Source organism: Nesoenas mayeri (genome assembly GCF_963082525.1).
Source record: "Nesoenas mayeri genome assembly, chromosome: 23".
Taxonomy (NCBI): domain Eukaryota; kingdom Metazoa; phylum Chordata; class Aves; order Columbiformes; family Columbidae; genus Nesoenas; species Nesoenas mayeri.
Genome location: NC_137574.1, coordinates 4805958 through 4866905, shown reverse-complemented (window position 1 = coordinate 4866905; position 60948 = coordinate 4805958). Strand labels below are relative to the sequence as shown.

The 60948-nt window shown below is 49.9% G+C and overlaps 1 protein-coding gene across 1 annotated transcript; it reads left to right on the top strand.

The window, feature by feature from the left end:
• Positions 1-533: 533 nt before the first annotated feature.
• NFASC (neurofascin) lies at positions 534-52548 on the top strand (the record flags this gene model as incomplete). Its single annotated transcript, XM_080358164.1, is given in 32 exon segments — positions 534-627; positions 1976-1993; positions 2812-2917; positions 3116-3312; positions 3675-3797; positions 4158-4328; positions 7494-7544; positions 11539-11650; positions 12242-12426; positions 12840-12971; positions 14002-14145; positions 14899-15010; positions 15109-15275; positions 15869-16016; positions 17011-17135; positions 17836-17871; positions 18645-18746; positions 18839-19036; positions 20200-20270; positions 20872-21094; positions 22883-22998; positions 23999-24203; positions 27098-27220; positions 27833-28006; positions 29647-29670; positions 29673-29681; positions 35767-36018; positions 38251-38367; positions 40249-40404; positions 44775-44906; positions 45481-45550; positions 51769-52548. Coding segments are annotated over 32 exon segments (4125 nt in total). The 3' UTR covers positions 52001-52548.
• Between the last annotated feature and the right edge of the window lie 8400 nt (positions 52549-60948).

Below are 60948 nucleotides of genomic sequence, written 5' to 3'. Positions count from 1 at the left end.
TGGATATTCGCTAGGTATTTCTTGTGCATAAAATACTATTGTTTTTTATCCTATGGGGACTGTTTGCTGCTTTTGTATTGACTTACTCTGAGTAACTTTCCATTGATCCTAGGGAAGAGCATGGTCCTTCCTCCTTCTCCTTCCTCCTTCTCCTTCCTCCTTCTCCTTCCTCCTTCTCCTTCCTATCCAAGAGGCATCTCCAGGGTTTCTGTGCAAATTAAGCTGATATTCTGCCAGCAGAACAACCCAGGGGTTGGGAGGACAGTGACCACGGGCTCATACCTGGGTCACCAGAGCCTGGAAACTATTTCTGGCCCTATTCACACCCCTGTCCTTTCACATAAATACTTTTGGATCAGAAATACATCCTCTCCACCGTTGCCAAAGGGCGGATGATGGAAATGGAGCTGTAAAGGGCTCCGTGAACGCTGGGTTTGTGTTTATTTTGCAGCTGAGGAGCTGTCTGCACGTGTCGCTGGTCCACTCGCCCCGGGGGACACAACTGAGGTCCTAACGCTGCCCAGGCATCCAAAATGGTCATGCAAAGACACCAGCTCACCTGCGCAGGAATAGCGTTTGTTCTGTACCTTCCTCACCTCGTCAGCGCCATCGAAGTCCCTCTGGATTGTAAGTGATGGGTTACCCCTGTCAGCTCCTGCTGAAATGGGCAAGGAGGTGGAGCGACGATGTGCATGGCCCAGGTGGCTTCCCTAGTCCAGCCTAAAGCTTTTTCTGTTGTTTGTTTTGGGCTATTTTTCTTCTTAAACCACACACCCTCCAGAAAGTCACCTAAGTCACTCTCTGATTTAATGAATGTATCTCAAAAGCTGAGCAAAGGGCTCAAAACCGTGTACCAAAATGGGACAGAGCACCTGAGCCAAGCTAGTGAAGAAATCAGGTCCTAGCAAGTCTTCAGCCTTTTGATTTAAGTGGAGCATCCCAGGACTTGTGGTGTTCCTCCAGGGCACAGACAGGCTTTGGGATGGTATTTTGTGGAGGACATGAGCTCATGGTGAGTTTTATCTGGCAAATGCTGCTCTGAGGATGCTGCTGCATCCCAAGGGCAGTGGGGACCTGGGCAGGTCCTGCAGAGCAAGGTGGTTTTTCTCTCTCTCTCTCAACTTTTTGGTTAATTATAAGGCAGGAGTTATGTTTTATTCAGAAGCTCAAGATCTGGGGGATATGGAGTCAGGAAGAAGGGGGACATGGGCTGATGTTTCTGCTGAATGGGCATCTTCAGGCCGGTGCATGGGAAACAGTGACTTGTTCGAAGGCACTTGAGACAGGGGTTTGTACCAAGAGCTGCTCTGGAAACCAGTTTCATAATTTCTTTGTGTCCCGGCTTCCTCCCGTAGCAGCTGTTAATAACAATCAGCCTGTCGCTGCAGGGAATCTCTCCCGACAGCGCGGCGCGCAGGAATCCTCCAGCGAGCAGTGCATTAGTAGAAAAAGCAGAGCTCTTTGCTGGGGTCTGAATTCAGGCTGGGGTGTCAGGGCTGCTCTCGATGGCAGAGATTTCTGCCCCGCGGGTCGTTGCTCTGCGGAGTCCCAGAGCACTGGCTGCAGCCGCGGTACCTCGGCTGACCCCTGGCTCATGGGAGGATGGAAACATGGGAGGCAGCGGCTTTTGGCTGAAATTTGGAAGCCGCTGAGGAGAAAGGGTAAGAAAGCTCTGATTTGCAGAGGGGAATAAACACTCATGTTACTAGGAAAGGAGAGAATCCCAGACCTGAGTCTGAATTCCTGCCCTACTCCACTCCAGATGATTATGGATGAGAATATCTGTTCTCCTGGAGCCAGCTCTACAACACACTCCTGTTCCCAGCAGTTTTACCCGATGCAGACAACTCAGCGATTCCTTCAGGCCTTGCTTTCTTAACAGATGTGTTTGTGCACGTGATGTATGTAGGTTTGTTCTTTGATTAACCTCTTTTTCCTTGTTTTTTTCATTATGCCTGCGCTTTGGGAATAACAGCAAATATTCAGAGTGAATGTAAGTGTTCCCCTCGCTCTCTGTGTGTACATGTCCATCCCTTCTGCGTGGCTGAAACAGGGCACAAGGGGGCCGTCCCAAGGCGGGGGACGGTGCCGGCTGTTGTTTGGCACGTGGTGACCATGGGTGTGTTGCCCATTCCTATGCCAGGGCTGGCCAGAGCTGCTTCTGCATAGAAAAGCATGGGAGGAACGCTCAGGCTCTGCTGCTTTCCCTGGACCAGGTCTAGCGAACAGACAGCATCTTTGCAATGCAAATATTGATTCTGTGGAGGTTATTGTTAACGCCACATCTCAGAGGAGAGCAGGCTCCGCTGCCTTGTGTGAGCGCCTGTGCCAAGCTCAGCTCCACGTACTGACACATTTGCAGCATCACCCTTCTGAACGCCAGCGCTGCGATCCTTTGGGGTGTACCTGGGAGGTTTTCAGTCTCTTTCTTGCCCAGGGAGTAGCTGTAAACACCTTCCAGTGGCTCTTGGGCTGCCTGTCGCAGCTGCAGCCCCTCTTGTTGGGTTGTACAACCAGGACGCCTTGCGGGCTGATTCTGATGACCTGAGATGACAGGAAGATGTAACTGTAGAATTTCTTAATGAGACCAAGATACTGAGCAAGAAACAGGCTTCTTGGTACCAAAAGAGATTCTGAACAGCACCAGTAGTACACCCCCAAAATGCTCAGGTGTTGAAGGGCTTTAAACCACAAATTGCACATCCAGCCTGGGGAAGAAGCTGAAGTCCCATCAGCGTCTGCTGCAGGATAGCAGAGAGGGGGTTACCCGCTTTGCATGACCCGCCTCACGGCTTTTTGTTTGCTTTGCAGTGCCTCAGCCCCCCACAATCACCAAGCAGTCCGTGAAGGACTACATCGTGGACCCAAGGGATGACATCTTCATTGAATGTGAAGCCAAAGGGAACCCGGTTCCCACGTAAGTTCATCTACAGCTCGTGTCCCACTGAAGCTCTGCTGGGCATCAGAGCCAGCTCTGGAGGAGCCCCCCTCCAGTCCAGCTGTGCCACTGACACCACCAGCTAATCCAGCTGTTGGCTTGCACAGCACAGGTAAGGATCTCATTGGGTAAACATGGTCCGTGGTTGCAAAACCAACCTCTCCCCCACGCTTGTAGGTTTTCCTGGACGCGCAATGGGAAGTTCTTCAACGTGGCGAAGGACCCCAAGGTGTCCATGCGGCGGCGGTCGGGGACGCTGGTCATCGACTTCCACAGCGGGGGGCGGCCGGAGGACTACGAGGGCGAGTACCAGTGCTTTGCCCGGAACGACTACGGCACCGCTCTCTCCAGCAAAATCCACCTTCAGGTTTCTAGTGAGTTACCAGCAGCAGCACAGAGCAAGCAGCCAGTTGCCCCGACAGGAACAGGGACTATTGGCATCATGCGAGATTTTGTAGAAGATACATGGTGTCTATCTAGTGCTCAAACATCTCAGCTGGCTTCATCTGCTACCTGTGTTGGGATGTATCCAGCCACAGGACCAAGATGAAGGCGTGGGGGTTGTGGCTGTAGCTAACAGGGAAATAATCAATAGAGATTTAAGGGAGTCTTGCACGTGTAGAAATGAAGTTGGCATTGAGGCCGCTCCATTGAAATCAGGCCAGGTCCAGTGGGAAGAGATCTGGGAAGCTGCTGCCCTGCCTTCCTCACGTGGTGCCTTTGCTTCTCCTGACAGAGTCTCCCCTGTGGCCCAAGGAGAAGGTGGATGTGATCGAGGTGGATGAAGGTGCCCCGCTCAGCCTGCAATGCAACCCCCCGCCCGGCCTGCCGTCTCCCGTCATCTTCTGGATGAGCAGCTGTGAGTCCCACCTTGAGCACTGTGGGCACCCACAGTGTTTAGTTAAAATAGCTGTGTTTAGGGTCACTAATTCAGAGCTTGGAGGCATCCATACCGGGCTTGGGTCTGTGGTTTCTCCTTTGCGCAGCCACCCATGGGAGGATAATAGAATCATGGAATAGTTTGGGTTGAAGGGACCTCCAAAGCTCCCCCAGTGCCCCCCCTGCCATGAGCAGGGACATCTTCACCTGCTCAGGTTGCTCAGAGCCCCGTCCAGCCTGGCCTGGGATGTCTCCAGGGACGGTTCATCCACCACCTCTCTGGCCAACATGGGTCAGTGTTTCACACCCCTGAGTTGCTCTGAATTTCTCTCCCCTGCAGCCATGGAGCCCATCCACCAGGACAAACGTGTCTCCCAGGGCCAGAACGGTGACCTGTACTTCTCCAACGTTATGCTGCAGGATGCCCAGACTGACTACAGCTGCAACGCTCGCTTCCACTTCACACACACCATTCAGCAGAAAAACCCTTACACCCTCAAGGTGAAAACCAGTAAGTGTCACGGTGATCGATTATGATGGATCTTCCCTGGCCTCTCTTGAGCAGCATTTTCCTTCCAGACACCTTGTTTCCATTCTTGACAGCACTAAGACCTCTCAGGGAGCTGAGTGGCTCCTTTCATTTTGTTTAGGGCAGCACAGGAACCTGTTTGGGTGAGGACTGATGGTCCTCAGGCCTGGCAGGGATGGGGGTGCTGGTTTCCCTCCAGCAGCTCAACTTTGCAACCTCACGGCTCAAGGGCTGCAGCGGTACCTTGGTGCAGGTACCACTAAGACTATGTGTCTGGGATAAACTGGAAAGCATTTCAATACAGACAGGTCACTCCCCAGTCTTTAGGGAAATTTATAATATCAAATTTGCTTATTTATTATGTTGCCTTTTTTTTTTTTTTTAATTTGCTTTTTTTCAGTGCAAATGAGCAAACAAGTGCTTTATTTTGTTCTTCTGAAGTTCGTATATCCCTCCGTATTTCAGTTTATTTCTACATTTTTCCTGTGTCTGATTATGGTGTCTTGCTTTTTGCAGCGCTTCTCTGGTGCTGGCACTCACCCCTTTTTATATAGAGCTCTTTGAGTTTCCCTTCTGCATCAGAACTTCCTCAGACATAGCCAGGCGTACAGGATTTTTGGGGGGGCTTTCTTCTCAAAGGACGTAAGAAACCATTCCTAATTTCTGCACCAGGTACTTAGACAGGCTTCTTCAAAGACTGGACAACGTCCTCAGACACATGGTGTGAATTTTGGGGTTGTCCTGTGCAGGGACAGGAGTTGGATTTGATGGGTCTTGTGGGTCCTTTCCAAGTCACGACATTCTGTGATTTTATGAAATGATCTTTCCTTAGTTTGTAAAGCTGGAAATAGCCTTGGGTTGGGTTGCCGGGGAAGCCCTGGCCAGGCTGGTGCTGAGTGTGTGTCAGCCTTGCACCGCTCAGGATTGACCCGCTGAGCAGGAGCTGCTGTTCAGCTCCTTTGCTCTGGGATGTGCTGACGGGAGAGCTTGACCCTCTGGGGTCTGAGCGTGGACATGGGACGTGCTCAGGATGGCAGCGACCTCGGTGTCACCCCCATGAAGAGCATCATCTCGGGGGACAGGAGGATCACACAGCTCTTTCCAGCTGTGTGAACAGCTTTTCCACGGGCAGGTCCAGCCCCCAGCAGTGTGTTCTCCAGCAAGGAGGCTGCGGGAGGGAAGGGGAACTCCTGGTGTCACGCGTGTCACAGTGGTGACACTGGCAGAGGGGACAGGAGCCGAGCGCTGTAGGACATGAAGCCCATGAGTTGCTGCAGGTCCCGCGGAGCATGGGCTGTTTATTTGGGGGTGTTTGTGCAGAGCCACCGGCACAATCAGCAGCCGCCACAGAAACAGCATCTCTGAGCCCCAGTTGTCACGCAGGAGGCGTCTCCAGTTCCCAGCAGAGTCAGACTGGGAGGACTGGGGAGCGCAAGGCTGTGTTTTGGGGAGCAGGCTCTTGTTCAAAGCGGGCACAGTGTTCTCCTGAATCCCAGTGTTAGGAGCTTAATCTGATCTCGCAGCAGCTTAAATTAGAAGTAACTCTATTAAAGTGACCTGCAAGTGATGCGAGAAGCAGACAGAGCCTGGAGGGTTTTGCACTTTTATTGTAACAGCTTGAGCGGCGAATCAGCACTACAAATACTATTATATAAGCAGGCTCTTTGCTAATGGTGAAGAATGTGTGTAGGTAATTTATTCTAAATATTATTCATCTTGTTTACAAAGGTTGGCCAAACAACGTCCATGTTTACCTATTAGGGAAGGACTGAGCCCTAAATTAGCATGAGCTGGAGAAATTCTACCAAACAAAGACCTGTGGTCATTTGAGCCTCCAAAGTCTGATATATTTGTCAAGCTATAGTATAAAATGTGGAAGAAATCGTGGCAGATCTCTGTGCAGACATCTACAAGCTCCCCTCCTGCTATCCCCAGATGCCAGCACAGCGTTTTGCTCCCAGGCTGTGTAGAATAGGCTTCCAATTCTGCACCTTCTCTTTAAGTTTTCCTTGAGAAATGTTATGCAAACGGCATCCCATGAGCCCCCTGATAATTTAAAGAACTGAGGCTCTAATATCAGTTACGACACAAAATATTATCTATATTTATAGTGTTCAAAGGAGACCAGCTTGTCTTTGTCTCAAGCTGTTCAGTGATCTCAGCCATAAGCCATCGGTTGTCCTTAACAAAGACAAGGAGTTTACCAGCTGCTGAAGAACCATTGCATGGGATTGCCTTGGATGCAAGGAGAGACAAATGGGAATTCTTTGGGGAGGGAAGCACCCGTGTCTTGCCATGCAGAGCGTTTCTCTGGTATATCCAGGTTGAGGCAGCTCTTGGGCGTATCTGTTGGGTTTTCTGAACCCCCTGGCACAGAGTGTGGCTGGTGACTTAAGGCTCAGGGCAACAACTCTTTGGTGGCCAGATGACACTGTCACACGGCTGCGCCACATCCTGGTGGAAACCAGGGTGTCCCCAACACCAAACCAGGATTTGGGTAATGGAGTGAGCTGGAGAGGGCAGATCCTTCAGCAGCCATGGGCCAGGACGGTGCAATTAGCTTCATTCTTCAAGTCTGGGTGATGGCTGGTGGTGGGTGTCAATAAATGAGAGCAGCGTGTTAATGACGAGCTGGTATCTGGCATATAACACAATCTGCTTTAATTACCTGGTAATGAAAAGGGGGTTTACAGCAGATGATGCTTTTAGAGCCATTATTATTATTATTATTATTATTATTATTATTATTATTATCTCATCTTCGCCATGCCTTTCTGCACGGTTATACTGCTGTGCCCAACCTATGCTTTATGCCGGGGGAAAAAAGTATCAGGAATACATTTCAAAGATCAAAAAATGAGAGGAAAAACATTTTCTTCTCCACTTCAAAGAAATGTTTATAATACAATTTTCATCTATTTATTTGTCATTCCACCTCCCAGGAGGAAAACACCCCCTTTTTCCTCTCCTTTATTATATATGTTGTTTGTCCTGGAAGGCAGCTGTGCTCAGGGTGCTTTTGTATCCCTGCTGTCCCCTGTCCGCTCTTGTGTTTGGGGACATCAGTTTGTTTCCCCCGCAGCGCCTGTCCCCCCCTCCGCCTGCTCTGTGGCCCTCGGTACGCTCACAGTCTTTTGTTTATTGCAGAGAAACCCCATAACGAAACGTCTTTACGAAATCACACTGGCATGTACAGTGGTGAGTCAACGCTGGCTTCTGGAGACCTTCACCATTTAACATTTTCCACCTAACCCGACTGATCCCCCGCGCTAACCGCGCCGCGAGCCGCCGCAGCATCGTCTGTGTGTCCGTCCCCTCCGTGTGTCCCCCTTTTGTGGGTGATCACCTTGACGGGGGTGATAAAAGAGCCAATCGGTGACAAAAACCCCTTCAAAGTTTTCCCAGTTTAATGAACTGGATACTCAGGGCTCAGCTTGAGAACCAGGTGGATTAACAGGGTCTGGCCCACGTGCAAAAGTCGAGCCCAAGAGGTGGCTCATCCTCAGCAAAGCCTCATGATTTAAAGATAAGACCCACCGCCCCTCTTCTCTCTGTCTGCAGAAAGAGCATCTTTTGTGTTTGCAGCTCAACACGGGCAGTCACAGGGAGAGAAAGAAAAACAAAAGATACCAAGGAGTATTTGTTTTTCTCAAAAGCTGGCCGCTTTGTTCCTTTGCGGTGACGTTGTACACGTGTCGGATGCTTTTGCAAGGCTTTTGCCCATTGTCTGCGCACAGATTGACCTCCGGAGCCTGTGTTTGCTGGGAGAAGCCCACCCCGAAGTCATCTATTATGCTTCAGACACAAAACCGCGCGGCTCCCCCGGGTGCTGCCCTGAGAATGGATTGGAAGTGTCACGGCTGCGACGGGACAATGCGGGCAGAGCTGGGGACAATGCGGGCAGGGTTGTAAGGCAGTGGGGAGATGGGGCTGTTTGCGGGCGATGCTGAGAGCACAGACACCGCCAGGGATGCAGACGCCCTTGTCAAAGGCCATCGTGGGCAGCGTTGGGGATGGGGACACCCCCAGCTGTGCCCTACAGAGAAATCCTCATTGTCTCATCCTCTTCCACCCAAAGCCCACATGTTCATTTGTGCCTTGCACAACTCAGGGCATGTTTTCTTCTTCCCTGGGGAGTTTTGGCAACAAGGAGTGTTTTTGGAGTGAAGCGCATAGAGAGCTGGAGGGTGGGAAGAGGAGGATGCTGGGTTCGGTGTCCCTGTGCCAGCGGGCAGCCTGGGCATCCCATCCCAACCAAGGGAACCGGGTTTCTGAGGATGCTGGAGAGCTGGGGGAGGCTCAGCAGAAGAACCAGCCTTGGAGGACATGTTGGTGGCAGTAAACAGGCTGGGAGTAGTCTGAAAATGTTTGTAGAAATGGCTGTGAAAAGGGATTGCCAGCAAAAATCAGCTTCAATGGGAGCTGCATAAACTACATTGTGCCCCAGCAAGAGGGGAGCAGCGGGAGGTGACTTTTTCGCAGGCACGCAGGGCCAGGGACTAAAGAGAAATCCAGTGGTGAGCTCCTGTAAATATATCTTGTACCTTAGCAGCATAACCGATGTTTGCATTCCAAAGGGAATGCCTTGGTGCTGGCTGGGCACCACGTCAGGGTTTGCAGCCGGTTCAGGAGGGAAAGTCACCGTGGTCATCGTGGGTTTCTTGATCTCCCGCTGCACGTCTTTGTTCAGGGAACAGGGATTGATAGTTACTCAGGGAAATTAGTTCTTATCTGCACAGGCTCAGATTTCTCTTCCTCGGTGAATAGGATAGACTGCCTGCTATTTCCACTATATGGGCTATTTGGGTTTAACACCGCCTGGAACGCTTTATGGGTCCAGTGGATTCAAATCAGCTGCTCAAGCCCTTGTACAAATCTGGACTCCAACCCAGCAATTTCTTAATAGTGATCTGGTGGAAAAAATGTTTCCTTTGGCCCTTTTTCTTTTTGCTGACCCTATGTTTGTCCCCGGAATGACCCGTCTGGTCACCAGAACCGTCTGCAGCAGAGTCTTCAGGGTGGGGAGCAGGGAAGAGAAACACGAGTCTCCCAAGTTTTTTAGGTGTTTGGGAGACCTGGGGCTGTCGTACCCAGTACCTTTGGATGTTGGGGGGTTGTGGCTCATCTTGGGGACATGGGACCTGCTGGTACGGACGTGGGGCATGAGCAGTTTGTGGGACATTTGTCCCAAACTGCAGCCAAGGGCCAGGCTAATTGTGGGAGATGCAACTGACCCCTTCGCCCCATGGCTTGGGGGCGGGTGCAATTATCTAAAAGGATTAATTAAATATTTTATTAGCAGAAGTTTCTCAACTTGCGGGAGGTTTTAAAGCTGGCCAAGCTGTGCAGGAGGCGAACAGATGGGATGTGTCTGGATGTGCGTATTCCTGTTATCGCCTCCGAGTAGAAATGCAAGTTGACGTCCAATTTTTAAAGGCCGTCAGGTCAGGACTGTGGGGAGGGGACACTTGGCTGCTCTGGGATATCCTGTTCCCAGCCAAATGGGTCCAGTTTTATAGCGGCGGGGACAACAGCAGCAATATACTGGAAGCAGAGTCTGGTTTTATTAGTAGTGCTGTACTAAGGCAAAAAGCTTATTAGCTATGCAGTGTTGTTGTTAGGTTTATTAAACAATTGGGCAGGATACTAATTTATCTCCCTTATTTTTAATTTTCATCATTAATATCTGGCTCGTAAAATTTGGCTTGCAATGCTGCTTATCTCTTCTAGTTATGCCCCGGGCTCCTGAGCAAACGGGTTCATTGTGGGAGCGAAGTGTTCAGCCTGTTCAAACAGGCTGCAGACCGGTCGCTAATAAAAGCAGATATTGGCTTATAAAATAATATCCCAGTCTCTTAATCGCATGAAAAGGGAGAATTTGATGAGTCTGGTGGAGCTGTCGATAAATGCTGAGTTTAGACCCAACCGCTGGCTCTGCCGTCCCCCCGCATGGGCTCAGCATGGGCTGCTTGTTTGATCCGAGATAAAGAGAAGGTTGTGATTTGCCTGTCCTGGTTAATCCATTAATTAAATAATGCACTAACCCGCTGATGAGCAGGTGTGGAGTTGTAACCTGTGGGAGCGGTGGGATGCGGGTGAGATGCAGATGTGGAGCCGTTTCAAAGGCACAATTTAACACCCCCTCTTGTGAGCCTGGTTCCAGGCTTTCCCTAAGCCAGGCTGACAGGAACCTCACAAACACCCCCTGCCCTCTCTACCCTCCTTCTTCCCAGCCCTTTTTTCCCTACCAGGCTTCCCAAACAGCCACGAGCACCCCTAAAAGCGGCGCTGGGCTCTCCAGTCTGCCCCCCGCTTGCCTGGGTTCTCCCCATAGATCGCTTTGGTATTTGTAGCAACCCAGTGCCAACCCCAGCCATCCTGTCCCCTTCCTAATCTCATAACCTCTGTCTCTGCTACTGCTGCTTTCAACACCATCTCATCCTGGTTCTGTCCTCACTGATCTAGTTTAACAGTTCCACTTATTAATGGAATTTATTCTGTTTATTTATTCCATTAATAATTTTTTCCCCTACTAAAAGACCTTTGCTGTGTGTAGAGAGTTGTCTTGTGTCTTCCCTTGTTTTTTTCCTGTTCCAGTGCTGACATTTGTCATTTTGGTTGCTAAGATGTCCCTTTCCAAAGAGCACTGTCCTTCCAGGCCCCACAGCTCCCAGTAAGGGTGGGAAACCCCCTTGGTGCTGCTGGAGCCCCAGACAGCACCGACATCCTCCATATCTTGGAGATCTCTGGGGCAAAGCAGCTCAGTTGTCTGAGCAAACCCTTCCTATGGCTGTTTGTTCTCTATGTCCTTCATTGCATGTTCTGTCTGTCAGTATTTCCAAGTCTCATCTGATTTCAGCCCATTTCTCTGTGCTAGAAGCGGGAGCTGATGGTTTGGGGCTTTCTCCACGTGGCTCAGCTCCCTCTGCCCATCCTTTGCTGCTTCTTTACCTCCTTGTCTCCCAAGCATCCTTTCGCTACCCCTTTCTTGTTTCTTTAAAAAATACCTTGAGCCCTTCTCTACCTTCCAGGTACATTTCTGGGTGAGTTCAGTATCCCAGGCTGGGAGCCTGACAGCATCCCACTGAACACCCCGTGTATTTCTGGCCTTGTATGCGCTGTGGCAAAAGAGAGTTTAAAAGCATTGTGTTTTGTTTCTTTTCTTTTCCTTTCCCTCTCTTGTTGATTTCAGCCCGAGGGATTACAGAGACGACTCCCAGCTTCATGTATCCCTATGGGACCTCGAGCAGTCAGATGGTGCTGCGTGGCGTGGACCTCTTGCTGGAGTGCATCGCTTCAGGAGTGTACGTACCGCATCCCGGCTGGGGGACATGGTGAGAGGGTCGTCCCCAACTGTCCCCAGTGGGACAGCCTTGGGACCAAGATGCTGAATCACCAGTGGATTTTCCCTCTGGCGAGGAAAAGGGATTGTTCCGTTCCCTTCAGCTGCCATTAGCAATGCTCTCATAACCTACTTGGAGCATAAGAGCCTGGAGCAAACAGGAGAGCTGAGCTTTTCAGCGCTGTTTGGAGAAGCAGGGATCTTCAGATACTTGCTGTCTGAGGATAATTCCTCACCGGTTTATCCCAATAACTATTTGCAGATCTGGGTGCTCCTCACCGCAACGTATCAACCATGGGTGAGGACATTCATGTCCTGCAGAAGCGTCCTGGGCTCGGGGCGAGACTTTGGCAGCATGAAGTGTGAGATGGACCCACTCCTGATGAGCTGGTGGTGCTCAGGGTCCTGGTTTAAGGGCTGTGGTAGGAAGGAGTGTGGCCCAGTGGTTGGATCGGTCTTCTCTGGGCATGAGTTGTTCTGAGTGCAGGATTATCAACTCTTAGGAGTAGTTTCCTTGTCTTGCAAAAGTATTTATCTCTTCTCCTCTCCTTAGACCAGCACCAGATATCATGTGGTACAAGAAAGGAGGAGAGCTCCCAGCAGGCAAAACCAAGCTGGAAAACTTTAACAAGGCTCTTCGGATCTCCAACGTCTCTGAGGAAGACTCTGGGGAGTATTTCTGCTTGGCATCGAACAAGATGGGCAGCATTCGCCACACGATCTCGGTGAGAGTGAAGGGTACGTCATCTTTACCTTGCCATCTCTTTCCTTTTCTAAATCTTGGCAACCAGAACCCGAAGGGACGTGTGTGGGGTGGGAGGATGCTCCAGTTTGTTGAAAGGGGCAGCGGGGGCTGTCTCTGTGCTGCATCCAGCCACGCTCGCTTCTTGTCCAAACGGACCTAAAAGCACCGTGAGATGTCATCTCAGCTGGTGTAATTCAGCGCAGCTTCACCCATATAAATGGTTGCGGTTTTGTGCAAAATGGGAGGATCATAGAGAGGGGAAAAGGACCCTCCACCCTCACTGCACCCAGGGAAGCCTGTTTGATGGTGTTGTCATGTCTTAGTCGGACAGTGTGTGGGCAGGGAGGGGATTTGGGATCAGGTAGTGCTGCTGTGTTTCTAACTGGTGCATTTGTGTTTGTTAAAGCTGCTCCATACTGGTTGGATGAACCCCAAAACCTCATCCTGGCCCCTGGTGAGGACGGCAGGCTGGTGTGTCGGGCCAATGGGAACCCCAAGCCTGCGATACAGTGGCTGGTGAATGGCGAGCCTATAGAAGGTGAGCAAGGAAGAATCTGGAATTCCTTTATAAAAAAACGAGCCAAGAACCTCCTGGCTGACTATGAGAACCAGAGCTGCTGTCAGGGTGCCAGGCACCCACTGACCAGTATAATTTGGGGAATGACCTGTTGGAGAGCAGCGTAGGGGAAAGGGACCTGGGGGTCCTGGGGACAGCAGAGTGACCATGAGCCAGCACTGGGCCCCTGTGGCCAGGAAGCCAATGGGACCTGGGGTGGGTTAGAAGGGAGTGGTCAGTAGGTCAGAGAGGTTCTCCTGCCCCTCTGCTCCGCCCTGGGGAGACCACACCTGGAATCTTGTGTCCAGTTGTGGCCCCTCAGCTCCAGCAGGACAGGGAACTGCTGGAGAGAGTCCAGCGCAGCCACCAAGATGCTGCAGGGAGTGGAGCATCTCCCGTGTGAGGAAAGGCTGAGGGAGCTGGGGCTCTGGAGCTGGACAAGAGGACACTGAGGGGGGACTCATTCATGGGGACCAATATGGAAAGGGTGAGTGTCAGGAGGATGGAGCCAGGCTCTTCTCGGTGACAACCAGGGACAGGACAAGGGGCAATGGGTGCAAACTGGAACACAGGAGGTTCCACTTCAATATGAGAAGAAACTTGTTTGGGGTGAGGGTGTCAGAGCCTGGCCCAGGCTGCCCAGGGGGGTTGTGGAGTCTCCTTCTGTGCAGACATTCCAACCCGCCTGGACACCTTCCTGTGTAACCTCATCTGGGTGTTCCTGCTCCATGGGGGGATTGCACTGGATGAGCTTTCCAGGTCCCTTCCAACTCCTGACATTCTGGGATTCTGTGATTCTGTGTGACTGGTGTGCGTGGGCTCCGGCATCACAACATGTAAAACACCTGCTTGTCTGAGATGAGCCCAGTTGAACCGTGTCTTTGTAGGCTGGAGAGGTCATGTAAAATCATTTGGGTTTATCTGGGCTGAGACACAAAGATGTGTAATGATATCGAGAGTCTCATGAATTTTAGCTTAAAATATAATTTAAAGAGCGCTCTCTGTTTTGAAGCTTCTCCTCCCAACCCAAGCCGAGAGGTGGCTGGAGACACCATTGTATTTCGAGACACCCAGATCGGCAGCAGTGCTGTGTACCAGTGCAATGCATCCAACGAGCATGGCTACCTCCTCGCCAACGCCTTTGTCAGCGTCCTGGGTACGTACGGATGGAAATGAACACCCTATATTCAAGCTTTCCCTGCAAGAGTTCTCTGTTTGCTTTCCTCTTTGTTGTTAGCTGTTCTGAGGCTAATGCACAAAGGCCCATGTCTTTTGCAACCCAGCTTTAGAGCAGAAGTCCATTGCTATGGACCTGCGAAGCCAGGCAGGGCTAAGCCAGTCCTGTTGGTGCTAAGATGTGAGCTGATTCATGGAGTGAGGCTACTAAGAGGAAGGATCATAGAACCATAGAACAGTTTGGGTTGGAGGGACCTTCCCAGCTCCCCAGTGCCCCCCCTGCCATGACAGGGACATCTGCACCAGCTCAGGGTGCTCAGAGCCCCGTCCAGCCTGGCCTGGGATGTCTCCAGGGATGGTTCAGCCACCACCTCTCTGGCCAACCTGGGCCAGGCTCTCACCACCCTCAGGGGTGACAATTTCTTCCTCATGTCTGGCCCAAATCTCCCTCCTTTAGCTTAAAACTATCACCCCTAGTCCTATAGCACATACCCTGCTGAAAAGTCTGTCCCCATTTTTCCTACCGGTCCCTTTTTGGTATGGAAAGGCCATAATAAGGTCTCCCTGGAGCCTTCTTTTCTCCAAATGAGAGGGAATGGAGAAGCTCTACTGAGTCTTGAAAGTGCCAAGTAAACAAAAGAGAAGGGAAGGTAGATAAAAACACTTGGAGCAGCAGAAACTAGCCACTGGTTTCTTTTCCTTCTCAATGGCTGTGATTTTTGCTGTTTTCAAGATGTCCCTCCACGGATCCTGGCACCTCGCAATCAGCTCATCAAGGTCATTCAGAACAACAGGACCCGGCTTGACTGCCCCTTCTTTGGCTCCCCGATCCCCACCCTGCGATGGTAAGAGCTGCAGCACGTCCCCTGCCAGCCCGGAGGGGTGGGAAGGGGAGGTTTCCTCCTCTTTCTTCCCTTACAACAGCACTTTGTGGTGTTGTGAGGTTTAAGAACGGCCAGGGGAACACGCTGGATGGAGGAAACTACAAAGCACATGAGAACGGGAGCTTGGAGATGAACATGGCGCGGAAGGAGGACCAGGGCATCTACACTTGCGTCGCAACCAACATCCTGGGCAAAGCAGAGGCCCAGGTTCGCCTGGAGGTCAAAGGTAGGGGCACAAAGGGCTCTGGGTCACAGCGGTCTCTTGGATCTTCTGAAATGTGCAGTAGAAATAATGATTTAGGTTCGGGGAGGTTTGGCTGTGTGCTCCAGCAGTCTGTCAGCAGGACAGGCTATGCAATTTGGAGCTGGAATCCAGAAAATGGTAGAGGTTTCCCTTTCAGTGTTGGAAAAAAAACAGAGCTGTGGATATACCGAAGCTGCGGAAGGGCTTGGTGTGGATACTGAGCTGTGAGATGCCATAAGCAATGCAAACAGAAATACAGTGTTCTCCAGGGTTAACTGATGGCAGTAAAACATTTTCTAAATCAAGTTTCCACTGGAGCTTTCCCTGTTCTGCCAAACTCATTGCTGACTCCGAAAACCGGGCATTTTTCAAAAGGGTCAGCATGACGGCTTGTTAAATTAATTTATTTGCAAGCATTTGTACCAGAGATGATGATTTACTCCAGACAAACGCTTGACGTGCGTGCTTGTCCTTTCCCAGTGACCGCGCTCTTCACCGAGCTCCTCGGCCAAGACCGAGAAGTTTGGTGCCAAAGTCTTTTCTTGGAATCTGTGATCCTTTTTGGCTTTGTGCAGACCCAACCAGGATAGTGCGAGGCCCCGAGGACCAGGTGGTGAAGAGGGGCTCCATGCCCCGGCTCCACTGCCGCGTCAAGCACGACCCCACGCTGAAGCTCACGGTCACCTGGCTGAAGGATGAGGCGCCCCTGTACATCGGAAACAGGTCTGTAGGTAACACTTCCATGGGTTTTCTCTCCCAGGATGGTTGGACTTTTTATAGAAAGTTTCAGGAGTCACCAGGGATGATGTGGATAAATTCGAGTTCCCATCAAGGTGATATTTGACCTCATTCATGTTTATAATAATAAAATGTTCATAAATGTTTATAATGGTTATAAATATGTAAAGGGGGAGTGTCAGGAGGATGGAGCCAGGCTCTTCTCGGTGACAACCAGTGATAGGACAAAGGGTAATGGGTTCAAACTGGAACACAGGAGGTTCCACTTCAATATGAGAAGAAACTTGTTGGGGGTGAGGGTGTCAGAGCCTGGCCCAGGCTGCCCAGGGGGGTTGTGGAGTCTCCTTCTGTGCAGACATTCCAACCCGCCTGGACACCTTCCTGTGTAACCTCATCTGGGTGTTCCTGCTCCATGGGGGGATTGCACTGGATGAGCTTTCCAGGTCCCTTCAACCCCTGACATTCTGGGATTCTGTGATATTTGCCGTTCTTGACACTTTTAGTGTTACTAGCTCCTTCCAACAGGCACTGCCTAGCAATTAAAACTGATTTATCAATTAATCAGAACTTGACTGTAGGTTTTAGTCATATATATTATGAAACAGGTGGGTTAATAATGAGCTACTTCAAAATTAACGTTTCCCTGCTGTGAGTGGTACAGCTGTAATTTCCTTTCACCGCTGACTCGTGAAGCAAGATCTGCTCACAGGACACGAGCCAGGCAGAGGTCAGGCTGTTTTCCTAAAACTGCGATTATTCCAGATATATACCAGAGCACAGGCGCCGGTTCCTTAGGAAATGAGGTCTCCAAGAATAACTCAACCCATCTTTAGCTGATACAATCTTGAGACCAGAGATGTACTCGTGTTCTGCTTGGGTTTTTATTATCTATTTTATATCAGAGAACAGTTAGACCTCAGCCCTGCTGCCGAATGTGCTCAGGAGCAGCGGTGTGAATTATAATTTTCATCCCTTTAAGGATGAAGAAAGAAGACGATGGTCTGACAATATTTGGTGTGGCTGAAAAGGACCAAGGGGATTACACCTGCGTGGCCAGCACGGAGCTGGACAAGGACTTTGCTAAAGCGTATCTCACCGTCCTAGGTAAAGCTCTCCTCCCCTGACACTGAGCCATGTGCTTTATTTTTAACCCACCAGGGCTGACTTCAAGGTCAGACCGAGCCATCCGTGCTCCCAGAACTGTCCTCCGAAGCAGAGCTGCTCAGGGAGGTGCTGGCAGAGCAATTGCTGCAGGACTCGGCAAGGACGCGCTGCCTCCCCTCAGACAACCGCATTGAATTCCAGCCGAAGAAAACTTGCATTTGAGACCCAAAAAAAAATACAGCTAAAAATATCCAAATGTGGACTTTAAAGCTATGTGAGGAGAGTCCTAAATTTGCAAGGGAATTTAGCTGAATGGCAGGGTGCTGAGCAACACCAGGGACGGGGCGGGTGAGGGAGATGCATTTGCAGGATGGGCATCAACCCAGAGTGCCCTACAAAACTGAGAGTGCAATGTGAATCCCGTCTCCCTAATAATTTGACTGGGCTTGATTTATTTCCCCCTTCCTTTTCCCCTAATAGCTAATTAACGCTACAGCAGGTTTGCTGTGCACTACGAGTATGGATACCTTTATTCAGAGCGTGTCTGGGGGAAGGACATACCTACTTGTGTCCCCAGGCAGGATCAAATCCTTCTGAAATCTGTAACTCTGTGTGTAACTTTATTTGCCAGGTGCTCCTTTGGCCACCCAAGCTTAATGACTAAACTAACACCATTAACAACCAATGTCTTACCTTGCAGCCATCCCCGCTAACCGTTCAAGAGAATTACCGAAAGGTAACCATCACTAATTCATTTGTTTTATTTTGTAAATTGGTTTTCGTTTTGCCTTGCCAATAACACCGACAGAAAATCGAGGTGTAGCAGCTGATAAAGGTGGGAGCTGATGCCTCCAAGTCCTGTCCAAGTTGTCCCTGAAAGCCCACTCGGATGGTTATGGGTACAAAGGTCCTGTGCCACATGGGTTTGTGTCCCACAGTGCAAGAATTGTGTTATCCACACCTGGAAACGGTGAGCCCTGACGGGAGAAAAAAATCACATGAATCCCTTGACCTTTATGTGGAAAGAAGTTATTACCGTCCCTGTCATCGCATGGGCTGGTTCTGTGCAAACTTGTGGGTTGTGACAAGATAAAGAAACCAGAATTGTGCCCAGACCATTTAGAATGAGGAGGTGTCTTTATCGAAGCTTTGAGTCCGTTCTATTCTATTTGTTTGCATTTATTTTTCGGACAGGTGCCTGTAGGTTATTGTAAGATCATGCAACACCCCCCGCTATTTTGTGCTTCCACCCCCAGATAACATCAGTTGTCTAGGGAGGAGGCAGGGTTTCAAGGCAAGGCACAATTAGTACACGAGCACATTTGTATTTAAAAAAATGGGCACTTTTCCACCAAGAGCCGCAGGACGTGAACGGTGCCACAGGGCACGTGTCCTCCCCCGGGGCTGGGCTGAGACCAAGGCTTCTCCTCCCGGGAGAAGCGCTGGGAACTGGGACTCCCAGCTCCCGGGACAATCCCAGCCTCATTTGTCTCGTTACTCGGCCAACAGAACGACCCGACCGGCCCCGTGACTTGGAGCTGACAGACCTGGCCGAGAGGAGCGTGCGGTTGACCTGGATCCCCGGCGACGACAATAACAGCCCCATCACAGGTTAGATGGACTCTCTGCCCCATATCCCTCCTGCAGGGAAAACTTGCCTTGTGAGCTGAGCCCTTAACCCATCTCTCCATCTTCTTCTCCAGACTACATCGTGCAGTTTGAGGAGGATCGGTTCCAACCGGGGATGTGGCACAACCACTCCCGCTACCCCGGCAGCATCAACTCGGCCGTCCTGAGCCTCTCGCCTTACGTCAACTACCAGTTTCGGGTGATCGCGGTGAACGATGTGGGCAGCAGCCTGCCCAGCGTGCCCTCCGAGCGCTACCAGACCAACGGGGCACGTAAGTACCATCTGCCCGGCCATTCTTGCCGCCGTAACTTGGTATTTCTAGCATCTGGCCAGCGCTCTCTGTGTAGACTCTTCCCCCATGGCGTATGATGCTGTAACACAAACAGGTTTACACGGGTGAGGGAACGAGTCCACGCATGTGCTGGGGAGTAATTCTCTCTGATAGAGAATCACAGAATCATTTTGGTTGGAAGAGACCCTTAAGATCAAGTCCAAGTATTCTCCTGCCCCATGTCCTGAGAACCTCATCTCCATGTCCAGCCCTCCAGGGATGGTGACTCCAGCACTGCCCTGGGCAGCCTGTTCCAATGCCCCACAGCCCTTTGGGGAAGAAATTGTTCCCCAGATCCAACCTCAACCTCCCCTGGTGCAACTTGAGGCCATATTCTGCAGAGAAGCAAAACTCAAACAGAAAGCATTACGCAAAGGTCACTCCAGCAGAAGCTGGTGAGGGAAAGCCTGGCTTCACCTTACAGAGAAGCTTTCTAAAGAAAGCCTTTCATCCTTTTCTGACCACAGGAAGCTCAGAAGTCTTTTGGAAAATCAAGTGTAAAACTGGCCACAAGCAAAAGGCATTTTGTCCTGGAATTGTTAATTCATTGTCCGCTGCTAGAGCTGGCCAGGAACCCAGGTCGACGCCGGAGTAAAGCGGCTCCGGCCCACGAGCAAGGCTCAGCTCTCCAGTTTGTACACCCAGCCCTTTGTAGAACACTTGGGAAAGTGCATATGAGGAATTCAAAAGAAACTTAGTGTTTTTTGCTGCATTTCTTAATTTCATCACTGCAGAGTTACTTCTGCAATATCTACTGGCATCTAGTGTTGGCTTTTGACATTACACGTCTTGCTCCAGATTTTGAGAGTGTCAGCCTCTGCTCCTGGGGTTGTTTCACAATGGTTGTCTTTCAAAGATTTAGGACATTTAAAAAAGAGGCTCCTAAATAAATGGCCTAGTTTTCAGGAGTGCTGAGAGTCTCCTGTTCCATTAACCTGAATGGGAACTTCTGGAAAAATCAGGCCATTAACTTCTGTCTTGGAAGCACTTTTGGCTTGCACAGTAAAGGGCTTTAAACCACTCAAATGGTCACTTTTCAACATTATAAACTGCCTTTTTTTTTTTTTCTTCTTCTTCTTTTTCTTTCCCAATGTGAATTTCAGGTCCTGAAATAAACCCAACAGGAGTTCAAGGTGCAGGGACCCAAAAAAACAACATGGAGATAACCTGGACGGTGAGTTCTCTGCTGCTTCGCAGCCACCCAGCATCTCCCCATTGCGGCCGCAGCTGCCAGGATGTAGAGAACTCGGAGTCTCTCACATGTGTGATGTCCCATAACATCGAAGATCTTAAAGGAAATAAAAAGCAGAAGGTGCATCTACAAGAGGGGCCACTGTCAGTGCCTGGCAGGAAGTTTGGGATAAAAGCAGTAATTTGGACCAATGTAAGTAGAAGAAAAGAGGAGGGATCACAGACCCAGCTTAGGGAGGATGCTCTGGTCCAATTCCTTAAGCTGTATATAGGGCTTACAGACCAGCTCCTGCTTTTCTTCATGGACCAGCAGGTGTCATCCAGTGTCCGTAAAGAGGAGAGAAACTGCAGTGGGAGGAGGGACTGTAATATAAGGATATAGGTTTTGGTCCTGCCTTGGCTCTAGAGGGCAAGGACTATGTATGTCTCTCTCTGGAAATAAAAGCATTGACCTCCTTTGAGGTTTGCTGATGGAGCATGAAAGAACCAGCTGCTGAACAGAACTTTTTGGAGCTCCATGGTAGAGAAATACAGTTGCTTTTTCTCCTTCTCACTTCATTTTCTTTCTATTTTGGTCCATTAAGCCTCTGAATGCAACTCAAGCTTATGGGCCCAACCTCAGGTACATCGTGAGATGGAGGCGAAGGGACATCCGAGGGAGCTGGTACAATGAGACGGTGAAGACGGCGAGGCACGTGGTGTGGAACACCCCCATCTACGTCCCCTACGAGATCAAGGTGCAGGCGGAGAATGACTTTGGGAGAGCACCGGAGCCTGACACCTTCATCGGCTATTCGGGGGAAGATTGTGAGTATTTGCTCAGCCTGAAGATCCTAAGTGGTTCAGAAGGGCAATGGGTTGGCACCGGGACTTGTTCACAGCACTGCTTGATCTGCTACAAAAATCCAGTTCCAGGCATTAGAAGAAAAAGCCTTGGCCATTAGATTCTGTTCTGGACTCTACTTACATGACCCAAGTCACCCAGCCTCTGCCTTGCTCTCTGTAAGACCCAGATAACACCTTCAGCGTGGAAGGCAGTGAAGATTTCATTTAAGATGAGCTCTGGCTGTGTTCCAATGAACCACATTAAAATTTTGGCCCCCGGCATCCGCAAAGCGCCGAGTTCATCTCAGATGAGAAATGCTACCGATGGCCAAAAGGCTCTTGGTTCATCCTGGACTGGATTCTTGTGCCTCTGATTAGATCCCAGCTTGGGCTCCTGTTTGCAACACACCATAAGCTCAGCTTATCTTTCTTTCAAACTCTCCACCTGGTCATGCAGAACAGCGCCCAGCTTGTTTAAATCTCTTTCCACCTCCTTTCTGGGCTACTGGTATCACCTTCTGTGCTTGTAGCATCCAAGACTCAACTACACTTATCCTGTTAAGATAATGTGGTTTGCTGCCAATGGTTTCATTTTAAAAGAAGTATCAGTTCCTTGCATAGCAGCATCAACTTGGGTTGTGTGACTTTAGGATTATCAAGGAAATTAGGTAAGCCAGCTAAGATGGGGAAATGGGAGGGGAAAAAGGGCAGAAACAATGAGAGTTGAGTAAGAGCTGAGCACTGGAAGCAAAGCTGGGCTTAGCTGAGGGGCTGAGACTGACAAAGCTCCACAAGCACCCGACCGCACCGTTGTCTCTGCGTTACTTGTCTGTGCACTGCCAGGGTTGGTTTTTCCCTAGGTTCACTTGAAAATGTATGGAAAATGTTGAGTTTGAGGAGGATCTGAATAAACCCGCTCGTGTGCTTTATATGGAGGTAAAACTGGGGAGACCAAAGTTCTCGTATCACACCCCAGACATAAATGCATTCCTGCTTGTATCCCGAGGGGTGGGACAAGTTAAAAAACCAACCAAACAAAAAACAACCCCAGTCTCTGCCCTTTCATGTCGGAATTGCTTCACAAATAACTGCACATCTCTACATACAAGCAGGTGATCCCTAAAGAGGAGGTAAAAAACCCAACTGGATCAACATCAGGTTCTGGTCAAATGCAGATGAAGGGATGTGGAAATATCAGGTAGCTTTGTAACTCTTGGGTCTAACGGTGCCGGTATCGTTCACTCGGAGAGGGAGCTGAGCTCGACCTCTCCTCGCTAACGTCACCTCTTGCAGCAGCATCGGGGAAGCTTTGCTATGAACTGGATCACAAATATTCTTGTGATGGTCGCAGAGTGAAATATATTTGTCTTTTTTTCCCCTTTCCCCACTTCCTGAGTTAAAAAGCAATAGTTTTCAAAGCATGCACACATCAGGGAGAAATTGCGGGAGCTGGAGGTAAGTGATGCTGCTCTTGTGTGTGTTTGCAGGGCTGTAGGGGCTGCTCCCTCCACACGAGGGCAGCCAGGAAGCTGAGAACTGGCCTATTACTCTTGTTTTATGCTGTCAGAAATGGAACTGAAGGAAGGAGAAAAGGAGATTGTTATCCCCAGATGGTGGGGCTGCTGCTCACTCTATTTGCAGCAGCCTTGTAATGCTGTGATGGGCAAACCACGGCCAAGGCGAGGGGGGCAGGAGAGGTGTCCGTCTGTCTGACCTCCGGGGTACCGCTGGGTACCTAACGTACGTTCTGCTTTATCCCTGACCGCTCAGATCCCAAGGCTGCGCCTACCGATGTTAGGATCCGGGTTTTAAACAGCACTGCCATTGCTCTGACCTGGACCCGTGTGCACCTGGACACCATCCAGGGCCAGCTCAAGGAGTACAGAGTGAGCAAACCCACATCTCTTCGGCACTGACTATTAATCCCGCTAACCTCCTCACAAGCCAGGGTGGCCGCGGTGGTGGAGCTGCCCGCGATGGGGATGACAGCAAACTCTCCTTTGGTGTGTCCTGGCTCCAGAGCTGCCAGAACCACGGGCTGATCGGCTCTGGGGGGAATAACCTCGGATAGGTACAAACAGGCTGGTTTTGGTGTCATCCCCACAGTACCTACATCATCTTTTAATGAACATCAACCCTTACAAAGCCTAAACCCAGTAGTTTGTACTAACAAGCAACTAAATCAAGCGTGGATCCCGTTTGTTCACTTACTGCTAAGGGAAAATCCCAGCGTTTCTGTACAGAGGACAAACCCTGTTCAAAACAAGCAAAAGTCTGGACAGAGCCCCTTCTGGCAGAGTTAAGGACGTTACCAAGAGCCCGTGTCCTACAAGCAGTTATAACATTTCAAATCCAATAATCCGCTGGGCATAAAGCAAGCTCTCTGGGCACTGCTTTCATTCTTTTCTGCCTCTGCTCTGTCATTCTGGTCTGTTTTCTGAATGCATCTTATTTCTGCATGAAATAAGATTTACAGTTGGGGCTTCAAATGGGATACTTTGCCAGTTCAGACTTTCCTTTGTGCCTGGACGCGTCCCACCTTTCCTTATACACCACTACAGCACTAATCCGGGTAGAGGGGGAAAATAACTTGATGGTTGGTGTCTGAGAGACAGAAACAGCTCTTTGTAGTCTGAGCTTAGCTGGTTTTGCTCTGTGACCTTTGGTAAGCACTTAACCCCATGCTTCAGCCTCCTCCTTGGGTAACAACACTCACCTGCATCACTGGGGGGATGCGGAGCTTCATTAATTGCTCTAAGAGGCTTCTGCAGCCGAGAGCTGCTCTTTGGAAAGGCAAAGTTTTGCTATGCTTTGTAAATGAAAAAAAAAAACAATTGCACTTACTTAAATGGGAAAAGCTTCACTTGCCATGCATGTTTCTTGAAGGCCTATTTCTGGAGAGACAGTAGTTTGCTGAAGAACCTGTGGGTCTCCAAAAAACGGCAGTATGTGAGTTTTCCTGGAGACCGAAACCGGGGCATAGTGTCCCGGCTGTTTCCTTACAGCAACTACAAGCTTGAGATGGTTGTAACCAACGGGCGAGGAGATGGGCCACGCAGTGAAGTTAAGGAGTTCCCCACCCCAGAAGGAGGTAGGTCCCAGGGGGGGTTGCAGGCACTGTCCCTGGGGTGTGGGATGGGAGAGGTTGGGGTGGTTCAGCTCTGCTGGGGAGGTCATAGAATCACAGAATCATTTTGGTTGGAAGAGACCCTCAGGATCATTGAGTCCAACCACAGCACTAACCCATGTCCCTAAGAACCTCGTCTAAACGCCTTTTTAACCCCTCCAGGGATGGTGACTCCAGCACTGCCCTGGGCAGCCTGTTCCAATGCCCCACAGCCCTTTGGGGAAGAAATTGTTCCCCAGATCCAACCTCAACCTCCCCTGGCGCAACTTGAGGCCGTTTCCTCTGCTCCTGGCGCTTGTTCCTGGGGAGCAGAGCCCGACCCCCCTGGCTCCAAGCTCCTTTCAGGCAGTTCAGAGATCAGAAGGTCTCCCCTCAGCTCCTGTTCTCCAGCTGAACCCCCCAGGTCCCTCAGCCGCTCCCATCACACTTGTGCTCCAGGTCCTTCACCAGCTTTGTTGCCTCCTCTGCCTCCTCTCTAGTATTTCAATGTCCTCCTTATGATGAGGGGCCCAAAACTGAACACAGATGTGCCAGGGACAAGTTTTAGCTGAGCAGCTTCTGGGCAGCATCACTGTCACACGGCACTGCCGCATCCCTTCGTCACCGCAGGGCAGGTGACGTCTCTGCAGCTACACTTAGAGCTCATCAATCTGAAAAAAAATCCCCTTCAGGTCCTTAGAACACATCAGCAAGGAGCATTTAGGCTGAACAAGAGAACTGTTTGCACAACCTCTCCAGTGGCGCAGCACCGTGCCCTTGATTTGCTGCCTGACCTGCAAACGTGGCTGCACCTCCCCATGGTGAGCGAGACAGGAGTGAATATATTCATCTTGCTCAGGACAATCTCTGTGAGACCTGAGTACTTTTGTTCTGAAAGGATGTCACTAATACCCCTGTCAGGCTTTTAAGGCAAGAGCGCCACGTTCTTCTGTTTAAAGAGCTGGTGTCAAGGATGAACTTGAGATTTTAATTTTCTTGCTGTCACTGGAGCTATTTATAGACACGCCAATAACTTTTCGTGGGCGCTGCACTTTTGGTGGCTGGCAATGAATCGTCCTATAGCACAGATGGGTTTTGGTACAGTATGTTACAAAAACGCAAGAGGAGAAACCAGTAGAGGCTGGAAAAAAAAAATCCCATCTCAACTACCACAAAATCCTATGGGGTCTTCTTTCTTTTCCTCTTCACCCTATTGCTGTTGTACAAGAATACAGAATCACACAGAATCCCAGAGTGTCAAGGCTTGGAAGGGCCCTGGAAAGCTCATCCAGTGCAATCCCCCCATGGAGCAGGAACACCCAGATGAGGTTACACAGGAAGGTGTCCAGGCGGGTTGGAATGTCTGCACAGAAGGAGACTCCACAACCCCCTGGGCAGCCTGGGCCAGGCTCTGCCACCCTCACCAGGAACAAGTTTCTTCTCAAATTTAAGTGGAACCTCCTGTGTTCCAGTTTGAACCCATTACCCCTTGTCCTGTCACTGGTTGTCACCAGAAGAGCCTGGCTCCATCCTCCTGACACTCCCCCTTTCCATATTGATCCCCAGGAATGAGTCCCCCCTCAGTGTCCTCTTGTCCAGCTCCAGAGCCCCAGCTCCCTCAGCCTTTCCTCACACGGGAGATGCTCCACTCCCTGCAGCATCTTGGTGGCTGCGCTGGACTCTCTGCAGCAGTTCCCTGTCCTGCTGGAACTGAGGGGCCACAACTGGACACAAGATTCCAGGTGTGGTCTCCCCAGGGCAGAGCAGAGGGGCAGGAGAACCTCTCTGACCTACTGACCACCCCCTTCTAATCCATCCCAGGAATAGCATCTCCCAGTCCTGTCTCTTCTGTAAGATTTTCTTGGATGCTGTCACTATTTTCTAAGGATTTTCAATTGACCAGCCACAATTGAGCTTGTTTAAAAAGGAAGGACTCAGTAGGTGCATTTTGATGGAGCTGTTTGCTGTGTGCTAGAGACATCGGGGGTACATAAATGCCTTTGGGGTAGATATATGCATACGCAGGTGGCATTGATTGAAACAATTATAGCTGATTATTCTCTTGTCATAAGTAAACTGCTGATTTGGGGTTTTTTTCTTTTCCTATCCACTAAGCGATTTTTATTGACTATATATTGATGTCTAGGAGATTGAATGATATTCTGCAGAACTTCTCTTTAAAAAATAAATTGCTAATCTCTCAAATCTGAGAGCCAAGTCTTTCCCCAGTCAAGGCACTGCAATTATGAGCAAACCAGGAGAATAATTTAATGCAAGAATGTATAATGCTTTCCTTCCTTTACTAGCTTTGAAAAAGCAGCTCTTCCTCAGGGTAAGGACCACTGTATATGTGCAAGATCTCTAGGCATTAACAACACAAAGATGCTTTGCAATAGGAGAAGCCGCTAGCCTATTTTTCACCATTCCAACAGAGAAGAAGATGAGATGGCAATGTTGGGCTGATGGAGGCTGGAAAAGACCAGTAAATTATGGCTACAGAAGGGCGGTTTGAAGGGTGTCACAGCTCTGCTTCACGGCTGTAGCATCTTTGGGGGGTGGCGCTGCATGGAGGGCAGCGGTACCCAGGGGTACCCAGCACAGGGATGGTGCTGCTGGGGTTGCATGTGGAGCTGCTCTGGTTCTCCTCCCCGCACACACGCTGCTGAAAACCCTGGGCTGCCGCATGGTTTCTGGCACAGATTCTTATTCAATCCGTTTCTGACCTTTCAGCTGTGCGCGCGTTATCTGCCTGTGTGCGTATTTATGAGTATCTTGAGCGCATCGCTCAGCCCGCGATTGTATACAGTATTGTAAGGTATGTTATCTTGTATGTTTTCTTCTTCTTTCCCTCTCCTTCCTGGTCCCATCCTCCTCCCAAGTGCCCAGCTCCCCCAGGTATTTAAGAATCCGACAGCCAAATCTGGAAAGCATCAATCTGGAGTGGGATCACCCAGAGCATCCCAATGGAGTCCTCACAGGATACAGCCTTAGATATCAAGCCTGTACGTTCTACATCTTATCTTCTCGGTGCTAATAATTAAAGCTTTAGATATTTTCCTTGCTGCTAATGATCTCCTCACCTAGCACAGAAAGATCTCTGTAAGGAACTGGAGGCTTTCACCATGAGATGAGACAGGCTGGTGTTGGAGAGGAGTCCTGGAATGGTGCTGAGCAGATGCAGTCACCCAGGGAGGGTTGCAGATGCTCAGCACTTCTCCAGACTTGATCATTGAAGGGAAAGAAGTTTGATCTCTGACTTAGAAAGACCTTTAAGCACAACCTGAGTAGTTTCTGTGCTCACTTAAAAATAAGGGGTGCTGCCTGTGTGCCCTCCAGAGCCCAGCACGATGCTCAGGGCAGTACGGCCTCTCTGGGACCCTGGCACTTGTGCTATGCCCATCCTTGGCCACCTGTACAACCCTGAATGTCCCCGATTGCAGGTCCCCCAGCCAGTAAGTCACCAGCAAAGTGTATTTAGCAGCAGCTAGAGCTCTGAGCACACGTGGCCCCACACCGACCGCAGGTCTGGTCCTGAGGACGAGGTGACAAAGTAGATTGCGAAGTGTATTTCTGCAACAAGGCTGAAGCCACCACGACATGCCTTTCCTCCCCAGTTAACGGATCCAAAACGGGCCGAACCCTGGTAGAGAACTTCTCTCCTAACCAGACAAGGTTCACCCTGCAAAGGACAGACCCCATCTCGCGCTATCGCTTCTTCCTGCGCGCACGGACCCAAGTGGGAGAAGGAGAAACCTTAGTGGAGGAGTCGCCAGCCTTGCTGAACGAAGGTATGTGCAGCAGCAACCTCTCTGGTCTCCGTGTGAGCTAAATGAAGGGCAGATGTGGGTGATTTTATGTGGCTTGAAGGCAGTGAACCCCAGGCAGGGGGGATGGTGCCACTTTCTTGTCACCCCATAAACAGCAGCTGACCTGACCCTCCAAAGCGAAGCCCCAACTCCCAGACTCATAATCAGATAAAATGCCCATTGTGGGACATTCATCAAACTAAGTGAAAGTTCAGGAGCCCTGAGGGAGCTCAGGGAGACAAAAGCTGGCTCTTTCCTTTCCTTAGCATCTGCTAAAAGACCTATGATTTGGTTAGTGCTCTGATTTAATGGGGGTTTTGTCTCCTTTCCTCCATCTCCCCCTCCCCAACTAATGGCTCTGAGTAGGAAAAGTAATTCCTACTGATGACCCAGTGGAAATGAAATGCTTCCTGACACCTCTCAGGTGGGCTCCATCATCACTAATTGATGCGACAGGATGGGAGATGGGGCTGCATATGCTATGAAAAGAATAAAATCAGCTAAGTTACACCCTGGCAAACATGCGAGGGGGCATGTCATTGCTTTTAAAGGGAGCTTTGCTGAACAAACTGCTAGAGCACAGGGATTGAAGTTGGTGCTGGTAGTCAATAGTTCTCATTGTTTCATATACATCTGCTTTACTGGGTTTGTTTCTATACGCTGGTAACAGCGACTGTTAGCAGAGCACAGCTAAATAATACCTATAGCCAACTGCTGTCGAATATTGCTGAATTATTTGTGTAGGAAACAGCAGGTACAGTGTACGCCAGCGTGACAAGGTAAGGTCCCTGTCCACGGGGTCGGGGATGTGGATGGGCGGTGACACCCAGGGACAAGCTGCTGCCACTTAGCAGAAGGACAAAGCATTGGTCATTAAGCAGCAAGAATAACTGAAGTTGTTTACAGGCTAAAGTTACATAAACGTGGCAAAGTCTGACCCCAAAACATGAGACCCCGAGGTACAACACAACACAGGCGAGTTCTGTTAATGACAGGCGCGTAAGTACGATTAGCGGCTCTAAATTCCCACTTGGATACGAAGGTACCTGCTTTAAAGCTACACGTGAAAGATGAGTTTGGAATCCAAAACAAGAAAAAGCAGATTAAGAAAATTAAACCCATCAATGCATTCAGAGGTTGTTTTCTGCTTGCCAGACTCATTCACCTGAGAAGTTTAAATAAAACCCATCTCTCTGATGTTCTGTGCCAAAGACTCCAACCCACACAAGGCAGGGCGAGCAGTGATATTAGAATTACACTAGAAAAACTAAGGCGAAATTCAGAGTGTCAAAATCAGTCCTTGCTGGGATTAGATAGAAGCATCTGCTTAAGCACTTTGCTTAATTGACAGCACTGGAATCTGCCGCGGCGCTTGTGTGTGTTTAACCGGGGATCTCCATCTCCATGGGGACGTCCTTGCTCGCTGCACCCCAGGAGGGTGACAAGTTGTCGCTAACGCATTTATTGCCTCTCTCTCAAGTCTCCGCTGACTGCGTGCAAGTGGTCCCGTGTCTCTCGTTGGTGTGTTCTGGTTGTTTTATCTATTCCTCTCTTTTTCTCTTCCCTTCTCTTCTACGCTCTCCTCGTATTCCCCTCTCTATCCTTGGCGCTGCCCTCTGAAGCCACGCCAACCCCAGGTACCGTACCAGCGGAGGAGGTAACAGGCATGGGGACAGGCTCGCTCCAGCTCGCTCGCGTGCGCTGGCAATTAAGCATGCACTCATTAACCCTTTCAATGGGAAGGCGAAGTGTCAGGAGTCTAAATTGGGCATATGAAACGACAGCAGGTAAAACGAGGCCACACAGACCCCACGCAGGGGTCTGCAAAGATTCAAATCATTTGGTTGGAAGAGACCCGTAAGATCATAGAGTCCAAAATACCTTTGAGCGGGGCTTAACAGCCTCCCAGATGCCTAATGGCAGCCAAACCCGCCAACACCACAGCCTGCACAAGCAAAAATGGGAGTTGAGTTGCCCTATTAAAGAGGTTTTTAATCCCAGGTCTGCACCAAGCCCTCTCCCTTTTTAAGCCTCAACATTCCTGCCTTGTGAAATACAGAAGAACACCTACCGGCCCTCTCTGGCTCAATGGCATCTGTCTGTGCTCCGTCCTGCAGTAATTAAGCTGCATTTTTACACTATTGCTGCTGGAGCAGGTCTGTGTTGCAGCGTAGGGGCACCACGAGCCCCAAACCTCCCCGTCCTTTTCTTAGGGATTCCATAGAGGAGAATCCATTTGGTTCCAGGTGCCCATTGAAAGGGTTAAGGACAACATTTGTGCCACAGCTGTGCATGTCTGCATGCGAGGCTATTGCTGGCTTTGCCCTCGATCACGAATTTCTACAGCAACGTTGAAGCAGAGAGCAATGGGTTTTTCTCCCGGGGAGGGGCAGCATCTCTACCCGCTTTCAAGGAAACCCAAATCCTCAGTCACCCAGTGTCAACCCTGCAAAGTCCAAAGCACCAGCACAACTCGCGGTTGCCCAAAGGACACTCGCCTCTTATGAAAGCACTTACGAAGACTCTGGTGTGCACCGAGGGCTCTGTAAGAGCTGCTGCTTTGCCTTTCTGGGGCTCCCCAGGGAGGAACAGCTTCTTAGGGAAGAGTCTTCCCAAGCAATACAAGTGCAGGACCCGCTCTCTGTACCTGTAGGTTTTGCTTTCCTACCTCACAGATGATTCTCCTCCTTTTCTTTTGTTGCAGTGATGTCTCTCTACCCAATATTATTTTGCGTTCTTTTTTTTTCCCTTTCTGAATAGATGCCAATCTTTTTCTTGCTATATTTTATTCTTCCTTGAAAAAAAAAAAGGGGGTAACAGATTGGTCTGCTTTGGGTGGTGTAAACTGAAAAGAGATGTACACTTTCAGCTTTGAGGAGCTCTATCCTCTGAGACCAGGAGGGCTGTTTTGCTTCTATAGCTCATAATTCGACCAGGGTTTAGCTTATCCACAAGAATCTGGCTTTTCTTTGTGGATCAGGATCACCTTCTTAAAGTACTTTCCTACTTGCAACGGATATCGCTGAACTTTGAAAACACAGCGCGATCTCTTTCTCCTTCCGGCATCATGTCATTTAGAGCATAATTTCTTATACCACATTGCCATTGTAAGGATAATTCTACAAGAGCAGAGCCCACTGGTCCCCTACCCCTCTATTTTTTACCTTCTGCTAGGAGAAACCGTAAAAAGGAAACACACACCAGGGCTGAAATACATCTCAGAGCCAGGAAATGGCGTAGTCGGCCGTTCAGCGCTAACTCAGCCGCATCCAGAGCATCCTCACCGTGCTGCACGAGAAACCGAGGCAACACAAACCGCAGCACCACCCAGCACCCACCTCTGTCTCGCTCTCGAGCGGGATGTCACTTCTCATTAGGACACGGGGCAGGTGCGGGAGCTGTTACACAATCCGAGCTGCGTTTGTCCCGAGAGGCTGTTTCTCTTCCTAACAAGTACGGGCTTCACGTGAAATACTGTTTGACCTTTCTCGCAAGATTCGTTTCCACTCAGTGACCTAGATTTTGTAGATTTTTATGGGTTTGCAGTGGAAGTTGCCTTAAATTGCACTAAAATTCTCTTTGTCATGGGCTGCTGGCACTAAAAAGGACAAAAAGGTCCTTTTTTTCCCCCTTACATATACAGGATCGTAGCTGTTCTGTGTGTCTCTGCGAAACTGGACCAGCTTGATGAAATCAAAGTGAAGTGCAGGGATTTACCCATAGGAAAGGCTTCACTTTTCCTAAGCCAGACCTGGACAAAGGGAGAGGTGATGTGGGAACAGAGGTGCCATCTAAAAGGGGCTCTTATTTATGCTATGAATGAGAAAAAGGCAAAACAGTATCCTATACTACATCTATGTATGGGAAAAACATCACCAGGGTCCATAAAGAGTGTTGGTCTTAGGCTTTAAGGACAAAAACATTGACTTTTCTCTGTTCCCTTCTTGTCTCTCCATAATTAGGAATTGGAGGAGAAAGATCCTCTTGTTCGTTCTAGAAACAGAGGGCAGCAGAAACAGAGAGAACTGCTGAGCCTTCTCTTTCAGAGGCTGCTCAATTGCTCCTTTCTATTCTTGAATTTCTTACAGCTATCAGATTTGGAACACTTTATCTTTGTGGTAAAGACTTCCCAGTTCCCTTCTGTTGCTAAAAACCGGGAGAGGACATGAAGGAAAAAGATAATAATAAAAAAATCTCTGAAAATGTATTTGACTAATCATCAAAATTCATGAAAAATTAATCAAATTTCTCCAAGGCTAATTATTTTGTAGACACACCCAAGGGAAAGCTTTTACTACAGCCTAACAACATGTTAAAAGCACCTTTAAATAATTAAAGAGCTGTATAGATGCGTATTGTTTCCTGTATTTTGCAAAAAAAACCCTGCTCAACTACTCCCGGAACTGCTACACTACTCAGAGCAGGACTTAAGTCCCTCTCTTAAGAGACTCCCACTTTAAAATCTCTCTTTTGCTTTTATGATTCTGCCTCTCAGTTGTTTGTAGTTTTCTTTGGTTTTCCTAATCTGAGCCCCTGCACACTTTTTGGGCTCCTTTTTAGCGGCCCATTCGCGGAGCTGCGGCAAAGAGCGCGGCCGTCCCGCCGCAAGCATCTCTCATTACTCAGCCTATTAATTGCTACAGCCAGACCGCTGCAACCCCTGCCCATTAGAACAGCAAATCTCCTCCCCACCGGCCCCCTCGCTCTCCATTACCTGACAGGGTAATGCATCTTGCAGACAGAAAAAGCAATTTCTGTCTTGCAAAGATGGGGCCTGTTAATGAGCTGAACGGTCGTTTGGATGTTTCCAGGAAGATGGGCTGATGCTACGGCGGGAGCGAGGGAATGGGAATTGCTATTCCTGGCTTTTACTCTGGGGTTTGAGTGGGTTTGGGCAATTTCAAGCCTGTTTGAAATAGCATTTTTTGGGTGCTGCTCTGCTCTGCAGTTGGGAAAGCGGCAGCACCTTCTCCGCACCGTCTCCTATCACACAAATGCCAGATGCTTGGTCCTGTACCTAAAGTTAAACCGACTGTTAGCAAAGCCCTTGAGTGAACCTGACATTGTGAATGCAGAAAAGAAATTCAGCTACTCTGCAAAGCTCAGAAACATTATACCTGATCGAGTATTGCAACCATATTTTTAGAATGAAGCATGTGATTTCTAGATTTCCAAATTAAGCGGGTCTGCAAATGCCAGCCTGGCCCTCCAGTTCCCCCGTCGCCCCTTTTGCTGCCAGGAGCAATGATCTGTTGCTCATTAATTAGTCCCGACATGGTGGGCGGTGAGCGGGGGACCCCAGATCCCCCGGGAAAGGGCCGCGGCTGGTGCTGCATTGCTCTGATCCCTGTCAAAGCGCCTCTTTATCTGCCCCAGCCTCCAACCAGCTCTCATTAGGGATGGATTTCAAAGCCTAGAAAATGCCCCTTATCTTCTCTCCCCCAAAAAAACCTCCCAGCTGAGCTTTTCTTCTGCGCACATTTCATATTCAAACACAAATGAGGCCGTGGCGTTTAATCCTGGGGCAGTTTAGGACTAAACACCCCCTGCCTGCTCCCATCCTGCAGCACGGTGCTCTCCCCATCCTCCCCTCTCTGAACTATGAACTATTTGCTTGCCAGACTCTCCCAATCGCACCATTTTACCTCCTCCCGGTCCTGCCAGGATCATTTTTGATCCCCGGTGTCAACACCCCGCGTTATCCTGATGCGATGTGATAGCCCTGCCGCGCTGGACCAGCGCAATGGGCAAATCCCACCCGGCATCACTTCGGTCCACACAGGGCCTTGTTTTCACCTGCGCATCTGCATTCAATACAGAAAGATGATGCTTTACACGAGGGATAGCAAAGCTTTGACTTAGATCTGAGATAATCTCTTCACGTCTACGGTCTAGAGGAGCATTAAAGCTGAATCCTTCTGCTCAAGCCACTACACCAGCACTAGGTGATGCAGAGATTTGTGTAACAGGCCTGGGTTGTACTTGGTGTCCCACCAGCTTTTGCCTTTCAGCAAGTTACTTTGTGCCTTGTTGAGTCCTATTTTTCTTAGAGAAGAGCCAGGGATTCACACGAGAAACCCTGAGACTGCATTAGCTAATAACTAGTGTCCACACATTGCAAACTGATAGAGGAGCTGCAGCTTAATCAGGCTAATGGTGACATTAACCTAGTGACAACTAATCTCTTAACCTCCCAAAAACCCCTTAGGAATCAGCAAAGATGGATGTTAACACTTCACAACCCAAGAAAAGCGTTTGTAACTTACAGCAATAGGACACAGCAAAGTCCGTGATGAGGAACGGGGAGAAAGAAATTCAGAACAGCAAAACCCACAAACACTCGAGGACAAAGCTGTGCCCTTTCCCACCCGGGCTGGGTCCCTTCCCTTGTCACCCCCATCCCCGCTGTCCCCCCTGCCCCTCTCCTGGCCGTGGGGCAGCAATGGGGCTGATGCTTTATTGTGGTGGCTGCTCTTGTTGCATGAGGCTGCGGTGGTGCCATTGCCAAGAGGATGCGCTGCTCTCCGGGCACGTTTTGGGGAGGGCTGGTGTTTTCGGGACATGCCGGTAACTGCGGTTTTATTGCAGCTGCGCTCGGTAGGGAGACGGATTGAGTGACCTACCGCTCTTCTCTGCTTTTGGACCTCTGAGAGGGCTGAGGTGTTAGGGGTTGGCTATAAAAACCCTGGCTCGATTCTTGGGACACCTTTTAGAGTACTTTCCTAGAGCTATTCTTGTTTGTGGGCGATATTTAAAACAGCCGGTTTCATTTGCCTATCAGGGGGGGTTTGTAATCCCTTGGTCTACAGGAAGAGTAAGAAAAAGAGATTTCATTTCGTTTACCTCAGGTAGTTTAAGCAGAATTTCAGCTGCATTTTCTGCTGGCAGGTTTTTGGGCCCAAGCCACCATCCGCCCTTTTGGGGATGTTCAGGACCCTCTCATAATGTGCATAAAGTGCACATTTACCCCTTTGTGCTAGAAATCAAGCACAGGTGAGATGTGGACAGGGGAGCTATTTAGGAAACAAATTGCTCAACAAATTCCCCCTGGACAGCTTGGGGTGTGCCAACCCCTTTGTCCTAATTTAAATGTAAATTGTGGGGGGCAGAGATGGCAAAGTACCATCCATCACTCCCCTACGAGCTAAAAAACCCCACGTTAAGGTGAAAGCCACTCCATCACCAGCCTGCAGTGTTAATTAATAGAGACGAGCCAGGAAGGAAACACCTGAGAAGCTGCGGGCTGAACTGGCATTTCAGAAATGCTGGAGGTGTAGTCCAGCGGCTGCTAAATTAATGTAATTGCAGCTTGCCCAGCCTACGACAAATGGGATTATGATGTTTTCTTAAGAGATAAACCCTATTTCAGGAAGCCCTGAGTGCTCTCAGCACAGGGAGCGATGGGGTGAGGACACCTCTGCCCTGAGCATCCCCCAAAAACACCCGTCTGTGCGATTTAAGCCCGGGGCGGCGGGGGCACCGGCAGCAGAGCAAAGGCAGAGCAGAAGGAGGTCGTTCAGCCCTGGGAAAGGGACCGAACCGCGGGTGCGCAGCAGTTTGCTGGGGGCATGTGGCCGTCCCTGCACGTTGACGGGAAAATGGTCAAGCCTCACGTTTCCCGGTGCCATTTGCCGCCCCGTCCCCTCGTGCTGCGTCCCCCCATGCCTGCGCGTCCGGGGTGGTGAGTGCAAACCCCTGGGAGACGTCACCTTGTCTAAAAAGCCAGTGTTTCCCTCTCCCAGCTGCTACTGGGTTGCCTCCGACTACAATCGGTCTAACCAGTACTACAACAACCCCAACTACCACTACTACCGACACAACTACCACCGACACAACAACTACCACCACTACCGATACAACTACCACCACTACTGATACAACTACCACCACTACCACCACCACAACCACCACCACCACTCCAGCCGCCACCACCGTCGCCAGCACCACGGCAGCTGCAGAGAGGGCTCCGGCAGCCACCACAAAGCAGGAGTTGGGTACTGAGCTTTCCTTTTCCTCTAACCCCATCGGCACTGTCCCCACGTCTCGCTCAGAGCAAGGATTAATAACGGGCACCAGCTCAAAGTTTCAGACATCCCACGCTCCGGGAAGGGCTTTTTGAGGTGGCACAGGCTGGGGAATCGAGGTGCACAAGTGGATCTCAGCAATTTGGGGGTCCAGTGCTCCCTGTGCCACCCTCCTGGGCTCAGGGGTCACACAGCCCTCCCCGGGGCGTTGCGATGGTGAATTAGCATCAGTGTTCGGGAAGGAGGTGGAAGACCCTACAAAAAGCTCTCCAAAGTATTTCTCTCAGCTCTTATTGCCATTTAAAAGGGATTCTGTTACTACTATAGAAAAACGTCGCTTCAAATTGAGCACATCAGCTGTTAGCTGAGAGACCTGTCATCATTTATATGAGTCTTTGGGTTTACGCCGCTGCTCTTTGCGATGTAACCCAGCCATAGCCTGCAGGAGAGCTGGGCAGGGGGTTAAGTTACAACAGGCAGGTGTGTGCCAGGTATTTACCAGGTCACCATAAACTTCTCGTGCAATCAGCCAGAATGAGATGTTCAAACTCCGTTTTGGCAGAGGCTTATTCTCCACTGGATGTGTTTTAATGATAGGTACAGAGAGATGTATCTATCTCCCTGAGCCTTGTTTTTAAAAGTGCTGCTAGAACGGTATCTACAGTTAATAAGTAATTATGGATAGTTACATTCCAGTTATTAAAAAAGAAATCAAACTACTAGCAAAAAGGAACACAAAAGAATTCAGTGATGCAACTGGATAGGATACGCTCAAAAACGCAAGGGCAAAAACTGCCAAAATCCTCGTTAACTCTTCATAAAGAGGGAAAGGAGATAATAGTAATGAATATCGAAGCTGACACCCATTTAATTCAAGGAATGTGATTAAAGCAGTTCAGACCCCTTTCTTTATATTCTTGCACAAGATAAACTCAGCATGGCTAAAAGAAAACAAAACCCATACACTGGGAGGACCCGCTTCCACCTGATAATCCACAGTAAAACAGACTGGCGAATCAGCAGCACATTTCCTGCTCTGGGCTGCTTTTTGCTTCTTAAAGCTGCAGATGTGAACTGAGAAATGTGAATTTGTGTTCCGCACCCCCCCAGCCAGAGCAGCCCCAGGCACATCGAGGGCAAGAACACAGGGAGCTGCGCTGCCAAAACAAAATCAGCTTATAAACGGGGGCAAGAAATACAGATGAGGCTTCTGCACTATATACTAAGTAATGAAGCAACATTGCTACAACATAGTCGCTATTAAATGGCTAGGTGGGCAAACGTCGCTAATTGAAAACAGGCAATTAAGCAGTGAGGGACGTGCTGCTGTGGAGCAGGGAGAGGCGATAAGAGGAGGTGGAAAAGGAACCATGCGTGTCCCAAACCAGCCCGGGGACACGGGGGACGAGGCTGAGCCGTAATGCGGGCGGACAGGGCAGCGGGTGGCGGCGCAGGGTGGGTTCGTGCGAGGGATTCTAGGTCACATCGGGCCCTTGCAGTTTCCTAAAAGTCACATATCTGGCCTCGTTCCCAGGGGCTGGAGTTATTAATCTGTATTTTGTCAAGCCAAAAGCTGAGCTACACCCTGAAGTAAACAATAATAGTAACCATAATAATAAAAATCAAGGTGTAGCGTATCTGGCATCACCTAAATTCCCACTAAACTAGTGGATTAGCTCTACTTCACTAGAAATGAAGTTCATCCGCTCTCCAAAGCAACGTCGACAATCCTTAACTTCAAAATCAGAAACGAGTGACTTCATTGCCCCACTGGCTGTCTCTAGACCCAGTAACGCGACAATATTCTCGGCCGGTCTGTCCTCCTCGGCTGTGGCGGTGACTCCGTGTGCGCTCATGCACGGGTCTCCCGCGGCCCTTTGGGCACCAGTTTAGTCGGGAGATTTCCCTGCTGACCGAAATCCTCAGGGATGTGCCACAGAAGTCTTCAGACTCCAAAGATAAGCTGAGTGCATTGGACTTAAAAAGCCAATACACAATGAGCTTCTGCTACCAAACTTGCCCCAAAAGTTTAAAGTGAAGGATCTTGAAAGGCAAAAATACATCCTTAGGCATTCTCAGAGGTTAAGATTGAAACATTAACTTTGGAATGATTTTGTAGGGTTTTACCAACACCAGATGCTAGATGAGGTCTCATTCCTATATAATCCAACATACTAACTCCTGTTCTAACCTGTCCACCAGCCACCAATGGATCGTCCATATGGGACATAAGAGCTATGGCTAATAGTAACTGGGCAAACATCACCTGGAGCCACAATTACTCTGCAGGAACTGACTTTGTGGTTAAGTATATCACCAGTAAGCATCAGATCGCGTGGGGACTCTATAGGGTGGTGATGCCATTAGAGATCCTGCCAGCTCCCACGTTTGCGATTTAGTCCATGGTTAATTACCATGTGGGGAATGATGCGCTTTGGCCTCGTGGAGGACGGGGGAGGAGAAGGGAGGTCATGGTCATGGTCATGGCTGTTTAGAGTGCACCAGCACTAATCCTGGTGGTTCACGAGTGATTCTCCCTCCTTGCACTGACCGTCACAAGGTGTTTATGAAATATAGATAAGCAAGGCTGTTCACTTGGGGACTGTGCATTGAGCTGGGCTGGATGTGGTCACAAAGTAAAGAGCCTTAAAAATACATATATATATATATATGGAAGGGGACAAAACTTTATGGGAAAATGAATGAAACCTACTTAAATTGGAGAACAGTTTTAAATGCCTTTGAAGATGGGCTTCTTGGAGTTGGCAGAATCATCTATGATCCCAAACCTCCTGTCGTATCGGATCCCATTGTCTCTTAAAAGCATAAGGCTACGTACTTAGTCTGGAAACTCAAAGCCAGGATCTCTGGGTTTAGTACTTGTTCAGAAAAGATGTTTACATGTTGTTGGTTTGGGGTTTTTTTAATAGATAGGCAGTGGTGACTACTGCTTATCTCTGACTTTATTTCCCAGCCATTTCAGCCCTCACATCATCTGGTATGCCAGTCTTAAATCGGCATTTAATATAAATCAGCTGGGGTAATCGCTAACAGCAAACCACTTTGGGTCATTTACAACATTGTTTAAGGGATGACCTTACTTTCTCCTTGAAACAATTCCTAATGCACAGCCAGTGTCTGGTCTGTGGGGCTTTGGTAGGAGTTTTAACCCGTTTCCATAATTCAGGATAAGCATCAACTTCCCAAGCCCTAAACGCCAAGTATCCCAGCTCCTAAACCACCCCGGTTCTTCCACAGCACTGGGAAGCCCAAAGCACAAGTGATGCACTTGCAGAGCCCCCACGCTGATGCTCGGGATGGGCAGCAACAGTGATGCTGTGGGATCCCCTCATCAGGATCTGGCCAAGAGGGAGGAAATCTCAGAGATTTCAGCCCTTCCCAAACATCCACGGCTCTCTTTCTGCTGGCGTTTGAAGCAAGCAGCATGCTTTTGGCCTCAAAGCCACGTTTTCCCTTCCCCACAGCACTGCTGAACTGGGAGGTGCACGCAACCACAAATCAAAGCCCCACTGCAGGCTTGCTTAGTTTTCAGTGGTTTAATGCTCAGCATTAAACTCGGCAGCAAACGATTCCCAACACCGTGTAAAGAACAGGATCCTTGGATAGAGCCTGGGAACAACCAACCCCCTTGAGCTGAAGGGCTGAACCCCTCTCAGCCCCAAAACCTGCCAGCTGGGGCAAGCAGCCTTATGTTTAACGCAACATCCAGCTCATTCAAAGGCTCCTTAACCTGCCAGCAAAACTGGTGCACAGATAACAACCCCAAAAGCACAAGAATTGGCTCCTTCACTGAGTCCCATGGCGCCTGCACCCAGCTGAGCGGGACTAGGCAAATTCCAGACCTTTTGCCTTAAACACTCCAACATCCAGACCTGAGGCTGGGCAGATAAAGGACCTACTGGGTTTTGAAAGCAGGGACAGATCCGAATAGCTACCGCTATTTTTTCCGGTACTGCAAAGCAGGGATGCAGCAAAACCCACACCATGTCCCTGCATCACTGATTTTCTTCTATTCTCAGTGAGTAATAATCACGAAGCCGTTAATAGCTCCTTGACCATCACGCTGTATTATTTCTGCTCAGCGGCTAGGGAGAGGGTAACGCGTTGCCCGCGGTGTCAACACGGTAATCTCTCCGAGCCTCCCGCGGCTGGGTTTGATGTGCGGTTTCTGTTTCTCAGGTAACAAGACAGAGAAATCTATTCCCGTTAAAGCTCAGACCCCTTCCTCTGTGCAGCTGGCGGATCTGACGCCGGGGATGATGTACAAGCTGTGGGTGTTCCCCATATGGTCTAGCCCCAGCGAACACTCCTATATAACCTTTACCACCAGCTCAGGTGAGATGGGCTCCAGCCCTGCCGCCGGGCGCGTTTCCAAAGCATGTCACATCCATCACCCCCCGACGTCATTCGCGTGCTGGTGGGAGGTGGTTTGACCATGACTGCATGGAACAACCCTCATCCGCCCCCCGGCAGCTCCCCAACAATCTCTGCCCTTATTAAAGAGCATCTCTGGGAGGTTGCTCCACATTGCACATGGAGCCCCAGGAGGGGATGGGGATCCCTTCAAAGGAAAAGGGTCTTGAAGGAGGGTGGAGAACAAGCTTATGATGTTGTGCGGTTCTGCTTGGAGCCCCACTGCTGTGTGCACGTTGCTGCTCATGGTGGTGGCTGCTTTGGCCCCTGGAGAACGTTCTGTGTGCACGTCTGGCCCCAGGTTATGGGACAGTTACAGGAGAAGAGGGGCAGGTGAGATGCTGGTGATGGGGATACAGGTGAGGGGCAGGCCTGGGAAAAGGTGGAACACTGTTTGCAGAGGACCTCGGTCATAGGGCTTTCCATCCTCTAGCTATGTTTCCTCTGGCAACTTCGCCTTTAATTGCACCAGTAATTTTCCAGGTTTAGCACCCGAGTGATTTTTACAACTTTCTAATTACCAGCTTCCCACACTGCCCACCAAATACCAGAGAAATACCCTTGTTGACTTCCAAGGCATTGAATCGAGCTTTACGCATTTAGAAAACTTCACAGTTGACGAGTTTCAGTGAATCAAAACAGCCATAACTTCCTTTGTATTCACCTGGGGGTTTTGCCGTAGGAATCTGTGCACAACACCTGTCAAAGCACAGGTCTAAACGCCCATCTGAAAAACCAAGGAGCAAGCAACGCCCGAGCAGCCCACACTGACAGATGCAGTAGGCAGAGGCTGTGATTTTCAAACAACTAACATTATTTTGCTCAGATCCAACCGTGTAATGGAAAACTCAAGCACTTATCAGTCTCTTTGCTGAGAAGTGCAAAAGGAAAGCGCAATTCCCAGCAAGGGGGTGCTGCGGGGAGCAGCAGCTCTCCCCACACTCCCCCATGCGCATCTTATTTGGTATCCAAAAAATGTGACATGCTGTAACCCTGCCAAGTAATTCTCTGATATGCTGAGAGGACAAAGGGACAGATGGCAACTGCTGGTATTTCTGCACATCTAACGCTGCCTAGTAATGAGAAATAACCACTGTGTCCTGCCCCTGCCCAGCGCTGAGGTCTGGTGTGTCCCCTCGAGCTGCTCCATCACCCCGTGATCTGGTGAAACCCGCAGCGCCGCAGCCCCTGGGACGCGCTGGGCTTCGCAGAGAGCCGCGTTTTCAGGAAGGATTTCTTTCCAGCGGGGTTTTTCCCCATCGCTGCGTTGCCGCGGGACTTGTCACAGCTTGGCTTTGGCAGGACTCGGCTCGCACACACGCAAACTCTCTGCAGGTTTCCACTCCCTGAGCTCCCGGTTTGTTCCTACACTGCAGTGGCTGGTCCTGACCTCAGACAATAAAAGAGCTGAGATTTCCAACTCACACTCTCTCCAGAACAGCTTCAGCTGCAATGTTGCATCCCCAATTTTGTTTCTGTTGCTGGACCCTCCCCTGAGCCAGGAATCAGCACCAACTCGACAGCCCCCACCCTTCCCTTGCAATGTGCCTTTACAGAGAACGATTTGGACACATCTCTTTTCTTTTCTCGCCTGCTTTTCACCCACTTTGGGGTCTGAAGGAATAGAGGGAATAGCCCCCCACACCACAGACACCAAGGGGCAGGAATAGAAAGACAGAGCAATATCCTTGGCTGATTGATGCTGGCAGTGTTGGCATATCTATTTTCTGTAATTGAGGGGTTCCTACTGCTGTTACCATTGAGATTAAAGGATGGGGCCACCTTTGTCCCTGCGATAGAGGCCGATTGGTGACCTGAGCCCCATCATGGCAGGACGCACAGCGCTATCGCCGTCCCCGCATGCATAAATGCTGCAGATCCATTTCTTTACTGGCTGGAAATTGCTGACGTGAGTGTTCAGCCCCCGCTGACAATCATATGCCATCAGGAATGCTTTTGACTAAAAAAATGCACTGTTCGAGGTTTTGTGGGTTTTGGTTTTTAATGTTTTGCAAGTTGCTATTCTGTAAGATTTCTTCAGTTTGAGTGTAGATAAATAAGTACATCTGCACGGTGGCTGCAGGACACTGCTCTCCAATTTTGCTTCTTGTTAACAGCTCAAGAACCCAACAGAGTTCTCCCCAGTACTGAAGGACACTTCAAAAACACAAATGCAGCTTAGTGCAAAGAGGTCTTTAAATTTCAAAATAAGACATAAATTCCCCAGCCCATACAAACACTTGGATCACGCAAGGCTGGAGACTTTATATTCAACAGTCTGCTTCACAAAGAAAGACAAAAAATTTGCTGATTGTTGGTGGCAAACAAGCAGCTTTGCTACTGGCACATAAACTATGACTGTTGGGTAACATGTTTTCTGCCACAAGATTATAATTAATCTTTTAAAAAAGCCCCTATAGTTGCATTTCGAATCAATACCTGCTCGATTCCACAGCTGCTCTCCTTGACGCTGGCCTTACATTAAAGCAAATCAAAACATCCTCTGTGACAGCCATGTACTTAATCTTCTCTTTCTCAATGCTGCAATGACAGTCACTCGTTTACTCTAAGTACAAAATTGCTGTGACTATAATTTTGTCGTCATGTGTTGCTTTTTTGGGAAGGATGGCAATTAGAGCTCTGCCTTGGTGACAGGCAGTGCCGCGATCCTACCGCAAGATCCCCTGGTGACCTGGTCCTTCAAACCCTCCCACCCCAGAAAACCCAGCCCCAGTTCACCCAGTGGCATGAACCCACCTCTCAGGCTGCTCTGGCACTTTGAAGACCCCTTTATTTCTCCTTTCGCATGGGTTGCTTTATAAATCCCATCCCATCAGGACTTCTCATCCAATCGTTTTTTCCATTTCAAAGCTTTCTTCCCCAAGCACTCAGCTAATTGAATCCGGTTCTCAGCTCCACTCTGTTATAATCTCATTCTCTCCATTATAAAAAGTGCATCTTTGAGGACTACGTAGCTCAGGTTGGACTAAAAGTAAATGGTAAACGTGGTAGCATCAAAGGGAAAAGCAGCAAATGGGAACCAAGGCGGCATCGCTTACAAACACAGAACATTCAAGGCCTGACATAATTTCTTTAGCAAACTCTGCTCTTTCTCCTCCTTCTCCTCTCCCAGCTGTGAATTTCCTCATCACAGTTTGGCTGCTGTTACCTATTGGCAACACAGCTTAGATTTCATCCTAAGGAAAGTACCTTTTCTCTTGGGCTCCAGTTTGATGCAATAAGTATGCACTTACAGTCCTAAAATGCTGTGGGATTGGAAAGTTGGCCAATTCAACCCATTTTTTGTTAAGTTGCTATCTCTTTTCCAAGGTCCTTTCATCCCAAATATGTTATCAGAGGGCTACCTTTTATCCTTTCTTCGTAAGCGCCGTCTTTTTGTCACACTGGCACCAAAAAGGATGCTCATTGCAGCATCCTGCCCGTTTCAGGCAAAACCCCCATTCAATCCCAATTCAATCGCATCCAGCTCAGATCTCCCGTGTTCCTACCAGGAATACCTATCTCTGTTTGCATTGCAGCTTGGTTAAATTTAGCCCCCCGCTGCGCTGAAGGTTATTTTCTCCTCTGCTCCGTCTTGCTGAATACCAAGTGCATGTCAATGAGAGCCAGAAAACGGCAGCTTGTTGCTATTTATAGGACAGATTTGTCTGTCTGACCGTGTACGGGAGCTGCAAACAAGAAGTCAGAGTACGTGAGGGAAGACACAGCAGTCAGGAGCCAGAGCGTTGTTTGGCGAACAAGACACCTCCTTGCTTGGTATTAATCATATTAATATTCAATAGCTTTGCACCCTGCCCAGTGGAATCTTAAAATTGTCCAATATTGGGGTTTCTCTCAGCTTGAGGCTGCTAATGTGGCTCAGCATCCCTGGACACCAGGGGTTGGATCCGCTTGGCCACGGTCCTTTCAGACCTTCCAGGGCGCATTTAGACACAGTAAATGAAAGATCAAATCTGTTACCCAGCTTCTTTTGCCATTCTTTACAATGCACTTTTCTCACTGGTCTGTGCTAGGTTTTATTTTAAGTTGTGAGCCTTCACTGTTTTGTAGCTTCTGCTAAAATGTTGAGTTGACCATCACAGAAAAGGAAAAAAAAAGCCACAGATCCCCGTGCTACAGTCTCAGATAACCTGGTCGATACACACGGACACACAAATGCGGCGCTAAAGATCATTTCTAAGCCAGTGGACTGAGTCTTTCTAGTCATTTATTTCCCCCTGTGGTTCTGGTCTGTCCCTTAGAGCTCTTTTTTCTTTCCATTTCCCTTCCAGCTTATACCAAGAACCAGGTGGACATCGCGACGCAGGGCTGGTTCATCGGGCTGATGTGTGCCATAGCTCTCCTGGTCCTCATTCTGTTGATCGTCTGCTTCATTAAGAGAAGCAGAGGTGGGAAATATCCAGGTAAGAGCGTTGCATGAAAATCATTCATGTTCATGGTTTAAACATCTCCAGGCTTCCCGGGGCTAATCAAATTGTATTGCTCTCAGATAGATGCTTGTGATTACAAGGGCTTTTCTTTCTCCATAGCGGGAAAACTATTATTAGTGGGAAGCATTTCAGTTAATTAAAGGTCGAGTGAGGGCTCTGTGCTGTGCAGGCTTGAGGCTGCAGAGCCGGACGCTCCCGCTATGCATGACCCAACCTCTACACCGCAAATCCGCTCGTCCTCATCTCAAAAATAAAAAGATCTTTTCAGGCAAAAAAATCTCATTAAATTTTTGCAAAGCAAAAAGATAAGGCTTGAGAAAATTAATACATCCTCTCTGGCGATCTGGAGGACCCGTGGCCTGATGCCGCCACAGCAAGACCCTTTGCAAGACCTCCCAGGTACAGGTTTTTTATCAAGTCAATGAAAAGCTGCACTACACCCCACAGGGATTTCACAAAACCTCAACACCGGCTTGTTACTGCCTCGTAAAGCTTTTATCTTCTCTACTGCTTTTTAACGTGAATGTGGGGATGTGCTTGTTTGCAGTACGAGACAATAAAGATGAGCATCTAAATCCCGAAGACAAGAACGTCGAAGACGGGTCGTTCGACTACAGGTACGTTCCATCGGCATGTGGACCCCCGGCTCCCCATCAGCCCCGCTCCAGCCATCACAGACCTCACCGCTCTTCCCCTCCACGTAACCACAGCACCGCGGGGCCACACAGCCTCTTAAATGATTTCTCCCACCTTCCTCCTCCTGCCTCCTTCCCTCTCCAATCCTCTGCCAAAGGAAACATGTCCTGCCTAAAACGCTGGCAGAGTCACCATGATGCTGCTCAGGGCTCCTCCTTTCCCTGTCTTAGCCTTAGAGGGTCATTCTGGGGCTCTGGATCAGGTACCCAGGACACAGCTCTCACCAGGGGCAGATGAACCTTAGTTACATATAAACACATATAAAATAAAGTAAACTCTGAAGCAGCCTGAGGATATTTCAGGTATATCACCCTCTCTCCTACCCATAAAAGAGCATTCAGGGGAGAAATGCCCGAAGTTATGTTTGTATCAGCCCTGAAAGCATGCAAGATTCGGGGCTCTGCCTGCATTCCAGTGCAGGCTTTGCTGTAAGGTCACTGGCAAACCCTACAGAGACAATATCCGACGGCTGCAGCAAAGCCTCACCAAAATCACTCTGCTTTCCCCCACCTCTGCTCAGCCACTTTCACACAAACCAGCGTCCTTTGAAGAGCAGAAGCACCCATTTGTACTCCAGGAAAACTCCAGGATGTCTGAAAAAGGGCCAAGCGCTCTCCCGAACCTGCTCCCGTGGAGCAGGTGACGCTGTCACGTCTCCTTGGATTGCCCACGCTGGATGTGTTACAGCACAGCCAGCTTGCCCTTTGAGCACCTACACCGAGCTTTGCTTTGCTTTCAAGAATTAAAATGCACCTTTCCATCTGAGCCGGATCCAAAGCCCAATTAGCCTAGCAGGAATTTTTCTCCTGACTTCAAAACAGAGGTTAATTAAACCCCGCGTCATTACCGATACTCCTAGCGTTACAAATTGAGGTAGCAAAGACAGGGAGAATTTATTCACGATTCAGCAAGGGACGTAACAAGACATACGTGTTCCACCAAAGACTTCAGGGGAAGCAAACTGAATATATCTGCCTGCACACAATACATAAATGGAAGCAGAACAACCACAGCCCTTGCTACGATCACATTTATATTGTTAGTAGCACGGTAACTCTGTTTCAGTAGTGACTCTTTTTCTCCAAAGGATGTTGTAAGCCCACTCTCCTGGTAGCACGGAACAGAACACAAATACACCCCAGCAGGAATCAGAATAAGCAGTTTGTTGTAGGAAAAGGTCACTGTTCTTTATCACCCTAAACACCACGCAGGGCAACACCTTCCTCACCTCCCTGTGAGATCTGATTGTCACTTCTAGTGGTGACAAGCCACACTGGGGCAATTACATTGAGTCCACTTAGAAATTGCAGTCTGGGGACGTTCCCTTCAGATTCCTGGCCAGGAAACGGAGAACAGCAGAGGAGAAATTAGTTAAGCCTGGTGCTGCTGCCCCAGATAAAACGCATCTCTCCCCAGGCAGGTCCAGATGCAGGCAGTGCTCCTTGTACGAGCCACAACTGCAAACTACAACCCTACTTCGATCAAAACGCATCCTCTTGACGCTCTGAGTCATGATAGGGACCCTCTTGGTTCCCCAAGGGATGGTGCAAATACCACATAGCAAGCATGAAACATCACCCCGGAGCTACCCATACACAACCCTGCAGGCTCAGCTCCATCACCTGGAGCTCAGACAAGGTGTCCAGAGCCGAGCTTCTGGCAGTACGCACCAATTGCAGAGACCTGTCTCTCAAGAGGCCGCTGGGGGGGTTGTGGTCATGACCTCCTCATCCCCATCGCTCCCATGGCGATTGCATTGCCAGGCACCGCTTGCCTTGCCTAGAAGGAAAGCCGAGCTCTTGGCATGGCTGGCAGCATTGCGGCGGTCGGTGATGCTGCGTTTACTGCCCAAGCACCATCCAAGGGGCATTGCCTTCCAGGCAATGGGAAGGAATGGGGTAAATCCAATCCTTCATCCCACTACTCAGCAGCTTCTGCTTAGCTGAAGTTTCAGTTTTGCTTGAGAGCCCCATTCCCAAAAGTTTGCAAGCTAAAGGCAGAGGTCAGGAGAAGAGCAACAACCAAGCTCCAAGATCTTCCTGCATTTTTAATCATGCTGTCCCACAGACTAGATAGGGGGGAAAAAAAAACCCAAGAACAACAACCCCCAACAGCCCATAAATTTTGGTCCCTCCTTCTCAGGAACAACAGGTTTCCTGGGAGAAGTAATAGGAGGCTTCTCTCAAGGAGGCAGAAAGGAAGGTGAACCTGACGGATTGATGTGAAACGCTGTTGGCTGATTAAGATTCAAAATGATTGCAAAGTTAGGCTCAAGGAGGGTAGCAATTAGTATTTCAAGCAACACCAGGAATTGAGCTGACGTGAGTTCTTCATTGGTTTCCCTCCCCACCTCCACATAGCATGTCTGATACGCTCTCATCATATCTCACGTCCTTAATGCCCTGTGCATGCAACTTTCAAATCTCTGCAGCCTATAATTAAGAGATACTGTCACATCTTTCTGTTCCACTAACAGAATAATGGTTTTCCTGAGCAGAGGCTAAGCTGAGAAGCTTATTTTCAAAGCAGGAGACCATTATCCTTGGACAATGTTCTATGCCAGTGGCTGTGCCTCATTATACCAAATGTTTAAGCTACACCTGGGGGAGTCGGCTGGAAACCTTGGCCAACTGGGAGGGAAAGTTGAGTAGTTTTAGCTTCTAGGCTCCAGGTCAGATTGAAGATAGTGTCCTGTGGCACAGGTGACACCCAGCTTGCCCTAAAGGGACAATATCTCAGCAGGCATCAAGGCAGGAGGACACAGAACAGAGAGGAGAGGTCTGGAGAGGTGTAGGTTTGCCAACAGAGAACACGACACTGCTGCATGACTATCTCATGGCAACCCAGCAATCCATTCCCTTGGCCCTCGTCCCACTGCACGTCGGTCCCCGGCAGCGACCACTGCTCCCCGCAGCCGCTGGCTGATGGAATTTCCGCCACGAGCCCTTTTGGAGCAGCCCGATGGCAAACAGCCCTCTGCACCACCCGCTGCCGCTCAGCATCAGCTGCCTCGGGGAGCCCAACGAGGCTCATCCAGCTCTGATCAGTTATCCTGGTTCCATTTGGTATAACGAGGCAATTAGCTCCATGAGGAATGCAGAGATGTTTCTTTTTGGTTTCTTTTCTTTTAGCACTGCCCCTGTAAATGTAGACCGCATCATATCTCTCTCTGATCAGGCTCTTTCTGCTTCTCTCTGTTTTATTCCCATTCTTTCTTCTCCTCCTTTATCACCTGGTCTATCCACATGGACCATGAAGGTCTCTTGAAAGGTAGGACCACGTGCTGCCAGAAGTCCGGCACATTTAGCTTTTTTTTCTTTTTAATTTTCCTTCCTTCTAGCTATTTATTTCTTTATAGCTGAAACAATACCTTCCCCTCCCTGTTCCCATGTTCCTGCCTCCACCTAACACATTAAACAAGATCCCTCTAACTCCCGCTGGCTTCGGGGCACCCCCCGTGTCCAGTGAGCTGCATCTTGCTTGGAACTGCTCTGTGGGTTGGGGACACCCCCAAGCACTAGCCAAGTCCCCCCAGCTCCACAATCGAGCACCTGATCCCTCCTGGTGCAGTGGGACCAGCCAAGGGTCGGACCTGGGGACAATGCCCTGGGTGCATTAAGTGCCCTGATGCCAAACACCCAGGTGATGGTGACAAGGGACACGAGCACAAAACACTAGATCCTAAACCAATCTGCCCACTCTTTTCATCCTGAAAATCCTCCCTCCAGCTCAAGCCTTCCCCTGTTCTCAATGATTTATACAACTCAGGACAACCTTTCCCAAATGGCTTTTATCTGGGTGCTCTGGTGCTCTAATGCACACATCAGCAAACCCCACGGAAATCCATTTTAACAGGGTTATATTGCATCAAGATGCTGATGAAAATCTGCTTCGCCCTCCTAATGCACTAACAGGATAAATGGTACCAGAGAGAGGTAAAACCAGGGGCAGGTTTGGGAAACATTGCTGGGGGGTTTGGTGCTGCAAACCCCTAATTAGGGAGAAATCTGGCTTTAGATTCAGCTTCAACTGAACCCCAAACCTTGGGAAAGGATATTGCAAATAAAGGGGCCTGGGTTTTGCCACTCTCTACATGGCACTTACTGGGCTTTCTAACTGCCAGTCCTGCCTGCAGACTGAATTCTCTCCCCCCTCCTAGAAAGAAGCTGCTTTCAGAGCTAACAAGTTGTTTTTTATTGCGATGCCAAGTTAACACAAGGCCTCAAATATTGGGTTTTGTATTATCGCTTAATTTGCAAAGTGCTGCTATAAGTCGCTATGTTAAAAAGCCGCGTGTTGTACCGTGGGATCCCAAATTCCTCTCCCACTGTGAGAGCTGATGCCATTCAGTAAACAGCATGAAAGATTTAATGCCTTTCCCAGCCGAAGAGCATTTTGCTCCCTGACGCAAGCAAAGTGTTGCCTCCCACAAAGGCACGAGAAAACACCTTTTTGTTAAGAAAAATGAAGCAACAGATCTGCAGTGTCGCTATCCAGTGAGACCTGGACAGGCTGGAGAGCTGGGCAGGGAAAAATGTAATGAAATATAACAAGGGCAAGTGTGGAGTCTTGAATGTGGGCAGGAACAACCCCAGGTTCCAGAGTAAGTTGGGGAATGGCCTATTAGAGAGCAGCGTAGGGGAAAGGGACCTGGGGGTCCTGGGGACAGCAGGGTGACCATGAGCCAGCACTGGGCCCTTGTGGCCAGGAAGCCAATGGGACCTGGGGTGGGTTAGAAGGGGGTGGTCAGTAGGTCAGAGAGGTTCTCCTGCCCCTCTGCTCTGCCCTGGGGAGACCACACCTGGAATCTTGTGCCCAGTTGTGGCCCCTCAGTTCCAGCAGGACAGGGAACTGCTGCAGAGAGTCCAGCGCAGCCACCAAGATGCTGCAGGGAGTGGAGCATCTCCCATGTGAGGAAAGGCTGAGGGAGCTGGGGCTCTGGAGCTGGACAAGAGGACACTGAGGGGGGACTCATTCATGTTTACAGATATATAAAGGGTGAGTGTCAGGAGGATGGAGCCAGGCTCTTCTCGGTGACAACCAGTGACAGGACAAGGGGCAATGGGTGCAAACTGGAACACAGGAGGTTCCACTGAAATCTGAGAAGAAACTTGTTCGGGGTGAGGGTGACAGAGCCTGGCCCAGGCTGCCCAGGGGGTTGTGGAGTCTCCTTCTGTGCAGACATTCCAACCCGCCTGGACACCTTCCTGTGTAACCTCATCTGGGTGTTCCTGCTCCATGGGGGGATTGCACTGGATGAGCTTTCCAGGGCCCTTCAACCCCTGACACTCTGGGATTCTGTGATATTACGAGCAAACCTGAAGTAAGGACTAGTTGATATGAAAATTGATTTTTAAGGATAGCAGCCCACTCTCATCCTCCACACAATGTTATCAGTATTTATGATACCAGCCCCTGAGAGAAAACAGCTTCCCCCCACTCACTCACCCACTCCTTCAAAGGGTTGGGTTTTTTTCCTCCTGTGGGTCAAACTACTTATTTCCCAGTGACCTGCCTTAATATTTCTAGTGAAAAAAAGGATAAAGAAATGAGCAAACAAGCTTAGATACTCAGAAATAAGCTTGGAAAGGTAAATTCCCATGAGATTTGGAAGCTGCACAGAACGTGGCATCCTCTACATGCCCCCTCGCAGGGCTTTGAGAGTGCTCCTCATTGCGTGTAGCTACCAAAACAGCCGAGTGTGTTTTTGCAAGGAGATTTTGAAACAAACCTCACTATATGGTGTTAGTCCAAGGTTGGCTAAAATGCTACAAGAAAGAATATGAGCAATGACAAGGAAAGGATATTTATAACATAGATCCAGTTGGACTGATCTAAGCATAGTATGTAAATAGGTTCCAAAAGAGATAATTGGTTTTCCTAAAAGAAAAAGCCTGAAGGTTGGACTTGCAGAAATACCAACCCCAGGAGCAATCGTGGGGGCAGCTGTGGGTCCTGCCCCCCTTTTCATCATATCAGACACCCCACGGCTCGCTGTCTGCACTCCGAGCACCCCACGTTTGGGGTCTCTGCTCGGTAGATTTGCACCCTGGATTTATTGAATATCCAAACCTCGGGTGAAGGTTGTAAGCCCCGTTTCTCAACCCTTAACTGTGTCTGTCTGTCTTCTGCTACCCAGCGATGAAGACAACAAGCCGCTGCCAAACAGCCAGACGTCCTTGGACGGCACGATAAAGCAGCAGGAGAGCGACGATAGCTTGGTGGACTATGGAGAGGGGGGAGAAGGGCAGTTTAACGAGGATGGCTCCTTTATCGGCCAGTACACAGTGAAGAAGGACAAAGAGGAGACGGAAGGCAACGAGAGCTCAGAAGCCACCTCCCCAGTCAACGCGATCTACTCCTTGGCATAGCGCGATGCACTGAAACCACAAACAGCCGGAGGCGTTTGTAGCGGATGGGGGTCAAACAACAGCCACTGCTGCCGCTACCCCCAACAGAAACGTGTGAATGAAACCAACCAACAAGGACAAAAAAAAGAAAAAAAAATAAAAAAATTAAAAAAAAAAAAAATCCAAGCAAACAGGCAGACCAGGTGGCTGCCGATGCCATTTTATCTTAGCAAACAAGCGAACGGTGAGGAGTCCCGGGACGCGGATGGGTTGTAGCTGAGGGCTGGAGGGGCTGGAGGAGGAGGGGGATGCTCCAGCTGCATCCCAGTTTGGGGCTGGCCCGGCACCCAGTGCCAGCCCGGCAGGGCCACCACGGGCTCGGCTGCCCAGGCTCCCCGAGGCCCTTTTTGTTCTTTCGGGAGGGAGTTAAAAAATGCTTCTATTTAATCTTTCCAGGAAGGCTCCAGAGAACAGGAGGAGGGAGGAAGGGAAGAGGGGTGAGTGGGGCTTGGGCAGAGTAGCAAGAGCAACATAAACGCACGAAAAGAGGAAAGTGGTGGATCTTCGGGTGATGACATTATATTACCGAGACACCCATCCTCATGGCAGCATCGCCCGCAGCCTCTCCCAAACCGCTCAGCGCCGCAAGCTCCTTCCTGACGGATCGAGCATCACCCACGCGGGAAAGAGCAGGTCCCTTCGCTTCCCTCGGCACCGTAACTCCCATCAGCGCTGAGGCTCCACGGTCCGTCCCCCTGCAAAGCCCATGGTGGGGTCACCTGCACCCCCACGGGGCTCCGGAGCATCCTCAGGGGACAGAAGAGCTCGTGAGGTTCAGGGAAGGACAGTCAGGTGCTGCTCACCCTCCAAGCCCAGGATAAGAGCATTGCTTTTCTGGGTAACTGCAGGCAAACCAGTTGGGTTTAGTCTTGGCTTTGTAAGAATTTAGGAGGGAACTGCCCACCCCCAGACCACGCCTGGTTTCTTTTAAACACAACTCCATAAACCTTATGTAGCAAAAAGGGAGTTGAAACAGGACCAGTAGTAGTACCACAGGGTGAGGGGACTAGAAATCATTGATTTTTAAAAATCCAAAGCACCTGGTCAGGATGAGAAGCACCCGCTGGGATCGGGTGGAGGATCCCCCACTACCACCCTGCACCGCAGCTCCCCAGCAGCAGCTTGAACACTTCAGGGACGCGAATTCCTCGGGAGACTGAGGTCCCAGGCACCAGGGATGAGCCAGATCAACAGTATTTCCCACTAAATTCTCCTCCTCATTTCTGACAGTGGCCTTTCCCCCCTCCATCAATCAGCCCGAGCGAGCGCCCGCACCGTGGGACTCCCCTCCGCTGTCTTATCTACATATCAAGATGATGCGCTATTTCAGTTAACCCGTTAACACACTGTAACCAGGCGTCTCGGGTAGGAGCGCTCCTTCACATGCCTTACACAGCTTCGGACTTCCCATGAAGGTTAATAAACTGATACTACTCCCCCACCGCTTACGCGCCCCTAACGCGATGGTCTCTGATCCACCAGAGCCGTAGGAGTAGGATGCCCGGGGGGCTCTCCCAGCATGGGTCATTGTAGAAGGTAGAACTTTATACTAGACCGTACTTAGTGGCCAACGCCATGTGTATTCTCCCACTTCCTGCACTTTTGAAACCAAAGGTACCTTTGCTGAGAGAGATCGGATTTCTGCAGATTGTTTCACCGACGGCGAACGACGTTAGGATGGATTTTTCCAAAGGAGGATGTTTTTGTTCAGCGTAATGGATTAAATGCAATAGGATTAATGCAATTATTCTTTTAGCTTTCAAGCTGGTTTGGTATGGTTATTGCTAACAAGAATACTTCTATTAATACGGATTGTTGAGATGGACTTTGCCACACTCTTTGAGCTGCTAACGGCACAACTATCCTGCACTTCGGGAAGAGCCTGGACCCAGTCAGCACCCACAGAGAACCCGCTGCTGGATCACAGAGGAAAAGGGAGAGAGCTGGATGCAGACCAAGCAGCAAAGGAGTTGTTATACATGCACCATATGAGCCATGGAGGGTTTAGGCTGGTGTTAACTGGTAGAGCCCCTTCCTAGAGCCAGGGAAGCTCCTGCTACCCCGGGGCAGTGCTGGGATGTCCATTGCCAGGAACCATGTGCCAGGGTCCTCCATCCATGTCATGGCACCGGGCAGGGGCCGTATGTCTGGCTCCACCACCATCAGTGTAAACACGTTCATGCGACAGCCTATTTCTGCTGCTGCCACTCACCACGGATCCGGTTCAAGGAGAACATCTCCCAGCCTGTTCCCAGACATGCGTTCAGTCTTTAACCAAACACACGAGCCCAAATGTAACGCAGGTCACGGGGACAACCGCTCCCCAAGCCTACAGCTGGTCTTGCAACACTGATTTAGTGCAACTTCTTGCCCAAGCACCGGTGGAAATGAGAGAAAGAAACTAAAGCCTCCGCTGCAGAAAAGGCTCTGCCACCGGAGCTGAGCATCTTCATCCACACGCAAGTGCACAAGATCCTCGCTGCTTTGGGGACCAACTGCTACCAGGGACCACAAGACCCTTGGCCACCACACGCCACCTCCGAACCTCCAGAAAGTTGTTCAGGCCTTACTGGAAGCAGGGTGGTGTGTGTCATGTATCTGTATCATGTGCCATTTCTATTAAAACCTGTATTTCTGTCCTGTCATTAATCCTGAGCAAAACCCTGAGCATCCATTTGGAAATGGAGAAGTATTTCCCCCTGTTGCTTTGCGGTGTGTGCCCCACAGAGTGACTCAGCCCAGCCAGTCCTGTCATTGCCCCAAAAAGCCTCATAAAAGCATTCAGATCCTACAGCCACATTACTTTAAGTAACTGGAAAAGGAACAAGTTGTCTGCAAATGGCTCAGTGTAAGTTACTTGTAGCCTTGAATATAAGCTTGGTTTATAAATTACCCCAAAATTATAAGGTATGGTTTGGAGCCCAAAGAAAATTCTCGCTAAGCTCAAACTCATCCCAAGCTTAACATTTTTTTTACTCCCTTTAATAAAGATTCAGTCACTGTTTGCACGTGCAGTTACCGTGTCATGGGGAACAAATCCATCACTTGTTCTGATCACCAGAACCACCGCAGCTCTGCCAGGGTGACCCCACACCTCCCCTGTCCCCAGTGTCACCTCAGGGGAGCTGCTTTGCTTCTCCATCCCCAGCTGTCTCTCTGCAGAGGGGACAGGTCAGTGACCTCGTAACCCCCAGGATGAGCAGAGATGCTTGGGGGGGCCCCACATCAGCCACCAAGGGCAGGACCCCTCCTACAAGGGGTCAGTCTCCATCATAGGGGTGACCATCCCTCTCTGGGATCCACAGAGTCCGGGTACGCTTTGATGTTTTCTTTTGCAGAAGGTTTAAATTAGGGACCAACGCTTAATAAATAAAGAGAGAAAGAAGAGCCAGACCCAGAATCAAGTGCTCTCAGAAACTGGAGATAAAACAGTTTCAGTCCAGCTCCCAACTTGAGCCCGTTTCTTAAATGCCTGAGCCAAAACTTCAACCACGTTCTGGAGACAGATCCAAACCGTGTGGCTGTCCCCAAGCCCAGGGACAGCTTGTCCACCCCCCCCAGCACACAGCCTTTTGCCACGTGGAGCCCTGCACGTGTACAACAGCCGATAGGAATCACAGGAGCACCAGCGCGGGGATACAAGAGGACAATGTGTTTACATGATCTTGAGGCTGCTTCTATTCCCCCTGGCATAATGTTGCAGGAAGAGACACAAAATCAGCAGGAAAATAAAACCAGATTTGGGACAAGCCCTGCAATTCTGCTCCCAGAAACCCCACCTGGCTGGACGACAGGTTGTGATGTCCCCACAGCAGATGACAGACCCCAAGTCCATGTGTGACGGTCACTTCTGACCCTCAAGACTGACCTGGCGACGAGGATGAACAGGACGGGTCTGCACAGCATCATCCATCACCAGAGCTGTGCCTTATCCGGCACATGTCACCTGCTCCATCCATGTCACTTGCTCCATCTGTGTCACAGCCACCTCGACGAGTCCCAACTCTTCTCAGTGCGCAGGTCCCAGCAGAGCCGTGAGTTCAACCTCCAACGTAACATCCATCGTACCAGGCTTAATTGTGTACAAGCAGCAAACGATTTCAGCTAAGCAATAAAAACAAACAAACCTTGTTTAAAATAAAAAAGACCACATTCTATTTCTTGCACTAAGATCTGTTTTATTAATGAGAATAATGATGCTTTTCTGGTCCCAACACAAACCCCACTGCATCAGTAGCTCCTGTCTCTCCATGTCCTTCATGAGTGGGCATCAGGCTTTGGTTGTCACACACTGTCTTAACCTCATGTCAAACCCACCAAACAGCCTCTTTTCTTCGCGGTACCGAGTTCTAAATGTTTGTTCCTCCTGCTCGCATCAGAAAGAAAGTATTGGACTGGTTTGTTTTTCTTTAATTTGTAAATATATCACCATCCATCCATCCATCCTCTCTGTAAAACCTCCTGGTTGTTCTAAAGTATTCTATGTATTTATTTGCCTTTTTTAAGAGCAAAAAACACCTTTGTGTTAACCCACTTGTTCCAGGGAGAAATGTATAGCTGAAGCTGTAAAATTAACAGTTTACAGCAAGAAGATTTATGGACTACAGAAAATGTTTAATATAAGGACTTATAAACTGACTGCATGAGAGATGAAGGAAGGCCAAAATACTCAGATATCTTCTTTTTTTTTTTTGAATCACTGTAAAAAGAAAAGACTGGGTTTTTTTGTATAGAGAACACTAAACATATAATAAAACATGGTTCAAAACTCACGCTAAGCCTACGATTAATTTCCATTAATTTCCCAAAACCCACGTGAGCTCAGGGCGGCAGTTTGGTGGAGACAAATAATTACACGTGGGTGTTGGGGCAGCCACTCCAAGAGCAGCAAAAACTGATCTCGACGACCCAGACAGGAGCACATCGCTCCTCACAAAGCAACTGCCTCACTGTAGCAATGGGAAACTTTCCAGGCAGGGAAACTGAGGCACAAAGGAGTGAGGTATTATAGACACATTTCCTAAGTATGGCAGGAAAGGGTAACCATACCCAGGTCTTGTCTTCCCTTTCCTGCCCTACTGATCCTGTCTGATGAGGAGGTGACTGAACCCTACACAGCACACCCCCTGTATCAGATGAGTGACACGGGTCGGTCACTTCAACAGTTGATGGACATCTTCTCTCTGCCTGAAATGATGCTGCTCTCTTCAGTCATTGATCACTTCTTAACTCACAGCACTGAGTTTAACCAGGTGCATCTTTACAAGGATGTATCTGCTGCTCACAGTCACGTGAAAGGGGTGATGTACAAATGGACCGGAAAATATCTGGAACGGTATATTCTGCACGGGGATGAAATCTGGGCTGTGCTAAACCAACTGGTGAACCACAAGGAGAAACTCATCCTCCTGTGGCACTCCCAGGGTTGCCCAGTTACCTGGACATACTGGTGATGCTGTCCTGGACCAGCGCAGCACAAACCCCCTTTGGAGGCACCAATAGAAACTGGACATAGAAACCCCCGTGGTGTAGCAAACATATAGAGCATCAGAGTTTAACCCAGCACACCCTGGCAGATGAGCAATGTCCCCCCCAGGGCCCAATCCTGCCCCCAAGCCCCAGCCTTTCCCACCCCTGAGGCTCTGAAGTGCTGTTACCAGGGGCTCCCTGGTGCAAAGACTTGACGAGAAGGGGCTGAAGGATGGGGGAAAAAAAACAGCAGAGCCTATTTGGCTAATGAAGATGTAATTGCTGCGGCCCTCGCTAATAGGATAAAAGTATTAGTGCTTCCCACTCCAGTGCTGCAGTGGGGGTTTATCCACCCCCTCCCCACCACTTAGTTCAGCAGCAGTGAGGGAAAGAAAACAACAAACAAAAAAGGCACTTTTTGCCCAGTGTAGGAGACTTCACCAGTACAGACCAGGGTGAGGGAGGTGGCCTCGGTCCCTGCCCCAAGGACAGGTGAAGGAATTGCACTTGGCCCTTGATGCAGAAGTTCAAGCTAAGTAGGAACTCAAGGACACCCCCAACACCTCACCAAGGGCCGTGCAGGCGGCCGCTTCCATCATTCCCACAGGACACACGGCGTTTTCATCATCCAAAAGCCAGTGACAACGGACCCATCCTCATCCTCGCGATCGATACCAGGGGAGACACGCACGCATTAGCGCTCATCCCTTTTTACAGCATGATAATGACACCCATATCTTCCCCGACCTCTGCCCGCCCTGTGGGGCGGCAGGACTGGATCGATGCCGACCGGCTGCCTCCAATTACCCTCCTCCTCCTCCTCGGAGAGGCAGCTCCAGCCTATTGCCCATTACTGTCGCTAAGAGCCACCCGCTGTCAGCACTGGCAATATCCACGGGAGCCCTTACAGAGCTGCCTCCCCCCACTGCTGTCGCTGTGGTGTTGGTACATGTCTGCACCAGGACCAACACCCGAGAGGTCACCAATGCCATTGTCACCTGCGGAGAGACCCTTGGAGAGCTGCTGATAACAGACACACAGAGGAGAGGGGGCAGAGGGCAGGTCCCCTCCATCCACAAGGGACAGGGCTCATCACCTCTCTTGGGTTTCCCTCCATTAGTCCTTTTGCTGGGGGTCAGGATCCAACCCTGTTGTTCCTTTCTGTCCAGCAAAAGCACCTTGTATTCCAGGTGAGGTCTGTGGCCAGTTTCTCCCAGTCTCACCCCGAAATAGCAGCAGAGCATGGGGCAAGGGGAATGGAGCCAGGACCAGCATCACGCTCCATCACAGGCTGCCTGCACCCATTTGCTGGAGGAGTCCGGACCTGGAGCTTTGCTGATCAATAGAGATACTAATGCCTTAATTACTCCTCTCTAATTGCAGCCCATTAACCTGCGGACAGCCCCAGTGCCCATTGATCTCCTTACATCATTAACAGGTCTGGGCTGGAGCTGGGAGGGATGGGGAATACAGGGTGGTCGAGTCCTTCTGAATCCTCTGCTTCCCACCTCGCTGTGCACAATCCAGGCAGCATTTGCCCCCCAGAAACCCCCCCCACAGGGACCCTTTGCACCTCATCTCTTTCCTCCAAACCTCAACGCCTGCAGGGTGTCACGGAGGAGGTCCTGGAGCACCCCTGCCACATCTCATAGCATCGATCCATCTGCACAGACCTTCCTCCAGCAGCCAGAAAACCACCACCATCTCCTGGCTGCAGATGGGCGTGGGGTGCAGCTTTTTGGGGGGCACAGCTACTGTTTGCAGAGCGATGCTGACCCTGTTTGCAAGCTCAGCCCCTCAGACCCCCACAACAGCCAAAGTTGGCTCCAGCACACCCGAAAACCCAAAGCTGACCCAGAGCCACCCACGGGTGACACCCCAATCCCGCTGCAAGGAAACCCCGTCCCCCCCGCACAACACAGCTTGGGCACCACCTACAACTGCTGCGCTCGGCATGATGGAGCTTCCCAAAACGGTGCTATAAAGCAATCTCTCCAGTGTGTATATAAACCTGGTTACGCCTGTATATATACAGATATACATTTAGGCACAGCGGAGTGCATATATACAAATAGATATATTCAGGCACAGGGGTGCGCAAATACACAGCGACACGCACAGAGGTGGATGTCGCTGTTAAGACATCCCCCCAGCTGGGGCTAATCCCTTTCTTGCTTCAACCCCCCAGCTGGGGGCTCAGTCCCCCCAGCCCCACACCTGCTCTGGCCCCAGGGACAGGGGAGCCGGCGGCGATGGGCACAGACAAGGGGTTTCTGCTAGGGACCGGGGGGGAGCAGCAGCCAGAGAGGCCAAGGAAAAGCATGAATTATGCATGATACTGCAAGTCACTCTGCCTCCCTGACTGGTCCTTGCACTGTGGCAAGTGAGGTAAAGGCAGAAAGGGAAAAAAATAAATAAAGAAAGAAAAAAAAATGCCCTCTCCAGGGACCGGCATGGTGGTTGGCAGCGAGCGAGGGAGCGCGCACGCAAGGAGGGAGGAGAGGGAGGAGCACATCCTAATGCAGAGATGCTGCAGTGGCTTTGGGCACACACATCCACACTTGGGCAGGCACCAGCCAAGCGCTGCCTCGCAGCCGAGACCCAGCACCGGCGGGGCCCCCCAGACCCCCGGATCCTGCACGTGCATCCGCCCCGCACAAGGTAAGCACCTTCTCCCTCCTTCCTCCATCCGAGCGGGGAAGAAAGCAGCTCCAGGCTTCGGGGCACCATTCCCCATCAGAGCCAACTCACAGGTGCGCTCGGCTTTGCTCTGGTTGGGGGGAACCTGCCGGATCCCGCTCAGCTCTGGGGGTGATGGGGAGGCAGGAGCAGGGGGGTGCTTTGGGCATTTCTTGGCTTTGCAGGCGATGCAGGTTCTGCCTGCGCCGGAGAGGAGCCGGGGGTGGAGTTGGGAGGAAAGGGGGGGGCTACGGCTCTGTCACTTGTGGCTGAGCGGCTGAGGTCGACAGGGCTGTTGGCAGAAAGGTCTCTTTTATTGTTATTAATTATTACTGTTGTGCTTTTGCTGGCGCATTCGGGCTGGGGGCACTTTGAGAGCCCACTCGTGGGGTCGGGCATCTTGAACACGGTGCCTGGGAGGAGTGGGAAGGGGCTCCCACAGTTTTTTGCTGCACAAAACTACTTCAGCATCTCCAGCACGGGCTGGCAGAGCCTGGAGCAGCCCAAGAGACTCAACTTTCCTCCCCAGGGAGGATGAGGAAGGCTGCGGTGTCCCAAATCCCCCCCCTCATACACCCCTCTGCGAGGTCAGATCCTTGCAGGTGGGAGATGGGGCACATGGAGATATTTCTGTGCCAGAGGCTGCTTGGGGTTTTGCAGCATGTTGGGGAAGCTCAGCGCAAAGTCATAGACAAAAACTTGCCCAGATTGGAGCATGAGGAGGCATTCACTCTTCCCTACTCGCAGTAAGACGGATGGTG